Source organism: Rutidosis leptorrhynchoides, chromosome 7 (genome assembly GCF_046630445.1).
Source record: "Rutidosis leptorrhynchoides isolate AG116_Rl617_1_P2 chromosome 7, CSIRO_AGI_Rlap_v1, whole genome shotgun sequence".
NCBI lineage: Eukaryota > Viridiplantae > Streptophyta > Magnoliopsida > Asterales > Asteraceae > Rutidosis > Rutidosis leptorrhynchoides.
Genome location: NC_092339.1, coordinates 356,867,818 through 356,939,906, shown reverse-complemented (window position 1 = coordinate 356,939,906; position 72,089 = coordinate 356,867,818). Strand labels below are relative to the sequence as shown.

Genomic DNA, 72,089 nt, shown 5'->3' with positions numbered 1-72,089 from the left:
ACACCTGTTGCAAAATGTTGTACAGAACCCCGGGTGATTCTCTTCACAGCTTTGGCATTGCTGTTTCTGATTATTGTTGTTGTTGCGGTTGTTATTGTTATTGGGACATTTGTTGTAGTTGTTGGTGTTGGGATTGCGATTGTTGTTGTTGCGATTTATGTTGCGGTTGTTGGGATAGTTGTTGCGATTGTGGTTGTAATTGTTGTTGTTGTTGTACTGGTGACTCTTGTCACTGTTTTCTTCCCACTTTCTCTTGACTTGTTTCATGTTAGCCTCTTCAGTCACCTGCTCCTTAATCCTTCCTTCAATCTGGTTCACTAATATGTGAGCCATTAGACTTGCCTTTTATATGGAGGCGGGCTCGTTTGAACTCACATCTTCTTGAATTCTTTCCGGTAACCCTTTTACAAATGCGTCGATCTTCTCTTCTTCGTCTTCGAACGTTCTGGGACATAAAAGGCACAATTCTGTGAATCGTCGTTCGTACATGGTGATATCAAAACCTCGCATTCGTAATCCTCTAAGCTCTACCTTGAGCTTATTGACCTCGTTTCTGGGACGATACTGCTCGTTCATCAATTGCTTGAATGCTGACCATGGTAGTGCGTAAGCAGCATCTTGTCCTACCTGCTCGAGATAGGTATTCAACCATGTTAACGCCGTACTTGTGAAGGTATGCGTAGCATACTTAACTTTGTCCTCTTCGGTACACTTACTTATGGCAAACACCAATTCGACCTTCTCGGTCCACCGTTTCAATCCAATTGGTCCTTCGGTTCCATCAAATTCCAAAGGTTTGAAGGCAGTGAATTCTTTTTAGGAGCATCCTACACGATTTCTTGTGGAATTAGTTCCACTGCTAGATCCAGAGTTATTGTTATTTTACATCGCAGCCTGCACTGCAGCTATGTTCGCAGCAAGGAAAACATGGAAGTCTTCCTCACTCATGTTCAAGTTCTGACGAGTTGCCGATGCCATTTCCTTCAAAAATAGCCAAAAGAATTGAGTTAATCATATAGAATTTAAGAGTAGTCAATAGTATTTCGTAGCATTATATGAACTTATTTATAAAAGCTTTTTCTTCATATTAGCATTTTATAGTTTTAATTCGGGTAGTACCTACCCGTTAAGTTCATACTTACTAGCTACTATACAACTCACTACTACGCTTCTATATGAAAAACTTATTACAATAAAATTTCGCGTTCACACTTTATATAATATTTACAACTTACAATACCGCTATTATACATTTAGGATGAAATATAGCACATAATAACATTGCTACTCGGCAGCTATAAAGGCAATTCTAGTTAATACGCAAGTTGTTCAGCAAAAGAAATAAAGACACGTAATTCATAAGTCCAGAAACAAGTCATGCATTCTGGTTTTACTAAGACGACTTCCCATCCTTGGTTTTGTGGAAAGTAACCATTATGACCATTGACTAAGCAGCATGTTGTAATGCCGTCAAAAGGATGAGGGTTTCATAATGCCCAACAGCCCCGCAACAATCTAAAAACCTTGTTTCTCATCTCAACTACCGAGTCTGTCACTTGTGGAAACATTTTATTTAAAAGTTGCAACCCAATGTTCTTTTTCTCAATTTGATGAGAAGCAAACATTATTAACCCGTAAGCATAACATGCTTATTTATGTTGCAGGTTAGAAGCTCTTTCTAAAGATCGGAGTCCTATGTTGGGATATGTTGAGTCACAATAGGTTTGTAACCCGTAGCGTAAAATTGCATCTGGGTTTCCCGCACTAAATGCCTTAAAGAAAACTTGGTGTAACTTAAAGTCTCCCCAATGTGATATACCCCATCTTTCAAAGGAAAGTCTTTTATATACTAAGGCATGCCTGGAATGTCTTTCAAACCTTTGACAAGTTAATTTAGCCATAACTAATTATGCTGATGAATCCTGACCGACTCTAGATAAGATTTCATCAATCATATCCTCTGGTAGGTCTTCTAAAATATTTGGTTGTCTACCCTTAACGTCCATTTTGTGTTTTTATACTGTAAAATATACAAGGATTAGATTCGTAAAAGATAATTAACAAACAATACAAGCAATTTTTACATAGAACATAAAAGTACAAGCATACTACAATACATATAATACACAACATGATTACAACCCTTTAATCTGAATCACTGGTTTCTTCTTCTTCGGACTTGGTTCGTTTTCCTAATTTTCTAGGGATACATGGTGCTCCTCTAATACGAGCCATCATTTTCCACAATGTTTTAGAAAAACCTGGTGGTTTAGAGGTTCCCGGGTTATTGTTACAATTTAGGAAATACGGTGCCGATACATATAAAGTTCATCAGGGTTGGAATCATATTTCTCTATTTTTATACCTTTTCCCTTATTATTTTCTTTTGCTACATTAAATTGGGCCGAGGTAATTTCTATAACATCATCGGAATCCTCATCGGGATCCGATTCATCGGAAAATTGGTAATCTTCCCAATATTTTGCTTTCTCAGCGGAAACACCATTGACCAGTATTGACTTTGGTCTGTTGGTTGAGGATTTTCTTTTATTTAATCGATTTACAGTAGGTGTCAATATTTCTTCCTCCGAAACCTCTTCTTCTTCCGGTTCCTCCTCTTCCGGTTCTTCAGGTTCCTCTTCGGGAATTTGTGAATCTTCCCAAAGTATATTCGACTCTTCATTATTATTAGGTGAGTCGATGGGATTTGTACTATGAAATGTCCCGTTCTTATTGATTAAAAACGTTCCATATTAATTGATTTCGTTGCGAGGTTTTGACCTCTATATGAGACGTTTTTCAAAGACTGCATTCATTTTTAAAACAAACCATAACCTTTATTTCATAAATAAAGGTTTAAAAAGCTTTACGTAGATTATCAAATAATGATAATCTAAAATATCCTGTTTACACACGACCATTACATAATGGTTTACAATACAAATATGTTACATCGAAATCAGTTTCTTGAATGCAGTTTTTACACAATATCATACAAACATGGACTCCAAATCTTGTCCTTATTTTAGTATGCAACAGCGGAAGCTCTTAGTATTCACCTGAGAATAAACATGCTTTAAACGTCATCAAAAATGTTGGTGAGTTATAGGTTTAACCTATATATATCAAATCGTAACAATAGACCACAAAATTTCATATTTCAATACACATCCCATAAATAGAGATAAAAATCATTCATATGGTGAACACCTGGTAACCGACATTAACAAGATGCATATATAAGAATATCCCCATCATTCCGGGACACCCTTCGGATATGATATAAATTTCGAAGTACTAAAGCATCCGGTACTTTGGATGGGGTTTGTTAGGCCCAATAGATCTATCTTTAGGATTCACGTCAATTAGGGTGTCTGTTCCCTAATTCTTAGATTACCAGACTTAATAAAAAGGGGCATATTTGATTTCGATAATTCAACTATAGAATGTAGTTTCACGTACTTGCGTCTATTTTGTAAATCATTTATAAAACCTGCATGTATTCTTATCCCAAAAATATTAGATTTTAAAAGTGGGACTATAACTCACTTTCATATATTTTTACTTCGTCGGGAAGTAAGACTTGGCCACTGGTTGATTCATGAACCTATAACAATATATACATATATATTAAAGTATGTTCAAAATATATTTACAACACTTTTAATACATTTTGATGTTTTAAGTTTATTAAGTCAGCTGTCCTCGTTAGTAAACTACAACTAGTTATCCACAGTTAGATGTATAGAAATAAATAGATAAATATTATCTTGAATCAATCCACGACCCAGTGTATACGTATCTCAGTATTGATCACAACTCAAACTATATATATATTTTGGAATCAACCTCAACCCTGTATAGCTAACTCCAACATTCACATATAGAGTGTCTATGGTTGTTCCTCAATATATATATAGATGGGTCGACATGATAGGTCGAAACATTGTATACGTGTCTATGGTATCTCAAGATTACATAATATACAATATAAGTTGATTAGGTTATGGTTGGAATAGATTTATTACTAACTTTCACGTAGGTAAAATGAGTAGTTTTTATCAATCTTGTTTTACTCGCCATTTCTTCGTTTCTAATCCGTTTTGAGTGATTCCAGTGGCCAAGGTTTCATATTGAACTTAACTTTATGAATATAAATAGAAAAAGTATAAGTTTATAGTCGGAAATACAAGTTACAAGTCATTTTTGAAAGAGGTAGTCATTTCCGTCGAAAGAACGACATCTTGATGACCATTTTGAAAAACATACTTTCACTTTGAGTTTAACCATGATTTTTGGATATAGTTTCATGTTCATAAGAAAAATCATATTTGCAGAAGTATAGCTTTTAAATCAAAGTTCTTCTTAGCTTTTAATTATCCCAACCAAAACAGCCCCCGTTTTTACTACGACGGCGTATATCCAGTTTTATGGTGTTTATCGTGTTTTCGGGTTTTAAATCATTAAGTTAGCATATCATATAGATATAGAACATGTGTTTAGTTGATTTTAAAAGTCTAGTTAGAAGGATTAACTTTATTTGTGAACAAGTTTAGAATTAACTAAACTATGTTCTAGTGATTACAAGTTTATAACGTTGAATAAGACAGCTTTTTATGTATGAATCGAATGATGTTATTGATAAGGCTAAAAAGGAACATATATTTCATAACATTATCCCCCAAGAAATACAAGATTTTAGTTGCAATTGTTCCATATTCAAGTAATATTCGTTTATATTAAATAAGTGCGAAGACAAAAGGCGAAAATGAAGATTTGAAGACGGAAAGGTCCAAAATGCTCAAATGTACAAGATACAATTAAAATGGTTCAAATTATTGATGAGGAACGTCTAAAAATAATAAGAGTACAAGTTACGAAACGCAAAGTACACGATATAAAATAGTACGCAAGGACGTCCGAAAATCCGGAACCGGGACCCGAGCCAAGAAGAAACGCCCGACGCAATGGACCAAAAATATCTAGTCTACTATGCACATAAATATAATATAATATATAAATAATTATTAAAATTATTTATATTTTATATATATTTAATAAATATGTCGACGAACAAGAAGACAAAAGATACGTGAGCTGTCCAGCGTGGCCATGCGAGTCGCATGGCAAATAGGCATAAACCCATGCGAGTCGCATGGCAGTAAAAATCTGGCCAAATGCCTATAAAAAGGCAGTTTATGCACGAACTCAAACACATCTTTTTCTTTTCCTTCTCTGTAAACATATAACATAAATAAATAATTATAATTTTAATTATAATTTTAATAATTATGATTTAGTTTAGTATTGTAACAAATGATTTACGGGTTTTAAGTCAAGACTCTGCCCGTGTAATACTACGATATTAATACCCACTGTAAGTTATGTCTTTCCTTTTTAATTTAATGTCTAGTAGCTAAATCGTTATTATGCTTATTTAAAGCCGAAGTAATCGTGATGTTTGACTAAATATTAAGACGGGGTTATTGGATTTTGTACCATAATTAAGGTTTGGGCAAAAGACCGACACTTGTGGAAATTGGACTATTGACTATTAATAGATGGGGGGTATTGTCTAATTGAGTGACAACTCATTGGAGTCTGTCGAACCTATCTTCAAATTAATTATCCTAATAATTAATAATGATTATGGTTGTCCTATTTAGTGACGTTCATATGGAATCTATTATAATCATTTAATTAATTATTCGGGTTGGGTAATTGATTATTCAAACTGATCAAGTGGGTAAATTAATATTCATATCTAATCAAAACAGGGGTAGATTACATACAGTGATAACTGGTGTAATTGTTGACAGAAGTGATAACTGCGTCACAGTTTAAATCCTTAATTAGTTGGAATATTTGACTTCGGGTATAAGGGTAATTTGACGAGGACACTCGCACTTTATATTTATGACCGATGGACTATTATGGATAAAAACCAGATAGGTATCAAATAAACCATGACAAAGGACAATTAACCCGAGTAACAATTAATTAAAATCAAAACGTTAAACATCATGATTACGGAAGTTTAAATAAGCATAATTGTTTTATTGTATTTTTCATCGCACTTTTATTTTCTGTCATTTTATTTTCTGTCATTTTATTTATCGCAATTTATTTTACGCACTTTAATTTTTGTCATTTATTTTTACGCTTAAAATCGACAAACCGGTCATTAAACGGTAAAACCCCCATTTTATAATAATACTACTACTTATTTATATATATATTTTTACAAATAAACTTAATAATATAGCGTTAACTTCACCAGCTCCCTGTGGAACGAACCGGACTTACTAAAAACTACACTACTCTACGATTAGGTACACTGCCTATAAGTGTTGTAGCAAGGTTTAGGTATATCCCATCCGTAAATTAATAAAACTTGTGTCATATTTTGTAGTATTTCCTAGTAAAATATAAACTATTTCGTATACACCTCGCATAACAACAAGTTTTTGGCGCCGCTGCCGGGGAACGCCGAAGCGAAACGCCACTACTAAAAAAAAAAAAAAAATTTATTAAATTTTAATTAGTTTTTTGTAAAAGATATATATTTTTATATTAAAATTAAAAAAAATTAAAAATCTATTAAAACCGAAAAAAAAAATTTATATTAAAATCTATTTTTAAGTTTTTTTTTATATATAGTTATAAAATTATAAAGTGTTTTTATTTTATTTTAGTTTTTTTTTTAAAATTAAGTTTTTATTTAAATTATATATTTATAAATATCTTATTTATAGAAAACAGAAAATAAAAAAATAAATAATTAAATTATTACGTGAACCTGTCAATTTGACCTGTCATCTGAACTGAACCAGCAGGTCATGCGACTCGCATGACCTTTTCGCTTGACCCCATGCGACTCGCATGAGTGTCACAGACAGGCCACATAATTGACCTAAATTTGCATTAATTACGGAATATATATATTATTATTAATCTAAACCCTAGTTTATTATTAATTATTATATTTAGTTTTTAATTTAATTAGTTATATTTACTTATTATTAGTTTTAAATTAATACTTTTATTATATAAAATATAAAAATAATATTTTTATAAAAACTAATAATTTTTTTTTTACTTTTTATTTATTTTATATTTTGTATCTTTTAGTCATTTTAAGCGTAATTTTTGTATTTTTATCATTCGTGCTTAGTTTTAAGTCTAGTTTTTTGCCGTAATTTTATTTTTATTTCTAGAATTTTTAGGATTGCCGTAAAATCCCTTAAGTGCTTATTCCTTAGACTAAGATTTAGGTGCTTTAGAATTTTGCGACGCCATTTTTCGTGCTACTTTCTTATTTTTGTTTTTCGACGCCTATTTTTCTACCCTTTTTATTTTTCAACATTTTTCGACGCGCAATCTATTTCTTTCTTATTTCTCGCCATTCTAGTTTTTAGGACTTAGAATTTTTTCTACTTCTTCTCTAAATTTCTTAAAATTACGAAAATTTATTTTAAGTGGTTAAATTGATAGACATCAAAATTTTCTGGTTCGTAGTAATAGTTGGATTTGTACGTGGACCGGGTTATTGGAGCCAAACAGTACTCAATTATATTGAGACCAAACGAATCCTGCCCCTCTGCTGCATCTTTTGGCTATTCGAAACGTGGGCAAAATCAGAAAAGTCTATTAATTGGATAACTTATTATAATTTTTCTTTCCTTTTTAAAAACTAATAGGATATTCAGTGAATGCACCGAGCAAGACGTTCGCCGCCGGTCATACGTTCACCACCTGTAACTCGATCAAGACATCTAGCAAATATTGTCGCCGTTGATTTTTCTTTAGAATCGTCATCTAGTCGAACAAGAACTCCAACTCAAATTTCCGATAATCCATCTTTTGAACCCGACTTCACAATTAAGAACCCGGAGCATATTCAAGGACAATTCCAAGATCTTGAACCACTAATTATTCCTCTTGAGCCACAAACCATTAAATCAGAATCCTCTAGTGATTCGTATTCAACAAATTCAATTATGGAAGTAACGGAACCTCTAAGTATGGAAGATCGAATGAGAGCCACACGCACGGGCCAAGGTCACGCCATTATTAAGCCAGAAGTTAATGCGTCAGATTATGAAATCAAAGGACAAATCCTACATATGGTAACTAACCAATGCCAATTCAGTGGTGCACCGAATGAAGATCCTAACGAACACCTTCGTACGTTTAATAGAATTTGTACACTATTCAAAATCCGAGAAGTGGAAGATGAGCAGATCTATCTCATGTTGTTTCCCTGGACTTTAAAGGGAGAAGCCAAAGATTGGTTAGAATCGTTACCTGAAGGGGCGATTGACACATGGGATGTTTTAGTTGAAAAATTTCTTAAACGATTCTTTCCGGCATCCAAAGCCGTGAGACTTCAAGGAGAAATTGTTACGTTCGCGCAAAAGCCAAATGAAACATTATATGAGGCGTGGACAAGATTCAGAAGGATGTTGAGAGGATGTCCTCAACACGGTCTAGATACTTTTCAAATAGTGCAAATCTTCTATAAAGGTGTCAACGTTGCTACAAGAAAAGACATCGACATAACAGCTGGTGGTTCCATTATGAAGAAAACCGCAACTGAAGCTTACAAAATTATTGATAACACAGCCTCCCACTCGCATGAGTGGCACCAATAAAAAGATATTGTTCGTTCATCTAAAGCGGCTAGAGCCGATTCTAGCCATGACTTTGATTCCGTTTCAGCAAAAATAGATGCTTTCGAAAGACGAATGGAAAAGATGAATAAAGATATTCACGCAATACGAATTAGTTGTGAGCAATGCGGTGGACCACACTTATTGAAAGATTGTCACATTGAACTAACGATGGAACAACGAGAGAATGTTTCCTATATGAACCAAAGGCCGGAAAATAATTATCAAAATAATTATCAACCGCCAAAGCTAAACTTTAATCGAAATCAAAACATTCTTTACAATCCAAAAGGACCCGAAAATAACTGGTATAACCAACAAGGTCCGAATAACCAACCAACTCAAAACAACACTTTCAATCAACAAATACCTGGCTTATATAAACCACAACAACAAACCGAAGAGAAAAAGTCAAATATGGAAGACGTGGTATTCAAGCTAGTTGAATCTCAAACACAATTTATTGAAACTCAAACCCAAACGAACGAGAGGTTTGATCAGTCATTAAGAACTCAACAAGCTTCCATTTTGAATCTAGAAAAACACGTAGGTACTCTTGCTAGCATGATGAGTGAGAGGGAACAAGGAAAGCTACCGAGTAATACTGAAGTAAATCCTCGGAAAGAGAATGTTAATATGGTTTCAATAAATTCTGAAAAACCAGCTCCGGAAGATGGGAAGGTTTTAGATGAGAGTAAAAATGAAGAAGTTACACCACCACCACCAGAGTATGTAAAGCCAGTGGTGGCACCATATAAACCACCCATCCCGTTTCCAAGAAAAGGAGTTGAGTATGAGCAAGTAATAGGTAATAAAGTTGGTGATACCATTGGAAAGAAGAAGAAGAAAAAGAATAAGAAAATACAAGAAATAAAAGCCGTAAATATAAACCCGGTGAAGACAGTTCCACCAAAACCTCCACCTAGGGTAGGTGATCCGGGTGAATTTATTGTTCCTTGTCTACTTAGTGATTGTGTCATGTTTGATGCACTAGCAGATTTAGGTTCAAGTGTAAGTGTTATGCCTCTTTCCTTATATAAGAGATTAGGTGTAGGTAAGTTAAGTCCAACGGATATGAGTGTTCGACTCTTTGATCAAACCATTAAGCACCCAGTTGGAATTGCTGACAACCTACCCGTTCAAGTAGGCAATTTAACCTTTCTAGTCGAATTTATTGTCATTGACATAGAAGAGGACCCAAACATTCCTCTAATTTTAGGTCGGCCATTCTTAGTGTCCACCAAGGCGTTATTTGATGTAGGAAATGGAAGAATGACACTTAAAAGTGGTGACAAATCGATCACCTTTATGATTCGAAAGACTAAATCTCCACCAACCAAAACCGTTGAACCAGCAAAAACGATTGGTAAGAACCATGTTGTTTTACCAACTCCAACGGTAATACTTAGCAATAATGAAACGCCTAAGTGTGGGGAAAATGAAGTAACACCTAATGATGACCTGATAACAAAGAACCCCGTTGTTGATATGAAATTAAATGATCCCGTTATTAATAGTTCAATGAAGAAACTTATTAAACGGATTCGCGATGCTAGAACCAAGGGGAACTTTAAGTTATGTAACCGATTAGTATCCAATCTGTCACCTAAAGAAAAGGCAAAGCTAGTTGAAATTGTGGATATAACACATGAATCCGACCAATGGCTTAAAGAAAAAGTCACAGATATGCAAGTTGATTATGGACCAAGAGAAATTGACGATGAAGTTAATCACAATTTCAACACCACAGCTACCTAAGTGTGGGGAGATTCAAATGTTCTAAAAAGAAGACGATGTTATCTAGAATTAGTTGTTCTGTTCTCGTGTAGTTCCGAGAATGGAATCCGATTGGTCTTTTCCGCTAGCAGACACTAAAGAACTAGTTTTCTCCCTCCATTCTGAATTTTTTTTTTAGGTTTTATATGAAATTAATATGCTTTTTAAATTTAATTTTTGTGCGTATTTAAAAACAAAAATTTACTTTATTTCATTAAGTTTAAAAAAAAAATGATTTCTAAAATTCGTCGTAAGTTGAACACTAGGTCATTGAACCGAAATTGCTTTACCCGAAGGCGAGGCGACAAATTTTGTTATCATTATTTCATTGATTTAAAGTATGCCAAAAAAATATTATATTTTATAAATTTTTGAACGTGGGGTTATATACCAAACTTCAAAAATATGTATATATATGTTTGTATTTTATGTTATATACAAAACAGGGTAAAACAACGCACTTTCAAAGACTGTCATTAAGTTCAGCAAAAGGTACTAATTTTGACGACAAGAAGCAAAATATCAAATGTGAGATAACAACAAGATGTTTAACAAGATGTTTGCAAACTGGGTATTTTTAATCATTTCTCTACGCTAATCACCCTCATGAATTTATAATTATAGTCTGATTTCATGCAAATGAGGGCATTGCATGATCTTAAGTGTGGGGAAGGGTTATAAATTCTCTCAGGTTTATACTTGGTTTATTTGCCAAATTTTGTGAAAATTTGAAAAATTTTCAATTAAATGAAGTCAAAATTATGTTTATACATATTTATGAACGATGAAAATTAGGTGTTAATACCGAAATTATCGTTACCTCTAAAAGGACATAAATTGAGAAACAACCTAAAACGCTTGAATTCATTTAAAATGGAATAAAGGAGAATAAAAAGGCAAAGAAAGAAACTAAGTGTGGGGAGAATGTACCAAGTTATTCAATTAAAAAAACTATCTATCACATGTTTGTACAAAGTTATTGCAGGTGTTTTTGTTTTGAACTAAATTAACTATTTTACCCGATGAAAAAAAAGAATAGATGGATCTACACGATGAATCAATTCCATCATTAAAAGGAAGTAAAGTCTTCTGAAAAAGACACGCGCTTCTTGATTTAGGTCATGAAGTTGTCGTCCAGACCAGCTGTAGGTTGACGAAAAATCTAGAAAAGTCATCTCTAAAATCAGCAGGAAATCCACGGACCTCAGCATCAAACAGGGTCGCCATGTGGTCAGATTTATCCTAACCATGAGAAGGATTTATCTCGTACAATGGGGAGGCACCGTGCAAATTAGCTTGATAAGACTAATGAATCAGATCCCCAGAAAGGATAATCTCCTTAAAGATTAAAAATCAGCTTTTAAGCCTGATATTACTCAATCCTTGAGATTGACCTTAAAGATTGAGAATTACAAACTCATGGAATTCAATGATATCTAAACTCGAGCTTGAACGAGAAAATATTTTGATCAAAAATACAAACCGATTTGTTTTCTGAAAACCCATTTTCAATGCGTTCATTACCATTGAACGTAAAATCCTAGGAATTCACCTGGAATTCATTAGGTCACCTGAACCAAATCGGGTGTCAACCGTAAGAACGGTGATTGCATAGCATGGTCGAAGACAGGACCTTGTGCCAGACCGAAAAATCAAAGGATGATCTTTACTATTGCTCCTACCAAGGATAGTTCTAGCATCCGACACGTTAATTAGACCATGAACAAATGCATGTCATTAGACATTGCCTTAACAGTTTCTTGTTCATCGCTTTCCTTTACAACCGGACGGTAGTTTACCGAAAGGTAATATACGGAACAAGTAAACTGGATGTGTGCTTCCGATACCGGGATAGCAGTGGATTACACGAACCTAAAAGTTTTAAGCCAAAATATTGATCCACAAATATATTTTGCAACACCGAATGGTGGGTCAAATCAGAAAACTTGTCTAGGGTAAAATCTAGCTTGAATTTTCAAAAAGATCAAATGTTTTCATAAAGATCCAATTTCCTTAAGGATCTAAATTTTTATAGTCATGTGGGACTGTAAACCACCTTTCAAATGTGCACTTTGCTTTGGAAACCGAAAGTAAATCGGCTATTTGATTGCAAGTGTCGTTGACCTAAACCCGAGGCAACTGTGGATGACACACCCACCTTTAAACCACATCGTTACTATCATTGTTTATACCGCCATATCAAAATCACTAATGTATAAAGTGTGAAGAATAAAGAAGTGATTTGTGTGATGTATTATATTATTTCAAGACTGTATTGCTTGAGGACAAGCAACGCTCAAGTGTGGGGATATTGATAAGGCTAAAAAGGAACATATATTTCATAACATTATCCCCCAAGAAAGACAAGATTTTAGTTGCAATTGTTCCATATTCAAGTAATATTCGTTTATATTAAATAAGTGCGAAGACAAAAGGCGAAAATGAAGATTTGAAGACGGAAAGGTCCAAAATGCTCAAATGTACAAGATACAATTAAAATGGTTCAAATTATTGATGAGGAACGTCTAAAAATAATAAGAGTACAAGTTACGAAACGCAAAGTACACGATATAAAATAGTACGCAAGGACGTCCGAAAATCCGGAACCGGGACCCGAGCCAAGAAGAAACGCCCGACGCAATGGACCAAAAATATCTAGTCTACTATGCACATAAATATAATATAATATATAAATAATTATTAAAATTATTTATATTTTATATATATTTAATAAATATGTCGACGAACAAGAAGACAAAAGATATGTGAGCTGTCCAGCGTGGCCATGCGAGTCGCATGGCAAATAGGCATAAACCCATGCGAGTCGCATGGCAGTAAAAATCTGGCCAAATGCCTATAAAAAGGCAGTTTATGCACGAACTCAAACACATCCTTTTCTTTTCCTTCTCTGTAAACATATAACATAAATAAATAATTATAATTTTAATTATAATTTTAATAATTATGATTTAGTTTAGTATTGTAACAAATGATTTACGGGTTTTAAGTCAAGACTCTGCCCGTGTAATACTACGATATTAATACCCACTGTAAGTTATGTCTTTCCTTTTTAATTTAATGTCTAGTAGCTAAATCATTATTATGCTTATTTAAAGCCGAAGTAATCGTGATGTTTGACTAAATATTAAGACGGGGTTATTGGATTTTGTACCATAATTAAGGTTTGGGCAAAAGACCGACACTTGTGGAAATTGGACTATTGACTATTAATAGATGGGGGTATTGTCTAATTGAGTGACAACTCATTGGAGTCTGTCGAACCTATCTTCAAATTAATTATCCTAATAATTAATAATGATTATGGTTGTCCTATTTAGTGACGTTCATATGGAATCTATTATAATCATTTAATTAATTATTCGGGTTGGGTAATTGATTATTCAAACTGATCAAGTGGGTAAATTAATATTCATATCTAATCAAAATAGGGGTAGATTACATACAGTGATAACTGGTGTAATTGTTGACAGAAGTGATAACTGCGTCACAGTTTAAATCCTTAATTAGTTGTAATATTTGACTTCGGGTATAAGGGTAATTTGACGAGGACACTCGCACTTTATATTTATGACCGATAGACTATTATGGATAAAAACCAGATAGGTATCAAATAAACCATGACAAAGGACAATTAACCCGAGTAACAATTAATTAAAATCAAAACGTTAAACATCATGATTACGGAAGTTTAAATAAGCATAATTGTTTTATTGTATTTTTCATCGCACTTTTATTTTCGGTCATTTTATTTTCTGTCATTTTATTTATCGCAATTTATTTTACGCACTTTAATTTTTGTCATTTATTTTTACGCTTAAAATCGACAAACCGGTCATTAAACGGTAAAACCCCCATTTTATAATAATACTACTACTTATTTATATATATATTTTTACAAATAAACTTAATAATATAGCGTTAACTTCACCAGCTCCCTGTGGAACGAACCGGACTTACTAAAAACTACACTACTCTACGATTAGGTACACTGCCTATAAGTGTTGTAGCAAGGTTTAGGTATATCCCATCCGTAAATTAATAAAACTTGTGTCATATTTTGTAGTATTTCCTAGTAAAATATAAACTATTTCGTATACACCTCGCATAACAACAGTTATGAACATCATTACTACCTCAAGTTCCTTGGATAAACCTACTGGAAATGAGAAAAATGGATCTAGCTTCAAAGGATCCTTGGATGGCTTGAAAGTTCTTGAAGCAGAATCATGACACGAAAACAATTTCAAGTAAGATTTCCACTCGAAATAAGATTGTTATAGTTATAGAAATTGAATTAAAGTTTGAATATGATTATTACCTTGTATTAGAAAGATAACCTACTGTAAGTAACAAAGGTTTCTTGATCTTGGATGATTACTTGGAATGGATTTAGAAAACTTGGAAGTAAACTTGCAATCTTGGAAGTATTCTTGATTTTATAAAACTAGAACTTTTGGAATTTATGAAGAACACTTAGAACTTGAAGATAGAACTTGAGAGAGATCAATTAGATGAAGAAAATTGAAGAATGAAAGTGTTTGTAGGTGTTTTTGGTCGTTGGTGTATGGATTAGATATAAAGGATATGTAATTTTGTTTTCATGTAAATAAGTCATGAATGATTACTCATATTTTTGTAATTTTATGAGATATTTCATGCTAGTTGCCAAATGATGGTTCCCACATGTGTTAGGTGACTCACATGGGCTGCTAAGAGCTAATCATTGGAGTGTATATACCAATAGTACATACATCTAAAAGCTGTGTATTGTACGAGTACGAATACGGGTGCATACCAGTAGAATTGTTGATGAAACTGAACGAGGATGTAATTGTAAGCATTTTTGTTAAGTAGAAGTATTTTGATAATTGTCTTAAAGTATTTCAAAATTGTATGAATACATATTAAAACACTACATGTATATACAATTTAACTGAGTCGTTAAGTCATCGTTAGTCGTTACATGTAAATGTTATTTTGAAACCTTTAGGTTAACGATCTTGTTAAATGTTGTTAACCCATTGTTTATTATATCAAATGAGATGTTAAATTGTTATATTATCATGATATTATGATATATAATATATCTTAGTTAGATATATATACAGTTAAATGTCGTTACAACGATAATCGTTACATATATGTCTCGTTTCGAAATCATAAAGTTAGTAGTCTTATTTTTACATATGTATTTCAATGTTAATACACTTAATGATATATTTACTTATAATTTTACATAATTAACTAAGTGTATCAATATCTTAATATGATTCATATGTACCTAGTAAGACGTTGTTATAACGATAATCGTTATATATACCGTTTTCGAGTTTCTTAATTTAATAGTCTCATTTTTATGTATATAACTCATTGTTAAAATATCTAATAAGATACATACTTATAATAAAATCATGTTAACTATATATATAACCATATATATGTCATCGTATAGTTTTTACAATTTTTAACGTTCGTGAATCACCGGTCAACTTGGGTGGTCATTTGTCTATATGAAACCTATTCCAATTAATCAAGTCTTAATAAGTTTGATTGCTTAACATGTTGGAAACACTTAATCATGTAAATATCACTTTCATTTAATATATATAAACATGAAAAAGTTCGGGTCACTACAGTACCTACCCGTTAAATAAATTTCGTCCCGAAATTTTAAGCTGTTGAAAGTGTTGACGAATCTTCTAGAAATAGATGCGGGTATTTCTTCTTCATCTGATCTTCAAGCTCCCAGGTGAACTCGGGTCCTCTACGAGCATTCCATCGAACCTTAACAATCGGTATCTTGTTTTGTTTAAGTCTCTTAACCTCACGATCCATTATTTCGACGGGTTCTTCAATGAATTGAAGTTTTTCATTGATTTGGATTTCGTCCAACGGAATAGTGAGATCTTCTTTAGCAAAAAATTTCTTCAAATTTGAGACGTGAAAAGTGTTATGTACAGTCGCGAGTTGTTGAGGTAGCTCCAGTTGGTAAGCTACTGGTCCGACACGATCTATAATCTTGAATGGTCCAATGTACCTTGGATTTAGTTTCCCCCGTTTACCAAATCGAACAACGCCTTTCCAAGGTGAAACCTTAAGCATGACTATTTCTCCAATTTCAAACTCTATATCTTTTCTTTTACTGTCCGCGTAGCTCTTTTGTCAACTCTGGGCGGTTTTCAATCTTTGTTGAATTTGGATGATTTTCTCGGTAGTTTCTTGTATTATCTCCGGACCCGTAATCTGTCTATCCCCCACTTCACTCCAACAAATTGGAGACCTGCACTTTCTACCATAAAGTGCTTCAAACGGCACCATCTCAATGCTTGAATGGTAGCTGTTGTTGTAGGAAAATTCTGCTAACGGTAGATGTCGATCCCAACTGTTTCCGAAATCAATAACACAAGCTCGTAGCATGTCTTCAAGCGTTTGTATCGTCCTTTCGCTCTGCCCATCAATTTGTGGATGATAGGCAGTACTCATGTCTAGACGAGTTCCTAATACTTGCTGTAATGTCTGCCAGAATCTTGAAATAAATCTTCCATCCCTATCAGAGATAATAGAGATTGGTATTCCATGTCTGGAGACGACTTCCTTCAAATACAGTCGTGCTAACTTCTCCATCTTGTCATCTTCTCTTATTGGCAGAAAGTGTGCTGACTTGGTGAGACGATCAACTATTACCCAAATAGTATCATAACCACTTGCAGTCCTTGGCAATTTAGTAATGAAATCCATGGTAATGTTTTCCCATTTCCATTCCGGGATTTCAGGTTGTTGTAGTAGACCTGATGGTTTCTGATGTTCAGCTTTGACCTTAGAACACGTCAAACATTCTCCTACATATTTAGCAATATCGGCTTTCATACCTGGCCACCAAAAATGTTTCTTAAGATCCTTGTATATCTTCCCTGTTCCAAGATGTATTGAGTATCTGGTTTTATGAGCTTCTCTAAGTACCATTTCTCTCATATCTCCAAATTTTGGTACCCAAATTCTTTCAGCCCTATACCGGGTTCCGTCTTCCCGAATATTAAGATGCTTCTCCGATCCTTTGGGTATTTCATCCTTTAAATTTTCCTCTTTTAAAACTCCTTGTTGCGCCTCCTTTATTTGAGTAGTAAGGTTAGTGTGAATCATTATATTCATAGATTTTACTTGAATGGGTTCTCTGTCCTTTCTGCTCAAGGCGTCGGCTACCACATTTGCCTTCCCCGGGTGGTAAAGAATCTCAAAGTCGTAATCATTCAACAATTCAATCCACCTACGCTGCCTTATATTCAGTTGTTTTTGATTAAATATGTGTTGAAGACTTTTGTGGTCGGTATATATAATACTTTTGACCCCATATAAGTAGTGCCTCCAAGTCTTTAATGCAAAAACAACCGCGCCTAATTCCAAATCATGCGTAGTATAATTTTGCTCGTGAATCTTCAATTATCTAGACGCATAAGCAATCACCTTCGTCCATTGCATTAATACACAACCGAGACCTTGCTTTGATGCGTCACAATAAATCACAAAATCATCATTCCCTTCAGGCAATGACAATATAGGTGCTGTAGTTAGCTTTTTCTTCAATAATTGAAACGCCTTCTCTTGTTCATCCTTCCATTCAAATTTCTTCCCTTTATGCGTTAATGCAGTCAAGGGTTTTGCTATTTTGGAGAAATCTTGGATGAATCTTCTGTAGTAACTAGCCAATCCTAAAAATTGACGTATATGCTTTGGAGTTTTTGGGGTTTCCCACTTTTCAACGGTTTCGATCTTTGCCGGGTCCACCTGGATACCTTCTTTGTTCACTATGTGACCGAGGAATTGAACTTCTTCCAACCAAAATGCACACTTTGAAAACTTAGCGTACAGTTTTTCTTTCCACAATACTTCTAGCACTTTTCTCAAATGTTCTTCGTGCTCTTGATCATTATTTGAGTAAATAAGTATGTCATCGATGAAAACAATGACAAACTTGTCAAGATATGGCTCACACATTTGGTTCATAAGGTCCATGAACACAGCTGGTGCGTTAGTCAATCCAAACGGCATAACCATAAACTCGTAATGACCATAACGCGTCCTAAAAGCAGTTTTTGGAATATCATCCTCCTTTACTCGCATTTGATGATATCCAGAACGTAAATCGATCTTCGAATAAACTGACGAGCCTTGTAGTTGATCAAATAAGTCGTCAATTCTCGGCAGTGGATGACGATTTTTGATGGTAAGTTTGTTCAACTCTCTGTAGTCAATACACAACCTAAATGTACCATCCTTCTTCTTGACAAACAAAACAGGAGCTCCCCATGGTGATGTGCTTGGTCGAATGAAACCACATTCTAATAGTTCTTGCAGTTGGCTTTGCAGTTCTTTCTTCTCGCTGGGTGCGAGTCTATAAGGAGCACGAGCTATTGGTGCAGCTCCTGGTACAAGATCTATTTGAAATTCAACAGATCGATGTGGAGGTAGTCCCGGTAATTCTTTTGGAAATACATCGGGAAATTCTTTTGCGACGGGAACATCATTGATGCTCTTTTCTTCAGTTTGTACTTTCTTGACGTGTGCTAGAATAGCATAGCAACCTTTTCTTATTAGTTTTTGTGCCTTCAAATTACTAATAAGATGTAGCTTCATGTTGCCCTTTTCTCCGTACACCATTAAGGGTTCTCCTTCTTCTCGTACAATGCGAATTGCATTTTTATAACATACGATCTCTACTTTCACCTTCTTCAGCCAGTCCATGCCAACTATTACATCAAAACTTCCTAACTCTACTGGTATCAAATCAATCTTAAATATTTCGCTACCCAGTTTAATTTCTCGATTCCGACATATATAATCTGCTGAAATTAATTTACCGTTTGCTAATTCGAGTAAAAATTTACTATCCAACGGCGTCAATGGACACTTAATTTAGCACAAAAATCTCTACTCATATAGCTTCTATCCGCACCCGAATCAAATAAAACGTAAGCAGATTTATTGTCAATAAGAAACGTACCCGTAATAAGCTCCTGGTCTTCCTGTGCCTCTGCCGCATTAATATTGAAAACTCTTCCACGGCCTTGTCCATTCGTGTTCTCCTGGTTCGGGAAATTTCTAATAATGTGGCCCGGTTTTCCACATTTATAACAAACTACATTGGCATAACTTGCTCCGACACTACTTGCTCCGCCATTACTCGTTCCGACACCATTTTTTTCTTTCGTTTTGTTAACCCCTGTTCCGTAGACCTCACATTTCGCCGCGCTATGACCATTTCTTTTACACTTGTTGCAAAATTTAGTGCAGAACCCCGAGTGATACTTTTCACACCTTTGGCATAGCTGCTTCTGATTGTTGTTGTTGTTGCGGTTGTTATTGTTGTTGGGATGATTGTTGTAGTTGCTGTTGCTGTTGTTGTTGTTGTTGTTGTTGTTGTTGTTGTTGTTGTTGTTGGGCCGTTTGTTGTTGTTGCAATTGATGTTGCGATTGTTGGGATAGTTGTTGCGATTATTGTTGTAATTGCTGTTGTTGTTGTATTGGTGATTCTTATCACCGTTTTCCTCCCACTTTCTTTTTGACTTGCTTCACATTGGCCTCTTCAGTCGTCTGTTCTTTAATTCTTTCCTCAATCTGGTTCACTAGTTTGTGAGCCATTCTACATGCCTGTTGTATGGAGGCGGGCTCGTGTGAACTTATATCTTCTTGGATTCTTTCCGGTAATCCTTTCACAAACGCGTCGATCTTCTCTTCCTCATCTTCGAACGCTCCCGGACACAATAGGCACAATTCTGTGAATCGTCTTTCGTACGTGGTAATATCAAATCCTTGGGTTCGTAACCCTCTAAGTTCTGTCTTGAGCTTATTGACCTCAGTTCTGGGACGGTATTTCTCGTTCATCAAGTGCTTGAATGCTGACCACGGTAGTGCATAAGCATCATCTTGTCCCACTTGCTCTAGATAGGTATTCTACCATGTTAACGCAGTACCTGTGAAGGTATGCGTAGCGTACTTCACTTTGTCCTCTTCAGTACACTTACTTATGGCAAACACTGATTCGACCTTCTCGGTCCACCGTTTCAATCCGATCGGTCCTTCAGTTCCATCAAATTCTAAAGGTTTACAGGCAGTGAATTCTTTGTAGGTGCATCCTACACGATTTCCTGTACTGCTAGATCCAAGGTTATTGTTGGTATGTAGCGCGGCCTGTACTGCGACTATGTTTGAAGCAAGAAAGGCACAAAATTCCTCTTCACTCATATTCAAGGTGTGTCGAGTAGTCGGTGCCATTTCCTTCAAAATAGTTAAATGAAACGAGTTAATCATATAGAATATCAAGAGTAGTCAATAGTATTTCGTAGCGTAATATGAACTTATTTATAAATTTCTTTCTTCATATTAGCGTTTTATACTCTTTAATTCGGGTAGTACCTACCCGTTAAGTTCATACTTAGTAGCTAACATACCATTTCAACTACTACAATTCTCTATGAAAAACTAATCACAAAAAAAAATATCATATTCAAACCTTTATACAATAACTTGCAAACTTACAATACCGCTATTTTACATATAGCATGAAATATAGCACATAAAACTTTGATACAAAGTAGTTGCGAAGATAATTCTAGTTAATAAATAAGGCGTTCAGCAAAGGCAACAAAGACACGTAATTCATACGTCCAGAAACAAGTCATGCATTCTGGTTTTACTAATACCACTTCCCATCCTTGGTCTTATGGAACGTAACTGTTGTGACCGATAGTATGACAACGTGTTGTAACGTCGTCAAAAGGGCGAAGGTTACGTAATGACCAACAGTCTCGTAATAACCTAAAAACCTCATTTCTTACCCCAATTACCGACTCCGTCACTTGTGGGAACGTTTTGTTTAATAGTTGTAGCCCGATGTTCTTTTTCTCACTTTGGTTAGAAGCGAACATTACTAACCCGTAAGCATAACATGCTTCTTTATGTTGCATGTTAGCCGCTTTTTCTAAATCATGAAGTCCTATATTCGGATACATTGAGTCAAAATAATTTCTTAACCCGTTGCGTAAAATAGCATTTGGGTTCCCTGCAATATATGCATCAAAGTAAACACATCGTAACTTATGGGTTTCCCAATGTGATATCCCCCATCTTTCAAATGAAAGCCTTTTATAAACCAAGGCATTCTTGAAACGTTCTTCGAATGTCTTACAAACTGATTTTGCCATAAATAGTTGTGCCGAGGAATTCTGACCGACTCTAGACAAGATTTCATCAATCATGTCTCCGGGTAAGTCTTCTAAAATATTGGGTTGTCTATCCATTTTGTGTTTTTATACTGTAAAATAGACAAGAGTTAGATTCATAAAAAAATACTTATTAATACAAGCAATTTTTACATATATCATAAAGCATAAGCACACTATATTACATATATTACACCACACAAATACAACTATCTTATTCCGACTCGCTCGTTTCTTCTTCTTCGGTTTTAGTTCATTTTTTCAAGTTTCTAGGGATATATTATGTTCCTCTAATACGAGCCGTCGTTTTCCACATTGGTTTAGAAAAACCTGGTGGTTTAGAGGTTCCCGGGTTATTGTCACAACTTAAGAAATACGGGTGTTGACGATACATATAAAGTTCATCGGGGTTGGAATCAGATTTCTCTATTTTTATGCCCTTTCCCTTATTGTTCTCTTTTGCCTTTTTAAATTCAGTTGGGGTAATTTCTATAACATCATCGGAATACTCGTCGGGATCCGATTCATCGGAGAATTGGTAATCCTTCCAATATTTTGCTTCCTTGGCGAAAACACCATTGACCATAATTAACCTTGGTCGGTTGGTTGAGGATTTTCTTTTACTTAACCATTATATTATTTCTCCCACCGGTTCTATTTCTTCTTCCGGTTCCTCCTCCTCCGGTTTCGATTCTTCTTCCAGTTCCGATTCTTCTTCCGGTTCCTCTTCGGGAACTTGTGAATCAGTCCACGAATCATTCCAATTTACATTTGACTCTTCATTATTATTAGGTGAGTCAATGGGACTTGTTCTAGAGGTAGACATCTATCACATAATATCAAACACGTTAAGAGATTAATATATCACATAATATTCACATGTTAAAAATATATAGTTTCCAACAAAAATGTTAAGCAATCATTTTTAAAGAAAACACGATCGAAGTCCAGACTCACTAATGCATCCTAACAAACTCGATAAGATACACTAATGCAAATTTTCTGGTTCTCTAAGACCAACGCTCGGATACCAACTGAAATGTCCCGTTCTTATTGATTAAAAACGTTCCATATTAATTGATTTCGTTGCGAGGTTTTGACCTCCATATGAGACGTTTTTCAAAGACTGCATTCATTTTTAAAACAAACCATAACCTTTATTTCATAAATAAAGGTTTAAAAAGCTTTACGTAGATTATCAAATAATGATAATCTAAAATATCCTATTTACACACGACCATTACATAATGGTTTACAATACAAATATGTTACATCGAAATCAGTTTCTTGAATGCAGTTTTTACACAATATCATACAAACATGGACTCCAAATCTTGTCCTTATTTTAGTATGCAACAGCGGAAGCTCTTAGTATTCACCTGAGAATAAACATGCTTTAAACGTCAACAAAAATGTTGGTGAGTTATAGGTTTAACCTATATATATGAAATCGTAACAATAGACCACAAGATTTCATATTTCAATACACATCCCATAAATAGAGATAAAAATCATTCATATGGTGAACACCTGCTAACCGACATTAACAAGATGCATATATAAGAATATCCCCATCATTCCAGGACACCCTTCGGATATGATATAAATTTCGAAGTACTAAAGCATCCGGTACTTTAGATGGGGTTTGTTAGGCCCAATAGATCTATCTTTAGGATTCGCGTCAATTAGGGTGTCTGTTCCCTAATTCTTAGATTACCAGACTTAATAAAAAGGGGCATATTCAATTTCGATAATTCAACCATAGAATGTAGTTTCACGTACTTGTTTCTATTTTGTAAATCATTTATAAAACCTGCATGTATTCTCATCCCAAAAATATTAGATTTTAAAAGTGGGACTATAACTCACTTTCACAGATTTTTACTTCGTCGGAAAGTAAGACTTGGCCACTGGTTGATTCATGAACCTATAACAATATATACATATATATTAAAGTATGTTCAAAATATATTTACAACACTTTTAATACATTTTGATGTTTTAAGTTTATTAAGTCAGCTGTCCTCGTTAGTAACCTACAACTAGTTATACACAGTTAGATGTACAGAAATAAATCGATAAATATTATCTTGAATCAATCCACGACCCAGTGTATACGTATCTCAGTATTGATCACAGCTCAAACTATATATATATTTTAGAATCAACCTCAACCCTGTATAGCTAACTCCAACATTCACATATAGAGTGTCTATGGTTGTTCCGCAATATATATATAGATGGGTCGACATTATAGGTCGAAACATTGTATACGTGTCTATGGTATCTCAAGATTACATAATATACAATATAAGTTGATTAGGTTATGGTTGGAATAGATTTATTACTAACTTTCACGTAGGTAAAATGAGTAGTTTTTATCAATCTTGTTTTACTCGCCATTTCTTCGTTTCTAATCCGTTTTGAGTGATTCCAGTGGCCACGGTTTTGTATTGAACTTAACTTTATGAATCTAAATAGAAAAAGTATAAGTTTATAGTCGAAAATACAAGTTACAAGTCATTTTTGAAAGAGGTAGTCATTTCCGTCGAAAGAACGACATCTTGATGACCATTTTGAAAAACATACTTTCACTTTGAGTTTAACCATGATTTTTGGATATAGTTTCATGTTCATAAGAAAAATCATTTTTCCAGAAGTATAGCTTTTAAATCAAAGTTCTTCTTAGCTTTTAATTATCCCAACCAAAACAGCCCCCGGTTTTACTACGACGGCGTATATCCAGTTTTATGGTGTTTATCGTGTTTCCGGGTTTTAAATCATTAAGTTAGCATATCATATAGATATTGAACATGTGTTTAGTTGATTTTAAAAGTCTAGTTAGAAGGATTAACTTTATTTGCGAACAAGTTTAGAATTAACTAAACTATGTTCTAGTGATTACAAGTTTATAACGTTGAATAAGACAGCTTTTTATGTATGAATCGAATGATGTTATGAACATAATTACTACCTCAAGTTCCTTGGATAAAACTACTGGAAATGATAAAAATGGATCTAGCTTCAAAAGATCCTTGGATGGCTTGAAAGTTCTTGAAGCAGAATCATGACACGAAAACAATCTCAAGTAAGATTTCCACTCGAAATAAGATTGTTATAGTTATAGAAATTGAATTAAAGTTTGAATATGATTATTACATTGTATTAGAAAGATAACCTACTGTAAGTAACAAAGGTTTTTTGATCTTGGATGATTACTTGGAATGGATTTAGAAAACTTGGAAGTAAACTTGCAATCTTGGAAGTATTCTTGATTTTATGAAACTAGAACTTTTGGAATTTATGAAGAACACTTAGAACTTGAAGATAGAACTTGAGAGAGATCAATTAGATGAAGAAAATTGAAGAATGAAAGTGTTTGTAGGTGTTTTTGGTCGTTGGTGTATGGATTAGATATAAAGGATATGTAATTTTGTTTTCATGTAAATAAGTCATGAATGATTACTCATATTTTTGTAATTTTATGAGATATTTCATGCTAGTTGCCAAATGATGATTCCCACATGTGTTAGGTGACTCACATGGGCTGCTAAGATCCGATCATTGGAGTGTATATACCAATAGTACATACATCTAAAAGCTGTGTATTGTACGAGTACGAATACGGGTGCATACGAGTAGAATTGTTGATGAAACTGAACGAGGATGTAATTGTAAGCATTTTTGTTAAGTAGAAGTATTTTGATAAGTGTATTAAAGTCTTTCAAAAGTGTATGAATACATATTAAAACACTACATGTATATACAATTTAACTGAGTCGTTAAGTTATCGTTAGTCATTACATGTAAATGTTGTTTTGAAACCTTTAGGTTAACGATATTGTTAAATGTTGTTAACCCATTGTTTATTATATCAAATGAGATGTTAAATTGTTATATTATCATGATATTATGATATATAATATATCTTAGTATGATATATATACAGTTAAATGTCGTTACAACGATAATCGTTACATATATGTCTCGTTTCGAAATCATTAAGTTAGTAGTCTTATTTTTACATATGTATTTCATTGTTAATACAGTTAATGATATATTTACTTATCATTTAACATAATTAACCAAGTGTATCAATATCTTAATATGATTCATATGTACCTAGTAAGACATTGTTATAACGATAATCGTTATATATATCGTTTTCGAGTTTCTTAATTTAATAGTCTCATTTTTATGTATATAACTCATTGTTAAAATATCTAATGAGATACATACTTATAATAAAATCATGTTAACTATATATATAACTATATATATGTCATCGTATAGTTTTTACAAGTTTTAACGTTCGTGAATCACCGGTCAACTTGGGTGGTCATTTGTCTATATGAAACCTATTCCAATTAATCAAGTCTTAATAAGTTTGATTGCTTAACATGTTGGAAACACTTAATCATGTAAATATCACTTTTATTTAATATATATAAACATGGAAAAGTTCGGGTCACTACATACTAGTGGTAGACATCTATCACACAATATCAAACACATTCAGAGGTTAATATATATCACATAATATTTACATGTTAATAATATATAGTTTCCAACAAAAGTGTTAAGCAATCGTTTTTAAAGAAAACACGGTCGAAGTCCAGACTCACTAATGTATCCTAACAAACTCGATAAGACACACTAATGCAAATTTCTGGTTCTCTAAGACCAACGCTCGGATACCAACTGAAATGTCCCGTTCATATTGATTATAAACGTTCCATATTAATTGATTTCGTCGCGAGGTTTTGACCTCTATATGAGATGTTTTTCAAAGACTGCATTCATTTTTAGAACAACCATAACCTTTATTTTATCTATAAAGGTTTAAAAAGCATTACGTAGATTATCAAATAATGATAATCTAAAATATACCGTTTACACACGACCATTACATAATAGTTTACAATAAGAATATATTACATCAAAAATAAGTTTCTTGAATGCAGTTTTTACATAATATCATACAAGCATGGACTCCAAATCTTGTCCTTATTTTAGTATGCAACAGCGGAAGCTCTTAATAATCACTTGAGAATAAACATGCTTAAAATGTCAATTAAAAGTTGGTGAGTTATAGGTTTAACCTATATATTATCAAATCATAATAATAGACCACAAGATTTCATATTTCAATATATATCCCATACATAGAGATAAAAATCATTCATATGGTGAACACCTGGTAACCGACATTAACAAGATGCATATAAGAATATCCCCTATCATTCCGGAAAATCCTTCGGACATGATAAAAATGAATTCGAAGTACTAAAGCATCCGGTACTTTGGATGGGGTTCGTTAGGCCCAATAGATCTATCTTTAGGATTCGCGTCAATTAGTAGATCGGTTTACTAATTCTTAGGCTACCAAGCAAAAGGGGCATATTCGGCTTCGATCATTCACCCATATAATGTAGTTTCATTTACTTGTGTCTATTTCGTAAAACATTTATAAAACTGCATGTATTCTCATCCCAAAATATTAGATTTTAAAAGTGAGACTATAACTCACTTTCACAGATTTTTACTTCGTCGGGAAGTAAGACTTTGCCACTGGTCGATTCACGAACCTATAACAAATATGTACATATATATCAAAGTATGTTCGAAATATATTTACAACATTTTTAATACATTTTGATGTTTTAAGTTTATTAAGTCAGTTGTCATCGTTAGTAACCTACAACTAGTTGTCCATAGTTAGATGTACAAAAATAAATTGATATATATTATCTTTAATCAATCCACGACCCAGTGTATACACGTCTCAGGCTAGATCACAACTCAAAGTATATATATTTTTGGAACCAACCTCAACCCTGTATAGCTAACTCCAACATTACTGCATATAGAGTGTCTATGGTTGTTCCAAATAATATATATAGATGGGTCGATATGATATGTCAAAACATTTGCATACGTGTCTATGGTATCCCAAGATTACATAATATATTAGAATACATGTATAATACAATATAAGTTAGCTAGTATATGATTTGTATAGAATTGTTACAATATTTCCCGTAGCTACAACAATCAAAAATATCCAATCTTGTTTTACCCATAACTTCTTCGTTTTAAATCCGTTTTGAGTGAATCAAATTGCTATGGTTTCATATTGAACTCTATTTTATGAATATAAATAAAAAAAGTATAGTTTTATAGTCGGAAATGCGGGTTACAAGTCATTTTTGTAAAGGTAGTCATTTCAGTCGAAAAAACGACGTCTAGATGACCATTTTGGAAAACATACTTCCACTTTGAGTTTAACCATGATTTTTGGATATAGCTTCATGTTCATAAGAAAAATCATTTTCCCAAAAGAACAACTTTTAAATCAAAGTTTATCATAGTTTTTAATTAACTAACCCAAAACAGCCCGCGGTGTTACTACGACGGCGTATATCCGGTTTTACGGTGTTTTTCGTGTTTCCAGGTTTTAAATCATTAAGTTAGCATATCATATAGATATAGAACATGTGTTTAGTTGATTTTAAAAGTCAATTTAGAAGGATTAACTTTTGTTTGCGAACAAGTTTAGAATTAACTAAACTATGTTCTAGTGATTTCAAGTTTAAACCTTCGAATAAGGTAGTTTTATATATATGAATCAAATGATGTTATGAACATTATTACTACCTCAGGTTTTGTGGATAAATCTACTGGAAATGAGAAAAATAGATCTAGCTTCAAAGGATCCTTGGATGGCTTGAAAGTTCTTGAAGCAGAATCATGATACGAAAACAAGTTTAAGTAAGATTTCCACTCGAAATAAGATTGTTATAGTCATAGAAATTGAATCAAAGTTTGAATATGAGTATTACCTTGTATTAGAAAGATATCTTATTGTAAATAAGAAAGATTTCTTGAGGTTGGATGATCACTTTACAAGATTGGAAGTAAGCTAGCAAACTTGGAAGTATTCTTGATTTTATGAAACTAGAACTTATAGAATTTATGAAGAACACTTAGAACTTGATGATAGAACTTTAGAGAGATCAATTAGATGAAGAAAATTGAAGAATGAAAGTGTTTTTAGGTGTTTTTGGTCGTTGGTATATGGATTAGATATAAAGGATGTGTAATTTTGTTTACATGTAAATAAGTCATGAATGATTACTAATATTTTTGTAATTTTATGAGATATTTCATGCTAGTTGCCAAATGATGGTTCCCACATGTTTTAGGTGACTCACATGGGCTGCTAAGAGCTGATCATTGAAGTGTATATACCAATATTACATACATCTAAAAGCTTTGTATTGTACAAGTACGAATACGGGTGCATACGAGTAGAATTGTTGATGAAACTGAACGAGGATGTAATTGTAAGCATTTTTGTTAAGTAGAAGTATTTTGATAAGTGTCTTGAAGTATTTCAAAAGTATATAAATACATATTAAAACACTACATGTAAATACATTTTAACTGAGTCATTAAGTCATCGTTAGTTGTTACATGTATATGTTGTTTTGAAACCTTCAGGTTAACGGTCTTGTTAAATATTGTTAACCCATTGTTTATTATATCTAAATAGATGTTAAATTATTTTATTATCATGATATTATGATATATAATATATCTTAGTATGATATATATACAGTTAAATGTCGTTACAACGATAATCGTTACATATATGCCTCGTTTCGAAATCATTAAGTTAGTAGTCTTGTTTTTACATATGTAGTTCATTGTTAATACACTTAATGATATATTTACTTATCATTTAACATAATTAACCAAGTGTATCAATATCTTAATATGATTCATATGTACTTAGTAAGACGTTGTTATAACGATAATCGTTATATATATCATTTTCGTGTTTCTTAATTCAGTAGTCTCATTTTTATGTATATAACTCACTGTTAAAATACCTAATGAGATACTTACTTATCATAATATCATGTTAACTATATATATAACCATATATATGTCATCATATAGTTTTTACAAGTTTTTAACGTTCGTGAATCACCGGTCAACTTGGGTTGTCAATTGTCTATATGAAACCTATTTCAATTAATCAAGTCTTAACAAGTTTGATTGCTTAACATGTTGGAAACACTTAATCATGTAAATAACAATTTCATTTAATATATATAAACATGGAAAAGTTCGGGTCACTACAAAGTTATCCTTACTTGGTTTCAAATGAGACCCGTCCTCATTTGTGTCATTGAACTCGATTTGAGTTGGCATTATTTCTATAGCATCTTGTTCGATCACATCATCATCCTCTAAAGGTTTAGTCTTAGGTGGTGGAGGAGTTTCATCAAATGTGACATTCAGGGATTCTTCTATGACATTTGTGTATTTATTTAGAACCCTATATGCCTTACTTTCTAACGAATATCCTAAGAATACCCCTTCGTAAGCTTTAGGCTCAAACTTTGTAAGATATTCCTTTTTGTTTAAGATAAAACATTTGCACCCGAATACTCTAAGATGACTTACGGTTGGTTTTCTACCATTTAAAATTTCATAAGGTGTTTTATCCATTGATGGCCTAATTAAGACTCTATTTTGAATGTAGGTGGAGGTGGAAACGGCTTAACTCCAAAACTTTTGAGGTATTGATTCTTCATTTAACATAGTTCGACTCATTTCTTGAAGAGTTCGGTTTCTCCTTTCAACAACCCCATTGGATTGAGGTGTGCGAGGAGCCGAGAAATTATGAGTGATACCATTTAAATCACAAAAGACTCCAAATTGAGCATCATTATCAAATTCTCTACCATGATCCGTTCTTATTGTTACTATAGTACAACCAAGCAAATTTTGTATCTTAGTAGCAAAAATTATAAATCTTTCACATGCTTCATTTTTATGCTTTAGAAATAGTGTCCATGTATATCTTTAAAAGTCATCTACTATTACTAAAGTATAAAAATTACCTCCATAACTTTGAACAGCCGATGACCCAAATAAGTCCATTTGCAAAAGTTCTAGACATCTTTTAATAGAAATAAAATTCTTAGGTTTATGACTTGCATGAACTTGTTTTCCTACTTTGCATGCATCACAAAAGTGGCTTTCATATTTTAATTTAGGCAAGTCTCTACCTATGTCCTTTGAGGATATGTTATGAATTAGTTTCATGTTAGCATGCCCTAGTCTTCTATGCCACAATGTGGTAGTATCATGTATAGATGTGAGACAAATATCTACATGCCTAAAATCATCCAATTTGCATGTATAAAGACCTTTCTTCCTAACTCCATTTATGACACTTTTACCATCTTTTATTATGTGTGATAAATTTTTAGTAAATGTCATGTTATATCCTTTGTCACATATTCTTCCTACACTTAGCAAGTTAAAACTTAAGTTTTTAATGTGTAACACATTATCAAGTGTAATCTTTTGATTAGTAATGTTACCTTTACCGACGATTTTTCCTTTCACATCGCCACCAAAGATTACATCACCTCCATTGTGCTCCGAATACTTTGTGAAGAATTCTTTGTTGCCCGTCATGTGTGTTGTACATCCGCTATCAATTATCCATTCTTCATTTTGTACAACACCATTGAGACAAACCTATATTTGATTAATCAATAACTTTGATACCCAATGTTTGTTGGGTCCGGGATGATTAGCATTAAAGACTCCTATTCTAACCCATTTCTTAACAATCTTAATTTTGTTGTTCTTTTTAGTTTCGACCCTTTTTGTTTTAAAGTTTTGATTAATCATTTTTCTTGAAGAATTTTTTTACAAATGATTTGATTTCTTTTCCTCTTGTCTTAACTTGATTAGTCATGGAAGCCTTTGGTTTTGGTGTTTCTACTACTTGAGGTCTAACAAACACTATTAGCTTAAGTTTGTATGATTTTGTCTCAAAAGTATTTTCCTTGTGTCCTAGCCCTTGTTTGTCATTTGTTGATTTTTGAACACTTAAAATGTTTTCTAACACTTTACTACTTCCGTCATATTTTAAAAATTTAATTTTATTTTCAAGTAGTTTGTTAGTTTTGTTCAAGACATAGTTTTCATGTTTTAAGTCATCACATGTAAGACATTCTTGTAAGTTAGATATTCTTTCTTTAAGATGTAAGATTTCTAACCTAAGCAAGTTATTCTCTTCCTTTAGACTTGTGTTTTTGTCACTTACTTTACTACTCAAGATACATAATTTAGCAAAGTTGTCAATACTAAACTCAAAGGAATTTCGAAGTACCTCATTGTCGGTTTGTCCGACTTGTGATCCCTTGTTGTCATCACTTGGTATGCCAATGGCCATAAGACACGTTTCCTTTCCTTCTTCTTGAGCGTCGTTTTCTTCATCATCCCATGCATCTCCAAGAAAAGCCTTTTCATTCTTTCTTTTAGGACATTCACTTATTAAGTGATTTCGATCACCACACCCAAAACATTTTCGTACAAACTTTTTCTTGGGATCGAATGGCGTCTTCCTTTGTTCCATCGGAGGGCGAACATGGTTTCCCGGCCTTCGATAGAATTTCTTAAATGAGCGAACAATAAATGTGAGTTGCTCATCATCATTGAGAATATCATCATCGCCATCATCAATGCCATATTCATCATGAATCTTAGCCTTTAGAGCGATTGACTTGTTCTTTTCTTTCTTGGCTTTTTCTAACTCATCATCTTTATCTAGGATATCCTCATGTACTTTGAGATTTCCAATGAGTTCATCTAGAGTTAGCTTTTTCGCATTCTTTGATTCGTCAATTGTCGTCACCTTTGGTCTCCATCTTGATGGTAGAGCCCTTAAGAACTTACGAACATATTGCTTATCCGTGTAGATTGTACCTAGAGCTTTCAAACTTGAACAAATATTGTTAAATCTAGTGTAGGCACTATCTATTTTTTCATAATCTTCAATAGCAAATTGTTCATATTTAGTTATAAGCAATTCTACTTTATTTTCTATGACTTGTGGGTTTCCATGATGAGTAACCATGATACTATCCCAAATTTCCTTAGCACTACCCATCATAAAAACTCTCTCATATTCTTTCCTAGGCAATGCATTAAAAATGGTCATCTTAGCTTCATAGTTTTTGCCTACTTCTATCTTATGTTCCTTAGTCCATTCTTCTTCGGGTATATATATTTTAGTTTTCTTATCATCACTAAACTTAAATGGAACATGGCCACCTTTAGTAATAATGTTCCAATAGTCTATATCTTTAGAACGGACATACGTTTTAAATCGATGCTTCCAATAGCAAAATCCTTCACTTTCAAGAAGTGGAGGCCTTCCTTCACTAGTTCAAGTTCTCAAATTTTTGTTCCATGATCTTAAACTCTAAGATTTGTAAAAATTAGTCTTTATTTGGAGTTAGTAATTTTTGACAAAACGTTTAGAGCAACCGCTATGATACCACTTGTAAGTAACTAGAGGGGGGTGAATAGTTACTTAGTCGATTTTTCAAAATTTTCTTTGTGTTTTGTTGAACTTGAACTTGATATAGTGTGATTTGAAATGTTTGTTCTCTAATAATGCTAACAATACAAAAATATGATAAATTGTAATCAAAAGATAAGGGAAGAGATAACAAATACAACGATTTATAGTGGTTCGGGAAGATGTTAACTAATCTTCCTTAATCCACTCCTCAATTCTACGAATTGAGATTTTTCTTCACTATGATACTCCAAATTCGGTGGAGTGTCCGGATACAACATTAGTACTTCGATAAGCCGCACATTGTGAACTCTTACGTCCCTTTGAAGACTTCACAAACACCTATAGCTCTTACCACAAGATCCTAATGAACTATCCTAGTGAAAACACAACTATCCTCTAGGTCCCTTTAAGAAGATAGTTTACAAGTAAACTTACAACTTTAAGCTTACAAGTACTCTTGCTAGAATCACTCCAAAAGATTACAAATTAATTATAAGAATGATATCAGTAAGTATGAGAAAATATGAGTGCAGGAGGTGAGTCTTCTAACTTCGGGGTTGAGATTGAGTCTCACAATAATATATCTTTTTAAATGAGAATTTTATTTTTTATTTTTTTTGGTATTGATATTTAATACGGACTATATTTAATATTTAATTTAATCTAGTAACTAGTAATGAAAACACCCAACAAAATAAACTTTTTTAATATTAAACTTTATTTGTTTTATGATTAATTGATTGTTATTATCATTTATGGTTTGACAAGCCATAAAACTGATATACTTTTTGATTTATCGCCATTATCTTTAATATAGTTGGAATATCATTCTATAATTAATTAATATTAATTGTTACTTCTTATGATTCAGAGGGATATAATATGGATAGATATGTATTGATTAGAATCATGGAACAGTTCAAGAACTCTAAAAAAATGTTCAACAAACCATTGATGAGCCTCACAAAGATCAAGAAACAGTCCAACAACTCTAGAAAATGTTTAAAATTTGCAACAACAAAGCTCAAAAAGTAAACCAAGGTTGTTTATCTTTTAACCTTTAACCTATAGCATAGTAAGCTTACAACCACATTACCAAATTGTGATCAGAGGCTCACAGTAGCATTACCAACTCTATCCAACCCCTCAACCAACCTTCTTTTCGCTGATTTCGTTCTATAACACCAAATCTCGAAAGCTTCACTTAAATCGGGATACCTCACTTGCTCCCCATTCATCCAATCTGCTAAAATATCAGCTTGATCATTTGATGGAAGCGCTGATAGTAATGCCACTATCGAACCTTCAATATTTTGGCACAAATCATCATCCATTTTGTAAGGATAACCGGTTTCCTCATTTCCAATTGAATCAAGAACGGGCTTTGTCTTTCTAATATACGGAAGCCATGTTTTCAACAAGTTCACACGACGTGCAGAGGGAATGATCACATTACCGTACCCAACCGCATCTAATACTTTCCCACTTAGTTCTATAATCTTTAATTTCAAACTCCATGAGCTACTTACTAATAATTTATCTTCCATAACGTGAATTACACTATCTTGAAAGTCGATCCATTGGTCAACGAATTCTTTCATTAAACCCATTTTGGAAAGAATGCAACAAATCCAATTAAGATCTGAAAGAGACTGCAGTACTCTTTTCTCTGCTGTCTCATTATTGGACTGTGAAAGTATACAGGAAAGATCTTTATTAAATGAAGAACAAATGGTCAAAAGTCCCTTTTTTGTCTCCGACTTGACTTCTGCATCAGCTATGACTAACGGGATCTCTACGTCATCATCACCTAGCATGTAATCGATTTGTTCTTGAGCAGAAATTTTCAGCTCGTCACCAAATGGTGGGGATGGTGAAACAATGGACGTGGCAAAATGTATTGCTGAAATGAATACAATTTTAGTAGCGGAAAAATCAACAGGTTGTACCCGAGCTAATATAGGCATTGCTACTGGACCTAGATTTGTAACTACTTTCAATATTAATTCTTCTTCTTTATCCTCCCATGGTATAGCCTCCAAATACTGAATGCAACTTTCAACTATTTCTTGACAATTAAATTCCGTTGCCAATTGAAGTACACCAAGAGCCGAGTGGACAGAGTTCCAAGAATCCAAAAGAGAATCTTTGCAAAGATAAAGACGTTTCAATAGCTCAATATGATGCTCATAGTTACAATCTAAGCATGAGATATCTATATAAGCACCACAATTTGGATTAGAAAGCTTATCCGCAAAATACTTACTCTTTTCTTTAAGGATCGATGAATGTGAATGGAACACTTGAGGTCTTCCTTTGCTATTTATTAGACGAATAGAGACATCACACGTGTTTATGTCATTAAGTGCAAAAGATACCGATGAACTTCCCATGTATTAGGTTGGTAACTTGCCAATTTCATGCTTTCTGCAATAGTTAAACGAATCAATATACACCCACAAAATTTAACTCATTGATACTGGTGTTTTATAAGTTAAATTTCAATACATTACATTATTACAACAACAAATACTCCATAACATAATGAGACACCACAAAAGGGAAAAAGAAACTTGAGTTAGAATCATTGATTCATAAAATTTATCAAATATTGATAAAGAAGCTAACATATAAACCTCACTTAATGGTAGATCGAAATTCTAATTTTACATATTTGAAATGAGAAACTGTCATCCCATTTAATATCAAATGCTCATATCCGAAAGGAAAGTATTTTAATTTGTTTTGATGTTTTCAGTTTCATACTGTGTATAAGTTATGATGTTTTCAGTTTCATACTCTGTTCCATATCCCAAGAGTCAATATGTGACTTTTAAGAGTGATTAAGCTCCAGCTTTGAAAAGGACAACACCAAAATGTGTACTTCAAAGTTGGGATAAAACAAGTACTTTGTACTTATAATGTTTAACAAGTTATATTTTTCCATATACAGATTATGATCAACAAAGCTTAATTAATTCACATCCAACTAGATGTAAAAAACTACCATAAACTAAATCAATATGCTTATCACACCCAAGTAGCTTAAAAAGAAGGAAACTATAAAAATAAAAATAAAAATGAAAAAAACTTTTCCCCTAAATTTCATGTGCAGATGTACTTATACTAGATTGAATTTATCCAAATAGTAACAAATTAAACATCGGAAGAAATTTACTAAAAGTGAAATGGGGAAAACAGGAATACAGTATATACCTTGTTAAATCTTCATTCTGCAAACATGGATGATAACATTATAACAAGATCGTAACTTGATAAAATGGGTATAAAGAAACGGGTTTGAATCGAAATGGGTAGAAGTTGGTTGATCAATTGGATAAGCACAAAAGGGGATATAAATTAGGGTTCCGTGAGATGAGTTAAATGCTTTGTCTTGCAGAAGAGATATCCAAATGTCCATGGAAGGACAACATTACACTACAAAAAGATATTATCTGTAAAATTACAAAAATACCCATGCTTTTGGTTAGATGATTGGTTAACGCAAGTGGCTTAATGCAAGTATCTTTCATTATTTTATTTTGTCTTTGATTACAAAATCGAGTATAATTATTATGAAGTAGTTCCATTTATGATTATTAGTATTAGTAATTAATAAAATTCTAATTATAATTATAATTAATTTTTTTTTTTTTTTTTTTTGGCGAAAGAAGAGCAAATATTATTAAAACACACGATAACTTCATCAAAGCAATGAAGGTTACCGGAAAAAGTACACAATACAAAAGAAGGATACATCAAGAAAAAACTAAATACAAAGCAAAAATGGATTTTGCTCCCAAACATACGCTTGCAACCCGTGCACCAACTTAAGATTTGACGCCCATAAGAAAACCTTAAGCTTGGTGTTCCGAACGACATTAGACCGACAAGCAAGTTTGCCATTGAAAATAACGTCATTTCTAGCCGTCCAAATGGCCCATATAGTCGCGGGCCCAATCATTTTCCAAAACTTCGAGGCCTTAATACCCATGCCATAATACCAATCAAATGAAAACTCGATAATTGACCTTGGCATGATCCAACGAATGTTCCACCATCGAAATAAATCCGCCCAAATACATGAAGACCATTTGCAATGAAGTAACAAATGTTCAATGGTCTCAACTTCTACCATACACCAAACGCATAACGTAGACACGTTAGAAGGCAAAATTTTTCTTTTTGCTAACACGTCTTTAACGGGTATGCTATTTTTAATAGCTAACCAATGAAAAACCATAATCTTTGAAGGAACAATATTACCCCAAATAACCTTAGGCCACATGGGCGCTTCAATCTTAGACGATTGCACCAAAATCTTCACTGCATCAGCAATGGAGTAAGAATCAATTGGGCTTGCAGCCCATGTAAGATGGTCCCCCACAGAATCCACCAAGCGAAATTTTGACAACAAAACATTAAGTTCTTGCATCTTACTAAAATTAAAGTTGGACAGAGGGAGTGCCAAATGAAGATACCATCCCAACTGACGTGCACCAATACTCAATATGGTGGCAATCCAATTTTTTCTTTTCCATGCCATAACTAAGGAAAAAAACATCCGTCCTCCAAATTGATAAAAAACCTGTAACATCCCGTTTTTCCCGTACATATTGAAAGGTACATACTTAATCATTGAACGTTTGTAACTTGCTAGACTATGCGTAAATGTCTAGATATATATATATATATATATATATATATATATATATATATATATATATATATATATATATATATATATATATATATATATATATATATATATATATATATATATATATATATATATATATATACTTGATAATGTGTGCGAATACAAGTTTATACATGGGCATTGTTAGCGTTAAGTCTTATGAGACTATTGTTGAAGGTTAGGCGAATATAGGAAGCGAGATTTAAGTGTACGAATTAAATAAAATCAAATTTTGTTTAAGGTTGTCGAAGTGTCCAGGTGACGGCCAATGCCGCGCCGCGACACATTGGGCCGCGCCGCGGCATATAAAGCAAATCCAGATCAGCAATTGGATTAAGAAGGGTCGATTTTCCCCTTATGTGTCGCGCCGCGACAAAGGGGTCCGCGCCGCGGCATTTCAAGCGAACCAGGTTCAGAAATTGGGTTAAGAGAGGTTGTTTTTCCTTCGTAATGTCGCGCCGCGACATATAGCGCCGCGCCGCGACAACTCTGCAGTTCTGACTCCGATTTTAGCTCAAATTGAATGACTTCAAGGGGTAAATTGGTAATTTTGCGTATAAATCAGATGGGAGCATTAAATCCCAACCACTCATCCATTTCATTTATTTCTTTTCTCTTTTCTTTCCAATTTCTCTCCCAAAACTTAAAACCCAATTGAATTAAAAGCAAGATTTGAGAGTGAAGGATTGAGGGTTGATCTTTGGAGCAAGAATTAAAGTTGTTCCTTGTGTCTCTAGCTACGCGTTGATAGTCTCGGTAAGTTCTAACTCTAAGTTTTGAGTTTTAATTAGTTTATGCTAGGGTTTTGTTCATTTGGAACTTATATGACCCATTTGGGGTTAAAATGGGCGAACTTGGGTTGTGTTGAGGAAAGAAAACCTAAATGGCCATAACCTAGGGTTTGGTCTTATGATTTGGGGTTATAAATGTTAAATGGCGTTTTTAGTCACTAACACGCTTGTTAAAGTTGAAAGAGATGTTATTTGGGTCATGTTTGACAAGTTTGGTAGTGAAAGTGTTAAATGGATCCAAAATGGGCTAGTTGACCTAGTTTGGGTGAAATGGGTATGAATTAACCTAAGTTTGTGTTAGTTAATGTTAGTAGACTTAATTTACTAGATTTAGTGATTAAAGTCGGGTCTTGGCCATTTAAGGGCGGTTTTGGTATGGTTGAGTCATTTAATGCGAATTGGGTCATTAAATGCTCAAGTTAGTGTAATGTGGTTAATTCCACTAGTTGTGTAATCGAATGTGTACTTATGTAATTAGGTACTTTGCTTTGAAGCCTTCGGAAGCATTTAAATCACCCCCGAAGTGTTAAGGTGAGTGGAATAATTATATGCGTAGGTATATAATATATTTATTTGTGGTAGCGTGAGATGTGAAGTGTCGAGGTGTTAAGACACCACATTTCACGTGACGAGTGAAGCATCGAGGTGTTAAGATGCCACTCGAGGTGAAGCATCGAGGTGTTAAGATGCCACCTAGGAGTGAAGTGTCGAGGTGTTAAGACGCCACTCCATGTTAAAGGGTGAAGTGTCGAGGTGTTAAGACGCCACCCGAGGGTGAAGTATCGAGGTGTTAAGATGCCACCCGGGGGTTAGTGATACGAGGTGCTAAGTACACTAATGGATGTTATGAACACCAATGGAAAATTCGAGTACCATCCCTTGTACGATTGGTTAACCATGGTTATTGTGTTGTAGTGTAAGCATATTATATTGTACGGTTTGTATATATGCTATTGCATTGCTAGCTTGTGATAATGGAAGTTTATAGTTTATAATTGAGATGATAAGCTAATTGTGTTGCTAGCATGTATGCGGTATGTGTTTAAGTGTTTACAAGTAAGTATATTATATATGTACGTGTATAATTATTGCATTCACTAAGCGTTAGCTTACCCCTCTCGTTGTTTATCTTTTTAGTCGCAGGTACGGATAAGGGCAAAGGGGTTATCGGGCATTAAGTGGCCCTTGATGATGTTTTGTTGAAGCTTGGAAGTTGGCCTAATGTTTTGGGTAGTTTAGTCCCAAACCATGCTCGAGTGTCGTTTGGATTATAAACTATCAATTGTAGTGGGTCAAACTTGTATTGAATTTGATTAATGGCCTTCGTGCCTTTTGTAAACATTTAAATTGTTGTACGTTTAAGTGGATCTTGTGGAATGGTTTACATATTTAATTGGCGCGTAAATGTGTTGTATAAAAAAAAATTTTATCGTATGGAATACGGGTTGGGTTGTTTCAAGTGGTATCAGAGCCAGGCCCCGGACCAAACGTGCACAGCGAGGACGCTGTGTCCCATTAGGGGGGAGGATTGTAACACCCGTGTTACATCCGTCCCACATCGGTTGGAGAGGGAAACGAAGCATGCCTTATAAGGGTGTGGAGACCTTTCCTAGCATGACGCGTTTTGGGACCACAAGCGCAACAGATCTCATGAGAACTCTGCAGTTAAGCGTGCTCAGGCGAGAGCACTACCAGGATGGGTGACCTCCTGGGAAAGTGCTCGTCGTGTGTGGTTGCCAAGAAAAATCCGTGCGCCTACGGGCAAAGCGGACAATATCATGCTACGGGGAACGTTTACCTGGGATGTTACAGATGGTATCAGAGCATGGTCTAAGGGATTTAGGCGACTTGAGATAGGCGCCTAGACTTAGACTTTATTGTGTATGCGCGTTATGCGGGACTTGTAGGAGACGGGTCGGACCGGGAGTTGATTAGTGCTTAGGTTTATGTGAACTAACCTTGCGCTAATTGTTTTGTGTGGTGTTAGCAATCGTCAAGCAAGATAGACGTTGTACTAGCGAGTTAATGCGACGTGCTCGCGTAACAATGATTAGCTACCATTGTTACGGGTTCAAATCGTGTCAAACAAGCGATGTACGACGATTGTTGAGCAAGATGGGGTAGTGTGGTGTATATGTATATACTTATGTGTTAAATCCTTTTCGTCTCGTTGTTTAATCTATTCCGTCTTATAGAATGAAGATGAGAAACGGGCATGATATCAACGGCGGAGGTACTAGTGAAGAAGTCGAGTTTACGGCCAAGGTTGAGGCCATTTTGAAAAGGCATCATGAGGCTTTTCTCGAGGACGTTAAGAAGATGTTCCTAGATACGATTGACGAGCAATTAGTCAATGTGGTAAAGGAGCAAGTTAAGGCCGTTCTTCGAGAAGATAACGTGGGAAGACGGGACTTTTTCTATAAGAATTTCAAGGACTCTCAACCTCCCTCTTTTGATGGTGAAAGAGATCCTCTTAAGAGCGCCCGTTGGATCTCCGATATGGAGGGGGCCTTCCGTACTTGTGAATGTCCTCTCGATAAGAGGACAAGGTACGGGTGTAGTATGTTGAGGGGCGATGCCAAGTTGTGGTGGGACGCAAAGCTCCAAGTTTATGGTGAAGAGCAATGCATGGAATTCACTTGGGATGAATTCAAGTCCGAATTTTTCAAGGAATACCGAACTTCGGCCGATCTTACTAGGCTTAAGGACGAGTTACGTTCCTTGAGGCAAGGGTCGATGGATTTGAACACTCTCAAATCCGTGTTTTTGTCCAAGACCCAATTTTGCCCGGAGTACGTCGGGAATGATAAAATGTTGAAGGAAGATTTCTATCGAACCTTGAACGACAACTATCAAGATCAGATTAGTGTGAACGTAGTGAAAAGCTTTGATGAGTTGTTTGACATGGCCAAAGGTTTCGAGTTGCTCATCTTAAGAAAGAGTGGTTTTACTTTTGGCAAGAGAAAAAGTGAAGGTTCGAGCTATTCAAACTTTTCGAACAAAAAGAACAAGAAAAGTTCCGAAAGTGTCAATAGCGTGAAGAAGGGCGCTTCCGGTGGTTTTACTTTTACGTGCTATAATTGTGGGCAAGCGGGTCATATGGCTCGTGATTGTCCAAAACCATCTTCCGGAAACAAGCTCACTTGTTTTAATTGCGGTAAAGAAGGGCATAAGAAGCCGGAGTGTCCCGATTTGTGCAACGATAATGTTAAGCGTCTAGAGAAGGCGGCGGGTACGGCTAGGGGTCGCAACTATTTGATGACCAATGATGAGGCCAAGCAATCCAATGAAGTCGTCTCAGGTACTTTCATAGTTAACTCTAATCCGGCACGGATACTTTTTGATAGTGGGGCTAATTTGTCCTTTGTGTCGCCTCGATTTGTGCCTAAGTTAAATAAACCGCTAGTTAAGTTAAGTCATCCGGTAGAAGTTGAAATAGCGGATGGCAAGACGGCGCTAGTGGTTGATGTGTGTAAGAATTGTAATGTTGTATTTGGTTCCGAAACGTTTAAGATCGATCTTATTCCGATGACTTTGGGTGATTTTGATATTGTTATTGTTATGGATTGGCTCGATCTTAATAGAGCCGATATTGCATGCCATGATAAATTCATTCGGGTGAAGACCCCAAGTGGGGGAGAATTAATTATTCATGGCGATAAGCGAAGGAGACTTGTACCGATATGCACTTTTGCACGGGCACGTCGTTTCCTTGTTAGTGGTGGCATGGATTTTCTTGCCCATGTTGTTGATACTCGTGATGAGCCACCAACCATTCGTGAAATCCCTGTGGTTAATGAATTTGAAGACGTTTTTCCGGATGAGTTACCGGGTGTCCCGGCGAAAAAACAAGTTGAATTTCGCATTGAGTTGGTTCCGGGGGCTACCCCCATTGCTAAAACTCCTTATCGTTTAGCACCAACGAAAATGCAAGAGTTGTTAAACCAAACCCAAGAGTTGCTTGAAAAGGGTTTCATTCGACCGAGTGCTTCTCCATGGGGCGCTCCGGTTTTGTTTGTGAAAAAGAAAGATGGTAGTATGCGGATGTGCATCGATTATCGGGAGTTGAATAAAGTGACGATCAAGAATCGTTATCCACTGCCTCGGATTGACGATTTGTTTGATCAACTCCAAGGTGCAACGTATTTCTCTAAAATCGACCTACGGTCCGGCTATCACCAAATGCGGGTCCGTGAGGAAGATATTGAGAAAACGGCTTTTCGAACGCGTTATGGGCATTTTGAGTTTGTGGTAATGCCTTTTGGTCTTACGAATGCACCGGCGGCATTCATGGATCTTATGAACCGAGTGTGCCAACCTATGTTGGACAAGTCGGTAATTGTGTTCATTGACGACATACTCGTTTATTCGAAGAGTATGAAGGAACATGAACATCATTTGCGGTGTGTGTTAAAGACGTTGCGGAAGGAGAAGTTGTATGCAAAATTCTCAAAATGTGAATTTTGGCTAAGGGAAGTTCAATTCCTTGGCCATATTGTGAATATGGACGGTATTCAAGTAGATCCGGGGAAGATAGAGATGGTAAAGAGTTGGGGACGACCGACTACGCCTACGGAAATCCGAAGTTTTCTCGGATTGGCCGGGTATTATCGTCGGTTTATCCAAGACTTTTCTAAGATTGCTTCTCCATTGACGAAGTTGACGAGAAAGAACACGAGATTTAATTGGGAGAACGAGCAAGAAATTGCTTTTCAATTGTTAAAAGAGAAGTTGTGTCAAGCTCCGGTGTTAGTGTTGCCGGAAGGTGTAGAAGACATGACGGTCTATTGTGATGCGTCTTTAAATGGACTCGGGTGTGTTCTAATGCAAAGAGGTAAAGTCATCGCTTATGCCTCTCGACAATTAAAAGAACACGAAACGAGATATCCGACTCATGATCTTGAGTTGGCGGCGGTTGTTCATGCGTTGAAAATTTGGCGCCACTACTTGTATGGTGTCAAATGTACGATTTACTCGGATCATAAGAGTTTGAAACATCTTTTTGATCAACGAGATTTAAATTATCGTCAACGTAGATGGATGGATGTGGTGAAAGATTATGATTGTGAAATACTTTATCATCCGGGTAAGGCGAATGTGGTCGCGGATGCGTTGAGTCGAAAGAGTCAACATCCGGCGATACGAGTAGGATCGTTACGTTTGATTATTACTAACGATTTTCTTGTAAAGCTTGGTGAGATTCAAATTGAGGCTTTTGTTAACAATAAGCATGAAGAACGAATCATGGGGCAAACGGAATTCATTACCTTAGGCCCGCATGGTTTGTTGTCCTTTCAAGGACGAGTGTGGGTGCCTAGAATGGGAGATTTCCGACGAGTGCTACTTGATGAAGCACATAAGTCAAAGTATTCCATTCATCCGGGCGCGACAAAAATGTATCTTGATTTGAAGAAGGAGTATTGGTGGCCGGGCATGAAACGTGATGTTGTTAAGTATGTTGAACAATGCGTCACGTGTTTGCAAGTTAAAGCTGAACACCAAAAGCCGTATGGTATGTTACAACCGTTAGAAATCTCGAAATGGAAATGGGAGCACATTACCATGGATTTCATCACAAAGTTACCTAAAACGGCGAGAACCCAATTTGATTCAATTTGGGTGATAGTCGATCGATTGACGAAAAGTGCCTTGTTTCTTCCCATTCGGGAAGCGATATCGTCGGAAACCTTGGCTAAGTTGTTTATCAAGGAAGTGATCTCAAGGCATGGGGTTCCTATATCTATTGTTTCGGATCGAGATACCCGTTTTACATCTCGGTTTTGGGAAAAGTTTCATGAAGATATGGGTACATAATTGAAATTGAGCACGGCGTACCATCCTCAAATGGACGGTCAAACCGAACGTACGAATCAAACATTGGAGGATATGTTACGTGCATGTATTATTGATTTTGGTGGTAGTTGGGACGAGCACTTACCTTTGGTGGAATTCTCGTACAATAATAGTTATCATACTAGTATCGGGATGCCACCGTATGAGATGCTTTATGGGCGAAGGTGTCGAACCCCGATTTGTTGGGGTGAAGTGGGTCAAAGGGAAATCGGGAGTACCGATTTGGTCTTAGAAACGAATAGCAAGATTGATATGATTCGAGAGCATTTGAAAAAGGCTCAAGATAGACAAAAGTCGTATGCCGACAAACGTAGACGAATGATCGAATTTCAAGAAGGTGACATGGTGATGCTTAAGGTTTCGCCATGGAAAGGTGTTATTCGGTTTCGAAAATGAGGAAAGTTAGCTCCTCGGTTTATCGGTCCGTTTAAGATTTTAGCTCGTGTTGGCGAAGTTGCATATCGCTTGGAATTACCCGAAGAGCTTGCGGGGATCCATAATACATTTCATGTTTCCCATCTCCGTAAGTGTCTTGCGGATGATTCTTCATGGGTGCCTTTAGACGAGATCGAGCTAAACAATAAGTTAGAGTATATTGAGAAGCCGATTGCTATACTCGATGAGAAGGTCAAAAGGTTGAGAAATAAAGAGGTTAGGACTTTTAAAGTTCAATGGAGTCGTAGTAAAGGTTCTGAGTTTACTTGGGAGCCCGAAGAATTTATGTTGGTTTATCTTCCCTCTTGTCATGCGGCTTGGATCGCGAGGACGCGCTCCGATTCAAGTGGGGGAGAGTTGTAACATCCCGTTTTTCCCGTACATATTGAAAGGTACATACTTAATCATTGTACGTTTGTAACTTGCTAGACTATGCGTAAATGTCTAGATATATATATATATATATACTTGATAATGTGTGCGAATACAAGTTTATACATGGGCTTTGTTAGCGTTAAGTCTTATGAGACTATTGTTGAAGGTTAGGCGAATATAGGAAGCGAGATTTAAGTGTACGAATTAAATAAAATCAAATTTTGTTTAAGGTTGTCGAAGTGTCCAGGTGACGGCCAATGCCGCGCCGCGACACATTGGGCCGCGCCGCGGCATATAAAGCAAATCCAGATCAGCAATTGGATTAAGAAGGGTCGATTTTCCCCTTATGTGTCGCGCCGCGACAAAGGGGTCCGCGCCGCGGCATTTCAAGCGAACCAGGTTCAGAAAGTGGGTTAAGAGAGGTTGTTTTTCCTTCGTAATGTCGCGCCGCGACATATAGCGCCGCGCCGCGACAACTCTGCAGTTCTGACTCCGATTTTAGCTCAAATTGAATGACTTCAAGGGGCAAATTGGTAATTTCGCGTATAAATCAGATGGGAGCATTAAATCCCAACCACTCATCCATTTCATTTATTTCTTTTCTCTTTTCTTTCCAATTTCTCTCCCAAAACTTAAAACCCAATTGAATTAAAAGCAAGATTTGAGAGTGAAGGATTGAGGGTTGATCTTTGGAGCAAGAATTAAAGTTGTTCCTTGTGTCTCTAGCTACGCGTTGATAGTCTCGGTAAGTTCTAACTCTAAGTTTTGAGTTTTAATTAGTTTATGCTAGGGTTTTGTTCATTTGGAACTTATATGACCCATTTGGGGTTAAAATGGGCGAACTTGGGTTGTGTTGAGGAAAGAAAACCCAAATGGCCATAACCTAGGGTTTGGTCTTATGATTTGGGGTTATAAATGTTAAATGGCGTTTTTAGTCACTAACACGCTTGTTAAAGTTGAAAGAGATGTTATTTGGGTCATGTTTGACAAGTTTGGTAGTGAAAGTGTTAAATGGATCCAAAATGGGCTAGTTGACCTAGTTTGGGTGAAATGGGTATGAATTAACCTAAGTTTGTGTTAGTTAATGTTAGTAGACTTAATTTACTAGATTTAGTGATTAAAGTCAGGTCTTGGCCATTTAAGGGCGGTTTTGGTATGGTTGAGTCATTTATGCGAATTGGGTCATTAAATGCTCAAGTTAGTGTAATGTGGTTAATTTCACTAGTTGTGTAATCGAATGTGTACTTATGTAATTAGGTACTTTGCTTTGAAGCCTTCGGAAGCATTTAAATCTCCCCCGAAGTGTTAAGGTGAGTGGAATAATTATATGCGTAGGTATATAATATATTTATTTGTGGTAGCGTGAGATGTGAAGTGTCGAGGTGTTAAGACACCACGTTTCACGTGACGAGTGAAGCATCGAGGTGTTAAGATGCCACTCGAGGTGAAGCATCGAGGTGTTAAGATGCCACCTAGGAGTGAAGTGTCGAGGTGTTAAGACGTCACTCCATGTTAAAGGGTGAAGTGTCGAGGTGTTAAGACGCCACCCGAGGGTGAAGTATCGAGGTGTTAAGATGCCACCCGGGGGTTAGTGATACGAGGTGCTAAGTACACTAATGGATGTTATGAACACCAATGGGAAATTCGAGTACCATCCCTTGTACGATTGGTTAACCATGGTTATTGTGTTGAAGTGTAAGCATATTATATTGTACGGTTTGTATATATGCTATTGCATTGCTAGCTTGTGATATTGGAAGTTTATAGTTTATAATTGAGATGATAAGCTAATTGTGTTACTAGCATGTATGCGGTATGTGTTTAAGTGTTTGCAAGTAAGTATATTATATATGTACGTGTATAATTATTGCATTCACTAAGCGTTAGCTTACTGTGACGACTCCGACAAAACACTTAACGGCTCCGTCACTTGGTCCCACAGCTTGATCGAAACTCTATATGAATTTAATAAAACAACCTTGCATTCTTTATTTAAAAATGATTTCCTATAAAGGAAATCTACTAAAATGTATAAGTTTAGAAAAACTATACATAAATACTTTAACCAAAGGTTGACCAAAACAGTGTCAACAAACACCCACTATTTAATGTAACAAAATAGAATGCAAGTTAATGTTTATCAAAAGCTGCCATCATAAATATGCAGACCCTCTAAGCACAGCGGAAGCAGTCAATCATAAACCTGAGAATAAAACATGCGAGTAACTGTCAACAAAAATGTTGAGTGAAATATAGGTTTAATATTGCAAACAATATTTAATTTAAACAATAAAAATTTATGTTTGAAAACATAAAACTCCTTTTTGAACCACCAAATTATATGCTAGAAAACATATAATAAAACATTATTCCATTTTCCGTGAGCCACCTGGTAACCACTTAACCCTTTATTTACCCTTGCCAAACACAATAAATAATATACACCGAACAAGTGTATCTACAACAAAATACGAAGTACTAAACATTCCGATTATAAATTGCTAGCGCGACTAGCTCGAAATGGGGTTGTCAAACCCGATAGATCTATCCGTAGGATTCGCGTTCACCAGTAGAAACCAGTGATTACAGTTACCAGACTAGGGAATATTTTTGTTCAACTCACAATGAATAATTTAAACCAACTTCCACTTGTCCAAAATATAAAATAAATTGCATGTATTCTCATCCCAAAGATTAAAAATAGAAAAATGGGACTATAACTCACCTTAATAGCAACCGAAGTAACCACACAATTATGCGAACAGCAAATGAAGTAAAGTGATCATGAATGATCACAACGCCGACCTATAAATAAAGCAGGTCGATATAAATAACTAATTTAGGTCAAGTCTTAGTATGATAGCTATTGTACATGTTGCAAGTAGACATAGAACAACACTCAACATGCATCGGTTTGATCGGAACAGCGTACGGACACACACTTTCTATTTTTAGAAAGTTTCTATTTTTAGCAGGTTTCCATTTTTGGAAAGTTTTCTATTTTTGAAAAGTTTCTATTTTTGGAAAGTTTCTATTTTTGGAAAGTTTCTATTTTTGGAAAGTTTCCAAATTTAGAAAGTTCTATTTTTAGAAAGTTTTGAAGTTAGGAAAGTTTCCTTATTTAGAAAGTCAACAGAAGTCAACTGAAAGTCAAAGTCAACCGAAAGTCAACTCAAAAGTCAACCTTGGTCAAACATAGTCAACATTAATTTTAAAAGTGTAAAGTATAATAATAACATAAGTTATAATGTTAGTTAAAGTTAAATATGTATAATTATGTCATAACATAAGTTTAATTAAATAAAAATGAATTATTAAAGTTAAGATAAGTTTAAATGATATAATTAATATAACATAAGTATTTAATTAATTAATTAAATATTAGTCATAATATAAGTATTATTAATTAAAAATAAATTTTAAATCATATCATAAGTATTATTAATTAATAATGAATTATTAATCATTTCATAAGTTTCTAATTAAAATTATTAAATCATAAGTATTTAATAATTAGATCATAATTAAATAATAATTAAGTCTTATAATAATTAAATAATTATTTAATCTTTATTATAAGTCTTAAAATAATATTCTCATAAAATAAATTTAATACTTATCATAAGTATTTTTCATTAATAATAAAAGTATTATTAATCATAAGTTTAATTAAAATGTTAATTAAATCATAAGTAATAATTAAATGATATAATAAATATATATCATAAGTCTTAAATGATAATAATTACTTCTTATATCATAAGTAATTAATCAATAATGAAAATCATTATTTTTATCATAAGTTTTAATATTTAACCATAAGTTTTAATTCAAAAGTTCATCGGGTCATAACTTGAGCCCCGGGAATCAGTTTTCGGCGAGCCTTATATATATCTTCGCCTAACCAACCCACCCGACACGTTAGTGTGCTCAAGAACATCCCAAGAACAGTCACCAAGTCGTGACTTACAGCTCTTAATCAGTTTGTACCTTTAATCCGCTCAAAAACGTATTTTAGTCATAACGGGTGATCCGTGGCTCGGATTTCGATGACCCGAACATGAAAGTTCATCCCATCATCAGTCCTAACACACTAGTACACCCTAAAGACTCCATAAATGGTCACAAAATCGGACCATAACTGAACCAATTCGTTTTTACAATTTAATCTTAACAAAACACCATTTTAATCATATCTAGAGCTCCGGGAATCGAAACGACATGAATCCGGAGTCTAAAATTAATGTCTTGATGAGAGGAACTCATCTAGATACTTTATTTTAACTTTTATATCAGTCACAATAGCAGAAACACACGAAAAAGCTGCTGTTCCAATTATATCAAACCGAAAACATATGTTTACGAGTAATTCTATGCATACGATCATCAATACAATAACATGTAACTATCATACTATCAATATAACATCAAAATACAGAAAAATTAATTGAAAATGAAAAGGCTAGGGTTTATGTATATACCCTAATCAAGAATCGAGAAGAAGAGGATGAAAGAACGCGAAAATAGCAACCCGAATATGTCTCTAGCCTTGAAAAATGATGAAGAATTGATTGGTTGATGATGTTGGCCGAATATTATGATAGGAGTGTGCTAGGGTTCGGCCAAAATGAAAGGAGGGAGAGGAGAGAACACAAAATTAGGTTTTAGGTGAAAATTAGAAGTGTAAATTAGAAATAAAATGGAAAATGAGAAATGGTGGGGGTGTAAGCCTATGTTCGGCTGAATTTGGCAAGGGGTGGGCCCCATAGTGGCCCAATTTGATAAATGACAAAATCCTAGTGGCCCGAACGCCCGAACGAAACCCGAAACGCGAAAACACCGCTACGCGATTGATTTTTCGGAGAGATAATAAATACGCGACGAATAAAATATATAAACACTATATATAATCATATGATATCAAAATATCATATTTAAAATAATTAGGACTTAAAAATCCCAAAAACTCGACCGTTGGTTTGAAAACCGAAAAGATTCGCCGGATAGAAATCCGCGACTCGTAGGAACGTATAATTTAAAATATGAATACAAATATTCATATAACACATAATAATTAATATATTATTACAAAAATAATAATATAGGTCATAGAAATGATGTGGCACGAATAACAATTAACGGTCGTTAAATAATTAACGGCAAAATATAACGGAAAAGTAGGGTCGTTACACTTACCCCTCTCGTTGTTTATCTTTTTAGTCGCAGGTATGGCTAAGGGCAAAGGGGTTATCGGGCATTAAGTGGCCCTTGATGATGTTTTGTTGAAGCTTGGAAGTTGGCCTAATGTTTTGGGTAGTTTAGTCCCAAACCATGCTCGAGTGTCGTTTGGATTATAAACTATCAATTGTAGTGGGTCAAACTTGTATTGAATTTGATTAATGGCCTTCGTGCCTTTTGTAAACATTTAAATTGTTGTACGTTTAAGTGGATCTTGTGGAATGGTTTACATATTTAATTGGCGCGTAAATGTGTTGTATAAAAAAAAATTTTATCGTATGGAATACGGGTTGGGTTGTTTCAAAACCGCCGGATCTACCACTTGCTTGAACTTGGATTGTATCAAATGCATAATGTTTCCATATTTCATTTAACACGGGAAGACCTACTTCATTCACCATTGTCTCTTGAATTGCAAAGAAATGTAATTGAAAACGATTCACAATTGCACCCGCCAAATGACCTCTAGACTTGTTGCCTAGACCGCGGATGTTCCATGAGGCGAGCCTCATTGCCTTGATGGTTTTTCAGGCGTATCTTCCGCCATGTCTCCCATTAAAATACCAAAATTGTACAACTCCTCTGTGTAGGATAGCTTCTTGTTACCGAAACCGCCACTCACTTGTTGTAAATTTGAAGTACCCTGACTGAAAACATAATTAATTTCACTTGTAGTATCAAACTTGTCGGCTAAATTGGCAATTTCGTCAATCCATTTGCAACCTTTCTCCTTACCTCTGTTATTGGTTGCAACCCTAGGTTGGAGATGAATTTCTTTCTTTCTTGAAGATGAACTGCAACCAACTTTACTAGAATTACCAGTGCACGAATCGTTCAAGATCCCATTAGTGATAGGTTTTTCACTAACTTTTGCAGCAAAAGAGATATCATTATCAATAAAGGATTTTATTTTTGGCTCAGAAGTGTCTTGGATATTGGAAGGATGTGGAGAAATTGGAGAGATTTGTTCAAGGACTGGATAGTCATTTTGTATAAAAATAAAAGGAGTTTTTTTGGGAATTGCACGGGTCCACAAACGATGGTTGGTTGTTTTTGTTGGCCAAAGTGTCAGGTATACCATCCTTATCACTAGATTTGAAGATCGTCCTTTTGATATCTTCTGCCACAAAACAAGACCCACACCTCTTATCCTTTTGAGACAAAACAGCTTTAGCTACCTTTTCAATAGAGTTATGCACATCCACATGAAAGTTGACTTTTGAAGGTGTTTTAAAATTCAAATTGTTAACGGATTCTTTTATCTCTCCTTCTTCCATTGGCTCAACCGGTGCTTTTTCTGCTTTCTGTTGAAGGACTTCCGGCACCGGAGCTTCATCTTGGGCATCATTTTTCAAATCAATTGTAGCTTCAATGGAAAGCTTTAATATAGAATTATATTCTACAATAGCTTCATCTGGGATAATTTCGATCTCTTCACTATAGATAACCTCCTCCACCCATAAGCTACAAGATGAACAATTGTCAATATTTGCAGTGACCATCTTATCGATAGGTCCTGGATTAAAGACTTTGACAAGAGCGAATACGACATCGGCACGTTTGAGATTATAAGAATTTCTATTAATATGAAGAACTCTTCCAAAATTATTGGCGACTTCAATGGAACAGTTAGGAGAGACACACTCAAATGGTATACCAGACATCGCTACTTTAACAAATCTTGAAAACTTAAGCTTGCGGTTACTCATCGGAATAACCTCAAGAAATTCATCTTCAATCAAAGAAGGTCCCATCGTCATTCTCTTATAACTCTCTTCATCCGAACATTGGACAATGTACCCAAAGAGACCCCACGCCGAAACCGAATCTATCGCGATGAAACGCCCTTTAAGCCACTTAAACAACTTAATGGCTGTGATCGGATTTTTATCAACAATAAGAGCCGTAAGCTGGAATCGTTTGCATACTTCTGGATTGCTTGACAGATTGATGGCAGGGACACAAGAGTTTGCTTTATTATTAATCGGATGAGAAGGTTTGTTAGAAGAAACTGTATTCAAATCCTTCTTCGCGTAGCCCACTGTAAGTCTCATTCCATTGATGATCTTGCCATTAATTGACTCAATAACATTGGAAGCCTGCTTAGTATTTTGGAGTTTCACAAATGCAAAAGTTCGATCCTTTCTCCAAGAAAGACTCAAAATGGTGCCAAATTCTTGCAAAAAATTTCGGATAGTTGAAGGGTTGGTAAAACGTGATAGATTCCCCAAAAAAATGGTGGACTTTTGTGAGTATCGTGACTGATTCTTGGTATATTTAGAGTTGGATGATTGAAAGTAGTTTTGGTTAGGATAAATTGGGATGGAGTTTGGGAAGGTGGGGTTGAAAGGTTGAGAGGATTTGGTGGTCATTTTTTCGTAAGGTTAATTAGATGAATTATCACATTTCCTGTACGGAGTCTTTTTTAGTGAGTACCTAAATTATTGGTAACTCAAAGTTAATTAATTATAATAGTAAGTATAGTTGTAATTATAATTATAATTACAACTATACTTACTATTATAATTAATTAACTTTGAGTTACCAATAATTTAGGTACTCACTAAAAAAGACTCCGTACAGGAAATGTGATAATCACACACCATATTTAATTGATACGCACCAATTTATTTAAAGTGACTAATTTATCATTATTATTTTTAGAACAACTATTTCAGAATCACCCACATTTGCGATCATATTCCAAACACACGCCTCAAGGATGTTCTTAATGACCCCACACATATATCAATTCATACGGGCATGTATCATATGAAAAATCATGGTAATCAACCCTACACTGCTCGAACCGGAGACCTTTCAAACTAGGTAACATTGGGTACCACTGCACTCAGGCACATTGGGATACCACTAAGGTACAAGTGATGGTAATTTATCATTCTTTTAATTTTAAAATTTAATATAACTCCATTAATACAACCAATATTTGCATATTTATCTGATTCAACAAATCATAAAAATTGATATTCATCAAATTTATGTTAACTGAACAAAAATTTTTAAATGACACTTAATTTGAGACTAATCAAATATTGAACAAACAAAACCCTTAAACACACATATATTACCATTCTCATTCTCACGTACCAAACCCCTCCAACCACCCCTAATATGAAATTATCATATTATCATTTGTTTATATATAATTCATTATTATATTAATTATCATTTATTGTCTATGTTTACATTTAAATTTATAAATTTATTAATATTAATTTTAATATATCTATTGTAGTTAAGTTATCATTCCGTAAATTATACTTAATTTCGAGAAAGCAAAAGTAATGCTAATTTAAGAGAAAGTATGGATAGACGTGAGTTTGATTTTTGATGTATATTTAGATATATCCAACTTGCATGGATATAGTTTAGTTTTATTCAACTTGCACAAGTTGCTTGATATTTTTGGAAATATTAAAACATACGTAACAATCATATCTAGTTGCAAATAATTTAACATTTTTTCCTTCATAAAAACCGTAAAGTTTTTGAAAACGGGAATAGGAAACCGAATTTTATTATAATATTGTTCATATCGTTGAAGTAACCAATTCATGCAATAATTATTTAGAATGTAAATGGAGAGAGTTTTCTTATTCAAGCTACTATGAAGAGTCTATTTAGATGTACGCAATTTAATTAGGATATCTGGTGATTATCTTTAATTATTTTCTTGACCATTCTAAAATAAAATATGCGGAGTGAAGGTTGAAATGGAGCTCTCATGTAAAGATATCATGAAATTTTTAAATGATAAAGGGGTGAATGAATATCTTTATTGTTTAAGCTATTGATGGAGGACAAATATTTATACTTATATTAATACCGTCTAGGTGATTTTGTGACTATTTCCGACCCTTACACTAGTTAGTCGAGATATCTAAATAAACTAAAATATTATTTTGTGATTTCGTACACCACTAAAATTATTCGTACATTACTAAACATATACTATAATATTGTAATGTATAACCTTTTATAACAATTTCAGTGATGCTTAAACATATTTTGTTGGTGTATAAATACTAAACATACTAAAATACTCGTCGATTTATGTCGTTTGATAACCCTAAACGTCAAACACCCAACACTTGCTCTTTTATTAACCTAGATCAGACTTTCTCATTTTCTTCCAAAAACAATCACCTACATCGCCACCGGTGGCCACCAGTGCCACTACTGCCTACCCCACCACTCTCACGAACCTGATTGCTCTACATGCCACTAGCAACAACGCTTCTACTCAACTGTTTGCTTCAAAAGTCGTAGTAACAAACGAGGACACGAGGAGTGTTTGAAGAATCAATTCCAGGGTCTGCCATCTCTTTCTCCAACGTCATTTTCTTTAATTTGCAATTGAAATCGTAATCATATTAGTTTTTTTATATCAGTTAGGGCTTGAGTTATATTTGGGAGTATTGTACGTGAATTCGATTTTTAATTCGTGATGATCAAGTTAGTTGCAATCCTAAAATGATAACATACGATTAATTGATATAATTTCGTTTTTCGTTGTAGTTCCATCTGTGGTTTGGATTTTCACTTATAAATAGTAGTGCACTTTGATTGTAGTATACATTTGTGTCATTGTAGTATTCTTTGTTAGTCAATCCTAACATTTGGAAAACAACAATTAGTGCAGTTGCAAGTGGGCTATGACTTATTTCTTTGATCGCATGATGGGACTATAACTGAGCATGGATTTAACTGTATAGGGGGTGAATATGTTGCTGTTTATGTGATGGTTGAAGTAAGTAGTTGGTTGTTTATACTTTTATTATTTGCTTATATACCCACATGTTGTCCTGTGGTGATGTATTTCACCAGGTATCGATCGGGTGATTATAGGACTGATTTGATACATAGTGTGCTGCAAAAAGGAGATTCAAGCTATGTTTTTTTTTTTTTTCCGAACAACCAAAATATATTAAAACTCCAACGGGTTATACTAGCAAGGAACTAGTATACACCCGCGAAAAAACCATTACAACGGATTTATGCGCCACTCGTTTCAATTTACATACTTGTTACTTCTACTTCTAAACCAGTTAAAAGAACATAGACAAATCGAATCAAAAAAATACAACGTTTTAACGGACATTGTTGAAACAATAAACTATTCATGAATCTCCAAATGTGCCAAAGTGTAGAAGCAATGATGACATCCAATCTTGATTTAATATCTTCAGACTGCAGCCAATCTTCGAACCAAGCTATCCAATTTGCCCATTCTGTAAACCGAGGGAGCAATAAACCTGTCCATATCCTTATCCTTCTCCACAACTCGGACGCCACCTCGCATTCAAACATGACATGGTGTATAAATTCAAGCTATCTTGGCCATTACTAAATGATGGTCGTACATAGTCTAAGGTAATACATCATTTGATTATATAATTGATTTGATACATACTTTAAGGTAATTGATTGTGGCTCCTACTTAGGTGTCTCAGAACGCAAGGCATACAATGACATTTACATTCCCAAAATCATCTAATATGCTCACTGGTGACATTTAATTTGTTAACTACAAGAATTGATTTTATAGTTTTTTCGTTGTTGATCATTGAACAGATTTAAATTTGGTAGCCCAAGGTAGTAGCTCATTGAACATAAGCTTGGCTGGGTTGTTATTTTCCAGTTTTCCCTTTTTTATGTTTCCGAGTTTTTGTTAGATTATTTCCATAAAATCGATGTTTCATATTCTTTTATGGTGTCGATATCATGTACGAACATTGCTTCAGACTATTACCTGGATCCGTACGCTCACAACTAATTGCGCCTGCCACATTGTCGGGATTTTTTGGTGAATCCGCATGGCCAATCGAGGTCATTGAGCTAGAGCTAGAACTAATGGATGACGACAACAAAGATATTCCCTTAGAAGCACTATGGTTGAATTTTTCGTGGTACGATCGTACTCCCAATATAACACATTGTTGGGACGTGCAACCTTGCAAAAGTTAGGCGCAATCCCTTCCACAGTTCATGGTCTCGTAAAATTCCCAACACCATTGGGTATTGCAACCATAAGATCAGAAAATCAAGACGCAACCTGCTCAGCGGTAGAACTAGTGGATGGTCAAACCAGTGGCGAAGAACAACTACGTAGTTGTATCATCATAGCTAATCCAAGATACTCTGGTTAGAAAATTAAAATCGGTAGCGGTTTATCTGATGAAACAAAATTTAAGCTTCGTGATATACTGGCATCCAATAAGGATGTAATCGCGTGGACAGAAGCAGATATGACCGGAGTGCCAAGAGAAATAGCAGAGCACAAGCTCAACGCAAACCCGAGCCTTACACCAGTAAGACAAAATAAAAGGGGTATGGAACTTGACATAAGTGAATGGCTAAAAGCGAAAGTCGATAAGCGCTGGTAATAGCAAACATCCTAAGAGAAGTTCGATATCAAACTTGGGTCGCAAACCCAGTGTTAGTTAAAAATCCAGATGGATCTTGGCGAATGTGCGTAGACTTCACGGATATCAACAAGGCATGTCTTAAAGATAATTATCCGCTGCCAGAAATAGATTGGGAAGTTTTGTCATTAGTAGGTTTCCGGTATAAATGATTTCTAGAAGCATACAAAGGATACCATCAGATACAAATGAAAATCACGGATGAAGATAAAACATCCTTTCACACAAGTCAAGGCATTTATTGCTACACAATTCCCTATGGACTAAAGAATGTGGGTGCCACATATCAGCGCGTGATAGACGAAGCATTCAAAAGCTAAATAGGCAGAAACTTGGAAGCGTATGTGGATGATTTGGTTATCAAAAGTAGCACGGAGTAGGGGTTGTGGGATGATGTCTTGGAGACATTTGCGTCTTTACGAAAAATCAACATGAAATTGAACCTATCCAAATGCAGTTTTGGAGAAGATGAAGGAAAATTCTTGGGTCATATTATCACAGAAAGAGGCATAGCGCAAACCCAAAGAATATAGAGGCAATTGAAAGTTTTCCTCACCAAAAAGTAAAGAGGAGGTGCAAAGTCTCATAGGAAAATTGGCAGCGCTAACAAGATTCTTGTCCAAATCCGCGAAACGTTCATTACCATTCTTCGGAATGCTAAAAAAATAGTTTAAATAAAGCTAATTTCAGGTGGACTGAAGAAGCGGAAAATGCCTTTCAAGAAATGAAAAAGCTGTTGAAGGAATTACCAACGATGTCTGCACCGATCGCGGGAAAGACATTGATACTGTACCTAGCCGCATCAAAGGAAGCAATAACTTCGGTCTTAATCGCAAATCGAGGATAGGTATGCCCCTTTAACTAAGTAACTTAGTAATTAATTTCAATAGCCATTTTTAATTTATCATGTTCATAAATTATGATATGCAATATAGGTGCAAATGCCTGTATATTTTGTTAGCAAAGCCTGAACGGGCAGTGAGTTGAATTACCTTGCAATTGAAAAGCTAGTATATGCTTTAGTGCATACGATCAGGCGCTTACGACAATATTTTCAGGCGCATCCAATTATAGTCTTAACAGATGAGCCAATAAAGTAGGTACGACAAACGATAAATTTCAGAAAAGCCTCTCATAACCCGCAAACATTTTGCGGAAAGTTAAACTTACTTTTGCTATCAATGATTAAGCAGTTATTGTACAAACCAAAAAATTATGGTCGCATGGTCAAAGGGAAAGTGTTGGCCGATTACTTAGCTGAAACAGCTGGCGAAATCGAAGTTTTACATGAAACAAAAGAAATTGCACCTCCCCGAAACAATTATGGGAAATGCACACTAACGGAGCATGTGGCCCAGAGGGTGCAAGTACCAGAATAGTTCTCGTAAGTCCGGAAGGGGAAGAATATACATTCTCATTACGCTTCAGCTTTCCAGTAACAAATAATGAAGCAGAGTATCCGGCATGTGAGTAGCAAAATATCTGGAAGTACGCGAACTGGCAGTTTATGTTGACTCGCAGTTAGTCGCAAATTCGTTCAACGGTGTATTTGAAGCACAGGATGAATCAATGAAAAAATATCTGAAACAGGTACAAGAACTTGCGGCTGACTTCAACATCTTCCAGATAATGCCTTTAAAAAAAACATCTTCCATATAACACAAGTGTCAAGGAAACTAAACAAAAAAGCAGACGCGTTATGTAAACTGGCCGCATTGACATTCAGTCATTTCAAAAAAGAAATCTGGGTCGAAGAGGTTAATGCAAAGTCAATTGATACTGACTTTGTAACAGCAACGGTTGAAGAAGACAAGCCAAGTTGGATGACACTGATAGCGGATTTATTAAACACATGCGCACTATAGTAGATGCGGAAGAAGCACGAAAAATTAAAATGAAAGCGCCAAGTATTTGATAGAAAATGGAGTACTTTATAGAAAGTCCTTCTTGGGACCACATTTACGATGTTTAAGTCCCATCTAAGCTGGGGTGATCATTAGAGAAGTCCATGAAGGATTGTGCGTTTTGCATTTATGGCACAAGACAGTTGTATCAAAAATAATGCGAATTGGTTATTATTAGCCGTCAATGTATAGAGATGCCACATAAGTAATACGCAAATGTCAGTCATGTCAGTTGCATGTGCCAAAAAGCATGGCTTCGCGGCATCAGATGATCCTAGTATCCTCACTATGGCCAGTTTGCAAATGGGCAATTGATATCGTCGGGCCATTCCCATTAGGCCCAGGTATTAAATGCTAAACGCACTTTTTATAATAATTTATTTTATCCGTGCTTGCTTACAGTTGTTAAAATTACAAATTATTTACCAGGAGGTGTAAAATTCTTGGTCGTGACCACTGATTACTTTACAAAGTGGGAAGAAGCTAAACCACTAAAAACAATCACTGGGAAGAAAATACGCAACTTCGTATGGTAAAATATAATCTGCCAATTTGGAATCCCAAATGAGATTGTAAGTGACAATGGTACACAATTTGAGGGAAACCCTTTTAAGGATTGGTGCCAAGAACTAAACATAAAGCAAACATTCACATAAGTTGCACACCCTCAGGCCAATGGTCAATGCGGATTTACAAATCGCGATAGTGTGCTCGACATTAAGGTCGAAAAGGTTGGGTGGACGAACTACACATCGTCCTTTGGGCACACCGCACAACACCAAAAGACTCAAACAAAGAAATACCATTCAGTCTGGTATATGGTTCTGAGGCAGTCTTACCTGCGGAAATTAATGTGCCAACACGGCGCATAGCCTCATTTGATGAAAGTAGCAATAGCGAAGAACTGCGTGAAAATCTCAACGTCGTTGAAGAGTACAGAGAAATGGTGGCAATTTAAGAAGCAATCAACAAGCAAAAAATGCAAGCTACTACAATAAACGCGTGCAACCATTATCTTTCCAATTGGACGATTTGGTTTGGCGCAAGAATGAAGCAAGCAGAGCGGAAGACACTAGAAAATTAGGCCCAAAGTGGGAAGGGCCAAACAAAGTTATTAGAATAAGCGATACAGGGGCGTATAGACTTGCTGATTTAAGTGGAAAGCCAATAAAACGCACCTGGCATGCACAAACATTAAAGAGGTGCTACATGTTAATAGCAAAATAGTGGGATTGATCACCCCATCTATCTGTTTAAACTTTTTATTCAGTAAATTTTATTGTTTGGCTCATTGTAATAAGACAGCTTTACAAGTTGCTTAGAATCTGTCAATTTTAGCCAATAATACTCGAATATTAAATTTATTTGTTGATTGCGCGCCCCAGCTGCACATGGATATTGATGTGTAAAATCTAGTATATAATTTATCTTGGAAAATGCCGGCTTAAAGATTACTACACACAAACGGCAGTGTACCCGATCGTGCAATAGTATAAAGTTGGTAATTCCGAAATCGTTCCAAGGACAGTTTAAACGTGAGAATTAAGATTGCAACTAATAAAAATAAACTAAGTTAATCTATGAAAATCAAAAGTACGAGATAATTTGTTTTGTGGCTATTTAACGATTAGCCAAATCAAGGATAGATTAAAAGTAAAAGACAATATTTTTGTGTTTTTAAATTTATAGAAAATAAATGCAGACTCAACGAAAAGTAAAGATATTTGAATTCAATAGATAAAAGAATGTTCGCATAGATATCCTATTCGCAGTGTCGGATGATTTGTTATTAAGCACTAGTTCAATATATCAATACATGCAACTACAGAGTCGGTTTACCCAGAGTTCTCTTTTAGCAAATACGTCAAACTAGGATTTATTGGCTTAGGGTTCCCTTTCACCAAAGACCTCTTTCGTTTGTGACTTAGTAATTAACTAATTATAAGATTAAGATTCAATTGGTTACGCGTTCGCTCCACACAATCCACCCCTATTTTGTTCAATCTATGTTACCCGGTTTACCCTCTTGGTCCAGTAAGCACCCAATTGGTTAAGACAAAGCAATTAGAAACTAATGCACTAATTTGAAACAGGGTTCCCTTTATTCAAACAAGTAAACTAATCAACCTAGTAACAATAATCAACACCCACAAGAATGGTTCTTAATCAAAACTCATAATTATCATGCATTAATCAAATTAAACATTAAAGTATCATTCAAACACATACGAATATTCAATCTAGACAAACATTAAAGTGCTTAGCCAACAATCATAGCTAAAGCCAAAATCACGAATAAACAATTAAGAGTATTCATAATGATGATAAGAATTAAACCTAATGAAAATTGTGTTCTTGAATGATGAACGGATCGAGACGCGTTTCCGGAATGATTGATATGTTAGAATGATCTTGGAATTCCCCAAAAATCACCCTTTTTCATCAAAAAGCTGTTGGAATTCGTCTGGATGCAAGAATGATTAATTAGGGTAAAAATTCGGGCCTTAAATAGTAAAATTCTGAAACCGACAGAAGGTGGAGTGGCGCTCCATATCACTGAAAATTGATGTCTGGAATTCTAAAACCCCTCGAACTGTATTTCCTGCCTACTGGAGCGGCGCTCCACATATCTGAGCGGCGCTCCAGGCCCTTTTTACTGATTTCGGAGCTGAAAACTCATTAAATTCATTCAAACTCGAATCGAACCAATCTCTTTCACTCGTTTCCATAGAAAATCACTAAAACCATCAAATAACTTCAAATTTTATCTCCTTGGTCTTAGAACTCAAACTTTCACAACACTTATCGAAATAACACCAAATCGTATCCAAAAGGACCAAAATGTAATCGATATCGCTAAGTAAAACGTGAATTAAATATGCGATATCAAACTACCCCACACTAGAGTTTTGCTTGTCCTCAAGCAATTAAACTCGATAATAATCTTCTACCATAAGTAACATCTTCAAAAGTATATGTAAAAACCAAACGAACAACCAACAAACCATCATCTAACATGGGCACGATTTGGAGTAAAAACCACCCATACCTCCCACTTGCATTCCCCCGAAATTAACTTCTCAATCCTCAAGCAATCAAATATGAACAAAGTAGCTAAATAAAGTCTTGAATAGCGTACCAAATAAAATGAGGCAAAAGATCTCGAACCATAATGTAAGTCTTCAAAGGTACCGGGAATCAAGTGGGAGTCAAACACCAAAGATATGACAATCGAACGCATGTGCCAAAAAGAACGCACGGGCTACCCCGCAATTGGTCAAGCCAATGCCTCCCACAGTACCTAACATCGTGAGATGTCGGTAAGAAAATAATGTGCTTAGGAGGATACACATTACGTCCAGATATCATCGATAATGATGAGGTAATCATCTAATCCGTTAAGTCAATCATAAAGATTGAAGTTCATCAGGCTTAAAAGCTGATATCTTAAATTTTCGGAGGTTATCGAACTGGGAATCTGATCAATCACAGAATTGTGTATCATGGTGCGCTTTCCATTTGACGAGACAGATCTCCCTCATCGAGATAAGTCTGACTACCAGTTTTCCTGTTTGATTTTGAGGCCTGGTAGATTTTCAGTCAATTTTAGCAATGACTTTTTAAGAATTTTCGTCACCCTACAACTGGTCTGGACTACGACTTCTGAAATAAATCAGCAAGTGTGTTGATTTGGAGACTTTACTCCTCGGGTTATATAAAGTGGTCGGGTGCAACATTGTCCTTGTTAGGAGAAACAATGAGGATTGCCCTATTAAAGTTTTTGATCTAGCGCATGGCCCGATTTTGACCACACGATATAATCACCTTTCATACGGTTGACACCCGCCTTGGTGCAAGTGACCTACGATTGAATTCTTAAATAATTCGTAGGATTTCACATTCAATGGTAATGAACGTGGTTGGAATTAATTCCAAGTTGACTACTTCCCACATGACAAGCTTTTCTGCTTGTTTTAAGAAAGGTAGGAAGTAGATACTACCCTTCCGATAAATTTCAAAAACCTTTGGGTGCCATAGCTTTTGGCTATGGGTTGTGTTGTCTAAGCAAACACAAGCACGTAGCTATTGTTCCTAAAAAGGACAACACTGGTGAAGCTCAAGGCTCCTCTTCCCACAGTATCACACCATTAGATGATGTAATAATAAAATGGTATAGTTTCGGAAGTCTACTATACCAAGTAACCAAAAGTTTTTTATCTGGCACGTGATTCGGTCACAAACACGCTATGCAATCACCGCTCTCTCACGATTTGATCTCCTGTAGAATCCAAAGGTCCCTTCGCTGAATCTTATTCGCATTTCCTCTAGCCATGAACATATGAGCAATCATCTTGAAAATAATTCGGTCCTCCGGAAGTCGTAACATTGACTGAACACTTCTACTTGAACTAAACGGACCCGCAGTTTCCTTCGCCACTGTTGGCCAATAATCACTCTCACTAAAAGCCTCCTGCCCAAACACTTTGCATTGAATCAAAAATCACTTTAAATCATTGTCATTCAACTCGGGATACAAATCTAACGCCCGAGCTACCCCAATCTTACTCATGCTACGCTTTAACCCACCTAACCCGAATGTCAAGAAATTTGCCTCGGTCGGAGAGGCTCGCGGTCGACAACTCACCGTTGAAAAGAACTCGATAGTCAACTGTTCAAAAATATCTTCACGAATTTCAAATAACCTCTCGTATGGCCTCAACTCTTGACCCGCGTATGTTACCCACAAATACTGACGCAACCTTCTAACAATATTATTACCCAATGCTGTAAGTTGCATCCAATCCAAATAATAAGTTCGTTCTATCGGACGGGCGCTAACTAGTGTAAAACGTTCTTCTAATTCCTCATCATTGGCGATTTGGGACAACCAAAGTTCCGGGTTATTTGGTGGTTGTCTTGGTTGTTCTGTGTTTCCTCTTGATCTCTACACACATGAAACAAATAAAGAAAACAAAACACCCTACTCAAAAGTTAGTGTTAGTCAAAATAATAAGCACCAAATTCCCATCACAACCAAACCATGTTTCATGTTAATCCACCACAAAGACAATCACTAAATAACCAAGTAACACATATAAACATGCCAAGAGCTCAAATCTATGCATATTGTATTATCTCTTAAAACATAGCACATAACCACCATACTCTCATAACAATACAACCAAAACATGACAAACATGATTACAAATAACTCTTTTAACTTCCACAAATCTAATAAAGTGCATCATGTTTGCTAACTTTCACCAATTCAAATTACCACTAACACAATACTCATCACATCACAAAACACATGTTATGTTCCCTCTAGCATGGCATCATAAATAAATAAACCAAATATATCTCAAGTCATTCAAACCAATATGACCCGCCCATATGAACACAACCCCACACTAGCTCAAAAACATATCAACAATTTAAGAACAAGAACAAATTCAAGCAAGCAACTCTTCTATCACTTACAAATTTGGATTCTCAAACACACAAACCCTAGGTTCAAGTATAACTTCTAAAAATATAAAATTAATCATGAATTCAAAGCATACAATCATAATCTAACAAAACCCATTACTAATTAGAATACAAAACCCCAATTAAACAAACCCCACACTAATTCATCATATAAATCAAAGATTAAGCAAGCAACTACACCTAATTAGATGAAATAAGCAAGATAGAAAATAAATTCAGACCTTAGTGGGAGCCATTCTTGCAAGATGTGGAAGTAATTAGACAAGAAATTGAAGTTTAGGAAATTAGGGTTTTTAGATCTAAGGATTTGTAGGTGTAAGAAAATTGGATGGAATGAAAAGAATGAGAGGTTTGGGTGTAAAATACAGCTAATTACCGTCACCTATTTGTGTGGTTGTGAAAACTTGGTTTTTTTTTATTATATTAAAAAACAAAACAGGCCGCCAGTCTGTCAAATGGAGCGGCGCTCCAGGTATGGCGCGGCTCTCAAGAATCTCGCGAGCGCTCCATTAGGCATAAAAATCATGTCAAGGAGTTTCAAAAATCTGGCACATCAGGTACGTAGAATCTGAGCGGCGCTCAAAGCTTTGGAGCAGCACTCCAAGTACTGATAACCCATTTTTTTCGCAATTTTAAGCCATTTTAACCCAATGACTCAACCTAAAAACCAACAAACACCCCAAACAAAAAGCAGAGCACGATCACATTGCACATATCATCAAACAAGCACAAAAACATACAAACTCTACAACAATGTGAAGTTTATTACCGAGTCATTCACAAGACTCGTTACCAACTTCAAGTGACATTAGGATCGGGTTCAACATGAACCCCGTCATCAATCTCCAACGGACCATCGAAATATTTTTTCACTCGATGTACATTAACCTTAAAGGTAGTACCACTCGCATTTTTCAAATCAATCGCACCGTATGGGTACACCTTAACAACCTCAAATGGTCCCGTCCACCAGGACTTAAGTTTTTCCGGTAAAAGCTTCAATCTAGAGTTAAACTAAAGCACTCGATCGCCCTCATTAAACTCTTTCGGACCCTATAACCTTCTATCATGCCATTGCTTGGTTTTCTCCTTATAAATCAACGAATTTTTATACGCATCAAGGCGTAATTCAGCAAGCTCATTCAATTGCCCCGCTCTTAGGCGTCCAGCTTCCTTTAAATCCAATTTGCACTTTTTAAGTGCCCACATCGCCTTATGCTCAATCTTCAACGGGAGATGGCACGCTTTTCCATAAACAACCGATAAGGAGTGGTACCAATTGGTGTTTTATAGGCGGTTCTAAACGCCCAAAAAGCTTCATCGAGCTTATTCACCCACTCCTTCAGATTCGACCCCACAATTTTCTCAAGAATTCCTTTAAGAGCTCGATTGGTATTTTCAACTTGTCCGCTCGTTTGGGGATGATATGAAGTAGAAACTTTATGGAGAACTCCATATCGCTTCAATACCTTCTCCATTTGGGCGTTATAGAAATGAGTACCCCTATCACTAATTAAAGCTTTAGGAGTTCCAAATCGAGAGAATAAACGCTGAAGGAAGGAAATCACACCTCGTGCATCGTTTGTAGCTAAAGCTTGCGCTTCGGCCCATTTAGACACGTAGTCAATGGCAACGAGTATGTAACTATAATTATAAGATTTTAGAAATGGCCCCATAAAGTCAATTCCCCAAACATCGAATACCTCGCATACTTGGATGCTTTGTTGAGGCATCTCATCCCGTTTGGTGACTTTACCAGCCCTTTGACAAGAGTCGCACAATTTACAAATTAGGTGGGCATCTTTAAAAATTGTCGGCCAAAAGAAGCCGGCATGATAAACCTTACGCCCCGTGATTTGGGGTCCAAAATGCCCACCGGTAGGCCCACTATGGCACTCGGTTAAAATTCGCATACACTCTTCACTGGAAACACACCGGCGAATAACCCCATCGGGACAACAACGAAAAAGATAAGAATCCTCCCAGAAATAGTACTTAAGGTCACTGAAGAATTTCTTCCTCTTTTGATGTGACCACCCTTTTCCCAAGAATTTCCCCACGAGATAATTAGCAATGTCCATATACCATGGCTCGTCCACCTTGTCCATCTTCATGAGATATTCATAGGGAAAATCATCATGGATGCTCGACTCATGAAGGACTTCGAGATTTGGGTTCTCGAGTCTAGCCAAGTGGTCGGCCGCAAGATTCTCGGCACCCTTCTTATCCCGGATCTCGAAATCGAATTCTTGTAAAAGCAAGATCCATCTAAGCAGTCGAGGTTTTACATCCGGTTTAGCGAAAAGGTACTTTAGAGCAGAATGGTCCGTAAAGACTATAGTCTTAGATAAGACTAAGTAGGACCGAAACTTGTAGAACGAAAAGAACACCGAAATGAGCTCTTTTTTAGTGATAGTATAATTCAATTGTGCTCCCTGCAAGGTCTTGCTTGCATAATAAATGGGTCGGAAATGTTTCTCGACCCTTTGGCCCAAAACAGAGCCAACAGCAAAGTCGGATGCATCGCACATAAGCTCGAACGGAAGGGACCAATTCGGAGCAATTATGATGGGTGCATTGATGAGTTTCTCCTTAAGAAGTTCAAATGCCTTTTGGCACTCTTCGGAGAAATTCCAAGGTGTGTCCTTTTCGAGGAGTTTGTTCATCGGGTTAGCAATTTTAGAAAAGTCCTTAATGAACCGCCGGTAAAAACCGGCGTGCCCAAGAAAAATCCGAACACCCTTAACATCGGTGGGAGGTGGAAGGTTCTTAATAGCCGTTACCTTTGCGGGATCCACCTCAATACTGTTCCTAGAAATCTTGTGCCCGAGAACTATGCCCCCTTGTACCATGAAATGGCACTTTTCCCAGTTGAGCACAAGATTAGATTTCTCACACCTTACCAACATCCATTCTAAATTAAGAAGGCATGAATCGAAAGTGTCACCGAAGACCGAAAAGTCATCCATGAACACCTCCATGCAATCTTCTATCATATCATGGAATATGGCCATCATGCACCTTTGAAAAGTGGCCGGACCGTTGCAAAGGCCAAAGGAGTGGCATAGTTTAGTTTGGTTACTAATACTATATATAATGATTACAGTGGTAAAACATTGGATTGTTTCAAACGCTTGTACATCGCGCAGGGGGAGACCTGCAAAGTCATGACTATAAATCATAAGTATTGGTTTGCTTGTTATAAGTACCCGGACATTGGGTTGGATGGAAGACTCTTAAAGAAAAGGCATTGGCTTGCCTTTAATACCAATAGTGACATTAGATTATCCATGCGTAAATACTTATAATTTTTTTTTACAAAAGTCAGGAGTATAAATTATAAGCATTGGTTTGCTTTTATGCAGACAACATTGGCTTGTTGTAGCAAGAATAAAAAGATTATGCTTACATGGAGGGGTCGCTCCCGTCATGTAACATATCATTTATTCTATGTTATTGTGCCATTACATATACATATACGAGTCGTCAAAACTGCCTTGACAGATTCACAACATAACAAATGCACATAACAAAAGGATTGAACACAAACAAAATGATAGAACACAAAATACCCAAAATTTCATTCGACGAATGATTACAAGTGTTCAAACTGCATAAATTAAGGTCTAAATGCTCACAAGTATGCGTGAACATTATAAATAGGTAAACAAAGGCGTAAAAAGTAAAAAATCTACGTCGGCTTATAGGGAACGTGCCGCTACCTAAGAAGTTAAATTCTACCCTCGCCCGCAGCGATTAGGATAATAAACTTCTATAACTACATTACGCTAAAAATAAAATAAAAAGGGGGTGGCTTGGCTGCTACGGTGCCTGATATGGCTAAAATGGACGGTTTATTTTGTGGCGGTGTCGTCAGGTCGCCGACCCTCTATTTCAGATATTACCAGGAGGTTATGGTTTTAAATTTATAATATGTGGGGCCTAAATCTACTAATCCTTCTTATGGGTGAGTAAGGGGAGAATGACATAGGGTCGTTCATTTAAGAAGACAACATAATCGAACTTTTATCTATAGAATTATCCTCATAACTAAGTAGATAGAGGAGTAGTTTTGGGTTTTTCTAAAGTTCTGAGGCAAACAGGTAAATAAAGGAAAGTAATGCGATTAAATTTGTAATTCAGATAAGGTTAAGATAAGTGTGTGCTATGATTTCATCAGTTAATTAGTTAAGATTGTGGAATGCTGAGTCATGAATAGGTAGTGACTTTATATCTGCTATGCTATACCTAGACGTCCCTATCACGTTGGTGATATATCACTGGGTAATTACGCTAGGTTTGGTGATTCTGAATAGACAGCAATGCCCTCAACCCCCAACGTTTATTAAATACGAGTACACGTAGGCATGGGCAGCTCATCAATAAGAACGCTCGGAAAAGACAGCATATTAACATTCCACAAGGTCTAAACTTTCTTATGCATAACAGAAGACAAGGTTTTCCTAATTTGAGAGACATGATGTATTTAGATACTTTCGTTAACGATTGGTTAATACAAAATGGTTTTTGCCCTAAGAAGAGTTCAACCATAAAGAACACCATGGCCAAGTTAATAGGTAACTTCCATGAACACGTTCGGTTATCCTAACGATCCAATCCTGTATGGCTTTTAAACAAACAGTTCCTTAATTAACTAAGAATCCCTCAAGCGGGGTGCAATGCTTGAGACCGCATTATGGTGTAGTGTACTAGTCAACACTTAACTGTTTCCATGGCCTTACATAGCAGAGGTGCATCTTACAACAACCATTGTGCTTCGGCGTGTACGTACTAAGTTTATATGCTTAGTGAATACACCGGCATGGTTCGAGACGAACAATGTACTCCTAGTCTAATCAGAGGTTTCACTATGAAAGGGATCACTACTGGAATCCAAGGCTCTAGTTAACGTACTACAACCATTGTGCCTTAGTCAAGCTTGCGTTGTATTCGACAGAGTTCTCTTACCAAGGGGTGACACGGAAAGTGTACTCTAAATCAGGGTTCATGACTTTCCAATAACAAAGCCAGTAACCACATTCTATTAGTTGGAAAAGCGATTGAATTTAAAACATAATTGGAAAGCATCTCAACACATACACAATCCACAATATAATTTCAGCAGCGTAACTGATTACGTCATAACATACACTAAAGATAATTACTCGCTAATCATGGTAGCAATATCATAAATCATAACAATGAAAGACATTATATAAAGATAAAGGATAGAAGTACCAGTATGATTAACTGAGTTCTGAAATACAAAAGTGACAACTTCAGACTCTATACCGCTCCTAATACAATCTTCGATGTTTACCTCCCGGTACTAAATTTCATGCTCGGAGAAGAATGCCTTGAAAGTATGACTAATTGTAGTGAGTGAGTAAAAATTGAAGTGAAGTGTGTGTTTTGAATTGTGGAGCAAAAGCTCCTTAAATAGGCCACCCAAGACCCTGGCAGGCCGTGGGCTTGACCTGGCAGGCCGTGGGTCTAGGGCGTGGACGTGGGCCTAGGCCGTGTGGCTGGTTGGAAGGCCGTGTGGCTGGTTGGAAGGTCGTGGGTCTAAGGCGTGGGCCTAGGCTGTGGGCTATGCTGGTTAGCTTTGTTTCCTGGATCGTAAAATCTAATTTTCGAGATCGTAACTTGGTCTTCAAAGTTTTCGCTTTAGATTCTTCGTTTAAGTCCGTTTTCTTTGATTCTTCTTGCATTGTCTTTGTAATTACTTAATCCACAAAATAAAGCAAATAAACGTTTAAATTGGCAATAATGTTTAAATCTTTAATGTTTTAGGACTTAATATCGGGGGTAAAAACATGACTTTTTGGCCGATATCAAATTCCCACATTAGACTTTGCTTTTCCTCAAGTAAACTTCTCATTTTTAACTTCAAGAAATCTTCCGAAGTTTTCGTTCTATATGCCTAAGCGGTTTGCATTTTATTATAAGAACGTAAATAAGGTGAGTCCTCTATGTTAGAATTAGAAACTATCTCTGCAAGCATACGAGGAGGTTACACGACTTAGGCTACCTCTCATGGGTTACTCAAATCACTCAAGTGTATGGGGTTGCCTATAAATCTAAGAAATGAATTCGCTCATAGCCAGTCATGTTGTACTCTTCGTCATAGGCTTGATAAAGACTCATATTTTTGCTTTTGCTGCTAATGCAACACTGGTGAAAACCATAGCTTCAAGGACATTTGTCATAATGAAAAAGGATTTTTGTGGAGTGGTGAAGTTGTTTAAGGTAAATAAAGGTGAAATAGTCTTTTAGAGACTTTATTCGGAATAGAGGAAAGGGATAGATAGGAATGCTGATATTATTGTGAAGCACTTGCAGGGTTTCGAAAAAATTTCTTTGGGAATTTTTATTCTTTGAGGAACAAGCATTCTTTCTGTGGTTTCATGGTCTCCAGCAGTCTTCGATTTTTTTATTTTTATAAGTTCTACTCCTTTGCTTAGAACTTTGAAGAGATGTATCAACTAGAGTCTTTGCTCTTCTCTCTCTCTCTCTCTATCTCTCTCTCTTTTCAATCATCTTTAGGAATTTTCGTTTGGGTAGACTTTCAAGTTTCTGCCACAATACTTGTAGGTACTATCTTTGAGAATCTTCTTTTGAGGTGATCTCATTTTCTGAGGTTATATGGTGGACTTAGGATTGTTGGAATTTTATTTTGGGTGGATGATCATGAGGGAAATGAATGGATGATGGTGATGGTGAATGGGTGATGATGTAGGAAAAGAAGGGTTTCTGTTGACAAATGGCTAGCTCTTCTAGTTTTCAACTTTGTCACATTTTTCTACTCGAATATATAGATCTAGAGCAAGTTCTGATTCTGAGTACAGACATCGGCACACTGAACGAAAAATAGCGAAGCATTAAAGATGAATACTTTTCATAGTTCTATTTGGGTGCCTCACCATAATCAAATTAGGTCGAATATGCCAAATCATGCAACACTCTTTTAGAGAATTGGTTCGCTCTAACAAGATTTCTGTCTTAAATAAGCCTTACTTTTTATTACAAACGCTTTAGGTTTTTCGAATGTACTTATTCGCAAAGGCTTTTTTTTTAGTTAAAAATTTTAAAATATGGCTCAAGGATAGAGAATCAATGTAACTGGCTTATTACGATATGACATTAAAATGTGTTTACACCACTATCCCACACTTAGATGAACATTGTATAACAACCCGGAAATTTTCGACAAAATTTAAACAAAAATCTTTACATGATTTCAATTAACTTCAACAAATTCCGACGATTCACGAACAATTATTCCTAAATAATAATGCATTAGTATTAATTTATTATATTAATAATATTATTATTAATATAGTAATTAACAATATTATCATTGTTTGCAATTATCATTATCAGTATTGTCATTATTATTAATATTATTATTATCAAAATTATTATTATTAACATTCATCATTTATTATTATTATGATTAATATGATTATTAATATCATTAACATAATTTATATTATTGTTATTATTATTATTAGTGATATCACTTTTACTAAAATTATTAAGATTATTATAAATATCATTATTATTAATACTTAACATTAATATTAATATAAAGAAATATCATTATTATTAATATCAATATTATTATTACCATTATAAAACAACTTATTAATATTTTCATTAATAATAATAATATTATTATTATTATTATTATTATTATTATTATTATTATTATTATTATTATTATTATTATTATTAACATTATTATGTATAATTATTATTATCATTATTATTTA

The 72,089-nt window shown here is 35.3% G+C and overlaps 2 protein-coding genes across 3 annotated transcripts; both read right to left on the bottom strand.

Moving 5' to 3' along the window:
• Window positions 1-33,959: 33,959 nt before the first annotated feature.
• On the bottom strand, window positions 33,960-36,472 carry LOC139857696 (BTB/POZ domain-containing protein At3g05675-like). Of its 2 annotated transcripts, XM_071846524.1 has the most exons (3): window positions 36,300-36,472; window positions 35,350-35,510; window positions 33,960-35,229 (listed from the first exon to the last, which is right to left on the bottom strand). In XM_071846524.1, the coding sequence occupies exons 2-3, from the start codon at window positions 35,474-35,476 to the stop codon at window positions 34,190-34,192; spliced, it is 1,167 nt and encodes a 388-aa protein (XP_071702625.1). In that variant the 5' UTR covers window positions 35,477-35,510; window positions 36,300-36,472; the 3' UTR covers window positions 33,960-34,189. The 2 variants fall into 2 exon arrangements, with proteins under 2 accessions (XP_071702625.1, XP_071702624.1); XM_071846523.1 differs by having other exon boundaries at window positions 33,960-35,510.
• Window positions 36,473-36,852: 380 nt separating this feature from the next.
• On the bottom strand, window positions 36,853-37,629 carry LOC139860440 (uncharacterized). The gene has a single exon (XM_071849199.1). The coding sequence runs from the start codon at window positions 37,627-37,629 to the stop codon at window positions 36,853-36,855; it is 777 nt and encodes a 258-aa protein (XP_071705300.1).
• Between the last annotated feature and the right edge of the window lie 34,460 nt (window positions 37,630-72,089).

Bases quoted from the DNA above. Each gene is read 5' to 3' on its own strand.
- LOC139860440 (XM_071849199.1), bottom strand. From the start codon at position 37,629: ATGGCATGGAAAAGAAAAAATTGGATTGCCACCATATTGAGTATTGGT.
- LOC139857696 (XM_071846523.1), bottom strand. From the start codon at position 35,476: ATGGGAAGTTCATCGGTATCTTTTGCACTTAATGACATAAACACGTGT.